General features: G+C 38.8%; 1 pseudogene; it reads right to left on the bottom strand.

Moving 5' to 3' along the window:
• Positions 1 to 43,485: 43,485 nt before the first annotated feature.
• LOC142460934 (S-adenosylmethionine synthase-like) lies at positions 43,486 to 44,825 on the bottom strand (annotated as a pseudogene).
• Positions 44,826 to 72,089: the final 27,264 nt, after the last annotated feature.

The following is a 72,089-nucleotide window of genomic DNA, read 5'->3' as shown; positions in this document are numbered from 1 at the left end:
TTACCTAAGCACTATGCAAGTTCAATGAAATCCTGATAGAAATAACCACATCTGTTATTCAAAGAAATCAGTTTCAAAGAAAACTGATATTCAACTTCATATGGAAAGGGAAGAAGCCAGAATTGGCATGGAAGAAAAAGAATAAAGTGGGAGGGCTGGCATTACCTGGCTTTAAAACTCATTATACAGACATAGTTGTCAAAACAGCATTATACATCTGGTATAATTAGAGATACATGGGCCAATGGACAGAAACAGAAAATCCAGAAATAAGATCAGGAGCATACAGACAACTGATCTTCAATGAGGGCCCCCCAAAATATTAAATGGGAAGCAGATGCCCTATTTAACAAATGGTGCTGGAAAAATTGGATATCTATCTGCAGAAAAATGAAGCACGGACCTTTCCTCCCTCAATACACAAGAACAAATTCAAGGTGGATCACAAATCTTGAAGTACAACCCCAAACTATCAGGATCATCAATGAGAAAATTGTGACAAAGCTAAGAACCTTAACTCGGGGAATACATGAGCTATCAGAAATATGAAAGGATACACATTCAGAGGAAGTTAAAATAGACAAATGCATCCTAAAGATAAAACACGTGTGCACATTGAAAGACTTCATCAAGAGAGTAATGAGATAGTCCAGAGATTGAGAAAAGATCTTTATCAATGACACATCTGATTTATTACTAAAGTCTACGGAATTCTGCAAGCTTACAATAAGAAAAGAATGAATTACCCACTGATGAGGTGGGTAAAAGACTTGAACAGAAAATACAAAAAGGAGGAGAACAGAATGGCTAATAAACATATGAGAAAAATTTCCCAATCACTAGCCACTCAAGAAATGCAAATGAAAAAACTATGAGATACCAGTTAGTACCCAAAAAGATAGAATTTAAAAAGTCAGGAGAAGTGGGGGAGGGGGAGGGAGAACCGGGATGGGGAGAATCCGAGTGGATGGTATGAGGAGGAACAGGGTACTAACCCACCCGGGGGAGAGTATTGGTTGTGCTTCCACAGAACTGGAACATGCATACGGACCCCATCATGACACACCACACAAGGAGGGCAATGTAAAGTACGGAGGACTACACAAAGAGACTGGACCATACACTAGCCCAATCCAGAATTACCCCGACCCCCACATTCGAAGGGAGTACCCCAGAAAATGAAAATAGATCATCTGGTGTGGGAAAGGGACTGACCCACCACACCACACCACATCCAAAAGGAAGCTGAAACAAAGGAAGGAGAAAGGACGTAGTGGAGTACACCTGGGCCCACCAAGCCCACAGGAAGATAGCCCAGCTCGAAGGGCCCATCGTACAGAGAGGACCATACAGCTGGCCACACTGCAAGATGTGACATCCTGCACCAAACCATGGTCCTACACAGGACAGCACCTGAGACACAGTGGGGGATATGCGACTGAGCTGAGCCCACCACACTGAGGCAAACACTGGGGCATGCAATGGAGCAGTGGGGGAAGCAGAGCAAAGAGATCCAGAGGGAGTATAAATTATGAACTTTGGGGCGAGGACGTGGCACCCCACAAGTTTCATCTGGAAAGCACTCCTAAAGGCCAACAAACAGACCTTGAACTACTAACAAGTTTTTTTTTCTTTTTTTGCTATCGTTTTGTTTGGTCTTTTTTTTTTTACCTTGTAAATTTTCTATGTTATTGGCTTTTTTGCTTATCAGCGTGTCAGTGTTGCTGCTGTCGAAGCCATGTTCTTATGTGCCACTTGGGCGCTGTCAAAGTCATCTGAATTTGTATGTACATATTACTATATCAGCAGGTCCACCTAGACAAGATAGGCTGGACAAACAAAGAGAGAAGAAAATAACAGGACCAACGGTCCTGGAGGGACATGAGAGTGTGGGAGGTAGGGGAAGGGAGGAGGTGTTGGCCAACACAGGGACAAGGGAACAATGAATGGTTCAAAACCAGAGGGGGTAGGGGATGGGAGGACTGGTAGGACCAGTGACCAAAGGGCAAGGTAACTGAGAGGAATTACTGAAACCAGAATGAAGACGGAACATGGTAGTGGGACAGGAGGAAAGCGTAAGGAAATAGAGGAAAGGAGTAGGAGGCAAAGTGCATACAGAGAACCCTAAATACAGACATGTGCATATGCAAATATATTTATGATTATGGAGGAAGTAGACCTATGTGCATATATTTATAGGTTCAGTAGTAGGGTAGCAGGTGGACATTGGGGCTTCTCACACACACTTCCTCAATACAATAGCACCTCGCCCAGCTAAACAGTCATTCCATGATACCCACCTTCCCAACATGATCACTGAAGACAGACGTGTGTGTAAGCAAACGTGGTGAAGAAAGCTGATGGTGCCTGGCTATCAAAAAGATATAGCATCTGGGGTCTTAAAGGCTTTAAGGCAAACAAGCGGCCAATTAGCTCAGAAGCAACAAAGCTCACAGAGAAGAAGCACACAGCCTAAGTGAATACAAGGTGTTGAATGGACCATGTAGCAGACACCAAGGAACAAAAACAATCACTGTGTGATCATCTTCCTCACATAAACGCTGAAGATGAATGTGTGCATAAGCAAGTTTGGTGAAGAAGGCTGATTGTGCCCGACTACTAAGAGATATAGCGTCTGGGGACTTAAAGGCTTGAAAGCAAACAAGTGGCCATCTAGCCCAGAAGGAACAAAGCCCACCCGGAGCAGCACACCAACATGGGTGATTGTGAAGGGCAGAGGAGACCAGGTCTCAAACAACAAAGGCAGGTGGGGGGCGGGGAGAATCACATCACCGTGAATGAGGGGGAGTGTGTGATGGGGACCCAATGTCCCTCTGTAGACAGCTAGACATCCCTTGCAGAGGGGCAGTGGGGAGGAGATGAGTCACTCAGGGTTCAGTGTAGCAACAATGAAACTCAAAACCTTCCTCTGGTTCTTGAACGCTTCCTCCCTTCCCAATTATCATGACCCCAATCCTACCTGGTTAGACCAGAGGACGTACAGTGGTGCAGTAGGGATCTGGAAACACAGCGGTGGGAGTGGCGACACCGGGAGGGAAGGGCGTGTAGAAAGGGAGAACCGATCTTGGGGATCTATGTGTAGCCTCCTCTCTGGGAGCTGGGCAATGGGAAGGTGAGTGAGGGGAGATGCCAGGCAGTGTAAGATAAAATAAAATAATTATTTATAAACTATTAAGGGTGCAGGGGGAAGGGGGGTGCATGGAGGTAGGGGGGGGGAAACAAAAAGGAAACCGAGCTGATTCCAGGAACCCAAGTGGAAGGCAAATTTTGAGTATGACGAGGGCAACGAATGTATAAGGGTGCTTTGCTCAATGGATGGATGTATGGATTTTGATAAGCGTTTTATGAGCCCCAATAAAAAGATTTATTAATTTTAAAAAAGAATTTTAAAAGTTGGAAAGCAACAAATGCCGGAGGGAGTGTGGTAAGATAGGAACGCTTATCACTGCTGGTGGTCTTGTAGATGTGTACAGCCACTGTGGAAAGTGATTTGGTGATACCTCAAACAGATGGAAATCTAGTTACCTTATGATCCTGCAATCCACTACTGGGTATATAATCAGAAGAAAAGATAACTAGACTATGACCAAAAATCTGCACTCCAATGTTCATCTCTTTGCAGTTCACAATCATGAAAATTGGAAAAAATAGATGAATTGGTTAAAAAATTCTGATATACACACACAATGGAGTAATATGCATCCTTAAAATATAGTGATGAAAAGATGAAGTACCTAGTTTCATGGAAAGCACTGGAGGAAATTATGCTGATTGAAGTTAGCCAAGCACAAAAGGATAAGCACAACATGAATCCATTGAGGTAATTTCAACAGCAGAATGAGAGTAGAGGAAATTGTACATATTGTACAGTTCCTGGGCTGAGGAATAGATACTCAGCGAGAGCCAGAACAAACCCAAAGATGCATACGTCATAAAAAGAAAAGAAAAAATAAATATTATACAGATAGCACCTTGGCTGAAAGATATCTCCAACTCCGCACTTCTGGTCTTCTCATCCCACAGAGGGATGGGGGAAGAAAAAAGACAGCAATGGGGAATCAGGCCACTAAGCTACCCAGGGGGAGAGTATTGTTTGTCTATTCTTGAGGGTAGTGTCCCGGCTAGGCCTCAGCTACAGGGCCAGCATCAGCTCAAGACATAACACGCCCTCCCTGAAAGACAGCGCTATGGAGGGCAGCACTGAGCATGCAAATTTGGGAGTGACCAGTCAGGCCTGTCCACATGGGGACAAACGAAGACCAGAGTACAAAAGACCAGCAATGGGAGCAAAGACATGAAGTCCCTGAGGAATACCAACTCTAGACTTCTGACTTGGGTGAGAGCACTTGGCACCTCATCTGAAAGGGGTTGGGGATTATTCACAAGGGGCCACACTGAAAGCCTAAAGTATAGCTGGGTGGCGTGTGTGTGTATGTGTGTGTGTGTGTGGACTAGATCACTCCATTCCTGACTGCGGGAAGGTCAGTGGTATCTTGTAGAAGTCATGCCTTTTGGTCACAAATGCTGAGGACTACAAGGGTATAAAGCCTGTTAAGTAATCAGGTCCCTGGACAAAGTATCCTGAAAGAAACTGAGATTGGACTCATAGATTATGATGTGTCTTGCTCACTATTGAATGGAGAGTTACCCACCTACTCTGGGTCAGGATCACAATTAGACTTGGAAATATTTATATGGTCTTTTTTTTTTCCTTCCTCACTTTTCTTTTTCTATTTTGGTGTCTATCAATATAGGACAGGCAGGATAAGCAATGCCAAGAAGACACTGATGGGACCAAAAGTTGGGGTTGGGTGGGAGCGCAAGAGATGAGGGGAAGTGACCGGTGAGCCAAAAACGACATGGACAGAGTGAAAACTAGGGTTCTAAAATTCATGGTGAGGGGGGGTGCATAGTTCCAGGTCATAAATGCTCAAATTAAATGTATCCCGGAGTAATTACTGAGAGGTGAATAATAGGTAAACATGATAGTGGAGCAGGAGGAAAGAAAATAGAAAAAGAAGAAAGTAATAATTAAATGTAGGTATAAATATAGATGTGTATATATGTAAAAGTAAACATATAGGTGTCTGTTTGTTTATGTATGTATATACATGTAAGTACAAGGAAGTAGATGGACTTTGGGCCTCTATCTAAATCTTACCTCAGTACAAGAGTGGTTTGTTCTAATAATGTGGCTCTGTGCTGAAGACAAAATAGGTGCATAAACAAACGTGGTGAAGAAAACTGATGGTGACTTGCTATTAAATGATATAGCATCTGGGGTATTAAAGGCTTGAAGTTAAACAAGCAGCCATCTAGCAGAGAATCAACTAAGCCCACATGGAAGAAGCACATTAGCCTGTGTGATCATGGGGTATAGATGGGAATCAGTGTCAGAAATTCAAAAACAAACAATCAAATAACAGACAGGAGTATGGACTAAGTGGAGACCCCCAAACCCACCTGTAAGATTACAATAGTCTCTCACAGAAGGTCCACATATAAGGAATGGTAAACATAGGTGCAGTATAGCACAGATGAAACACATAGCTATCCTCTAGTTCTTTAATATTGTCTTCCCTTGTTATGATGGTCTTTGTTTTTTACCTTATTAATCTTGTTAGACCTGCATATGTTCATTTAGATAAAGGATGCTCGGGGCATGAAAGCTAAGAGAGCTAACTAAGCCTTCAGACATAGTAATGGGAGTAATGATTCCCTGAGGGTATGGGAAGAAGGGGAGAGGTGCTGATAGCAATGATGACCGTATGACCCCATTCAAGAGAAATGAATAAAAAAATTTCAGGTGAACAGATACATGAGATTATGTAAGATACAGAAAATAATAATAGGATATAATATATTAATAAGGGTTCCTGGGTGATGGGGTGGGGGAGCGAAAGTATAAAGGGGAACTTGTATCATAGAGTTCAAGAAGAAAGAAAATGTATTGACACTGATGCTGGTAGTGTTTGTGAAATTATGCTTGATCTAATTTTGAAATATGGATTCTTACAATATCTAAATATCAAGCAAATACATAAAAATATAAATGTTTTATATTGTTAAGCATATAACAGATTTGGGGTATATAGTAATTATTCAAAAGATATCCATTCCTGTTCCCCATTTTAAATCCTTCCCTCCCTCCCTCCCTTTCCTTTCACTTTACTCTTAGGTACAATCAAAAGAGTTGGGAAAACAATACATTGATTGCCTTTATTCAGAATTTCTCTTCTTGAAACTGGGTCCTATTTTACCTGGGGCAACTGTGTACATGCAATTACAGAATCCTGCTAAATTCAGATAAACAAGGTACTAACTGTAAGTCTAAAAGTTTCCAGGTAAAAATGGGAAGTTTCACATGTGAGACCACAGTTCATCCCTGCTTCCAAACAGAAAACTAATAAAACTGTAAATCAGTGAATATCTTTTTTTTCCCTCCTATTTACTTTCTATGTCAAGTGTCACTTTGGCTCATTAGAAATAAAAACAATATACAGAAAAAGAATTGGATTAATCCTTGAAGGTTTTCTTTCTAGTGGTCTCTAGAGAAGCAGATCCCATTAGGCTGGAAGATGAGTTTGTAGTCAGAGGAGGTGCTGGCCCTGGAGCAGAGGGAAAGATGGCCTTTCCTTTAGACTAAGAAAGAAAAGAAAAAGCAAAAGCAAGAGCCAAATAGTGAATAATGACCCCTTTGCTGACTTTCCATAGTCAGAGCCTATATGACTAAACTGCTTCTCAGTTTAAGTGGTCCTGCGGAAATACACCTCTCCTTCATGTTCAATTTAACAAACAGTATCTTCCATGAAATTCCAATGACTTCAGGAGTTTTACAAATTCTTACTTTTGAGGTGTCTGGAAAATACGTCCTCACGAAAGATTGTAGTCCATTTCCAGTGGGATATCCTATGTTTTTCAAAATTCAAATGTTTCTTGTTTTAGGGTTTTTCTTTCTTTCTCCAGGAGTACAGACTTGAAGCTGCAGGATTATTGTTTTTAACATAATAGTTCATCTTCAATAAATTAATATTAACAATTCATCAAAGTCCTAGAGAACTATGCTTAAGAATAAATTAAGCTATGTGGAGCAATTATGCTCCAAATAAAAGTTAAAATTCTTGAAATGTGCATGGTTAAAAAAATAATTTTTAAATGGTAATGTATTAATCATCTTTCACTGCAACAAAACTGCATAACAAACACTCTAAAACCCAGTGTTTTACAACAATAAGAGTCTCTTTTATCACTCCTGGGCTGATGAGTCGGCTGAGATTTCACTGGGCTTAAGTCCAAATTTCACACTGACTCCACATATTTCCTTGTTTTCCATAGACCAACAGTTACCTGAGCCATATTATATTCTCAGTGGAATATAGGAATGCAAGATGACAGGTCAAAATTAGCTCTTGTGAATAATATTCTTAAATTATCTACCATAGTTATTTGGCTAAGAGATTCTCAGAGCCAAGCACAACATCAGGGAGACTCTGAGGGTTTGCCATTAACAATAATGGGAGAAAAAGGAAGGGATGAGAACTGGAAGCCAAACTAATGCTTAAAAGTTTCCTCTAGATTCCAATCACAGTGTTGAGCGATTTATAGGTATTATCCCATTTAACCTTAAGTTAATCCTGTGCAGTAACATTTAGTATCCCCATTTCGTAGGTGGGGAAACAGAGGCTAGAATGTTTAATAACTTGATCAAGGCACAAATAATATATTGTGGAGTAAGAATTCAATTATGGCTGTATTCATTTCCAAAACCATCAGTCCTTACGTTAAACCATATTAATTATGCATGGTGAGCATTTAAAACATAATAATTATTACCTGGCACTCTTGTACTAGGAACTACTATTAACACATTACATAATTTGAATTCAATTATGTTTCCCCAAATTAGGTGTCCTAAATCCTGACCTCTATTTATGTTTAAGGAGCCATTCACTGTCAGGTAAGCTTTGGACTACTAACTGCAATGTTGGTGGTTCAAACCCACCATTCCGACTTCAGCAAAAAGATGAGTCTCTGTGTTCTCATAAAGATGTACAGGCTCAGAAATCCTTTATCATGTTGTTATGATTCAGAATCAATTCAATGTCACTGGTTTTGTTTGTTGGTTGCTTGGTTTGTATACCGATGGTTATAATTTTAGTTAGGAATAGATAGTCTTTTTTATGTTAATGAGACCAGATTACTGAATGATGTGTTTTGATTCGGTCTATTTTGAGATATAAGAGATTGAACAAGCAAGCAAGAAGCAACTCCAAGGGAGGAGAGACGTCAAGCCACACGAAGATTTTACAGAAATAGAAGTTCAGGAAAGGCAATGTGATCGCTAGGGATTAAGTCAACTACACACTCCAGCCGAGGGATGAAGTCAAACTTGTCAATCATGTTGCAGCATTATACACCTCTGTGATGTCATGAGCCTTTTGTATAAGAGCACGATAAATAGTCATGATATCACGCTACCATTTTGCCTTTCTCTCCTCTGGGACTTCATTGGGATCTGTGTCTGCCTTTTGGCATGGCCCTAGTTCACTCCCCAACTCTGAAAACTCTTGATACCCTGTCATGTTCCCACCTACCTCAGAGCAATATAACTCTGTACCCATGGACCTATGAGCCTCCGGCTTCTTGCTGCACTTTTCCATGTCATTGGCCTGCATTTACCTGAGTCTGAAGAGGGACTTATGGACTAGAATTGGGCTTATGTCTTGAGTTGGACTAAACTAAGATGCCTTTTTGATATATAATTATTTCTTGATATAAAGTTTTTTCTTATGCATATATGAGTGTCATGGGTTGGTTTCTCTAGGCAATCCAGCCTAACACTGGCAAAGACATTCTTCTAGAGCCAGCAGTGGTATAAATACTCCCCTAGAGTTGGCACCCCAAATTAAAATTTCTTGCCCCTTAACCTATGAAAAAATAAATTCTGCTTCTTAAAGCTATCTACTTGAGCTATTTTTGTTGTACCAAAACTAGTTTTTGAAGATAGAATTTAGTACCAGAAGTGTAGGGAGTTGTTATGACAGATATTTGCAATATGGAAGTAACTGGGTAATAAGAGAGATGGCAAGTGTTTTAAGTTCTAGTTCTCTAAGCCAAGATCTTTCTAGTAAAGGTCTGGGTGCCTGGAAGAGACTGATGGAAGAATCGTGGATGTCAAAGGCAATTCTGGTGATGTGCTTTGAAGGAAATGAGGAAAGTTTAAAGGAATTCATTATAGTGTAAGAGAATGTTTACAGCATAAGCAAGAGAGTATTAAGAGAAATGTGGTCATTAACTGCGCTTCCTGTGAGGCTTTAAAGGCATTGATGAACATATGTTTGGACAATTAATGAAAAGTGCTACTTTTAATACAGTGGTAAATAACTTTTCTGAATTATGTTTAAATGTTTCATAGATGGCAGTACTTCAATGTGATAAATATTTGCCCGAGACTTCTACAATCCTAGGGGAGTCATGAGGTTTCTTCCTACTACTTGAAGTAAAATATGAGAGAAATATGAATTAAAAATAAAATTGAACTTAAAAATAAACTGCAAACTGGAGGCAAAAGCTAAATATATGAAAAATATTCCACTTATAAGAGCATGTACTCTAAAGCTTTCATCAAGAATTAGTAACTCAATTTGTTTTACAGACTTCAAACTTGTGACTGACAAATCTAATCAAAGACCACAGAATAAATTCTTATCTTAGGTTGAAGGGTACACAGCAAAAAACACAAGGGAGAGCAAAAAGAATACCAGGTGCCTCTTTCTAGAGGCAGCAAGAAGTCTAAAGGAACTGCACATACTTTGCTCCAAGAACATCAAACGCTAATCCTAGAGAGGCTTGAAGGTCAGCAGGACTGTTGGAAAAGGCACAGACATCAGGACCTCCTCGCCATCTCAAAGGTAATTTTCAGAATGTCCTTGATCTCAAACTGCACGAACACAGCTTCCTAAGTTGCAGAAGGTGGAGCTGCCATTAAGGTGTGTGAGCGACATGAGGCTGCTGGCCAAACCTGGGGAACAGAACATGCTATGCCCAAAGTACAGTCGGAAGAATCGGAACCACCAAAACCAAAAGTGTATAGTCACCACCCAGACAAACTAAAAGAAAGAGGCTTCCCAAGGCCAAGGGGTCAGAGTACTGTGCCCATGGGCCTGTAACCAGGAGCTGATGCCCAGGAGGAATCTTGTCCTCCAGGCAGAATCCAAGAGCATCACCATCACCTAAAATCTGAAGGGCAGAGGTCTTACCCAGATGATCCCCAAACAAAACAAAACATATTCTTATTTTCAAGTTTTGAGAATTAATGTAAATTGTACTACTAGGTTTTGAATTTCCTTGGTGTCCCTACAGTAAATGGCAATAGAGGTGAATATATCTGAAATCCTCTGGCTTCCATATTGCCAAGAGGCAAGAGTCAGGCAGGCCTCCAGGTTCCATCATTTTTATCTATTCTGACACCAACTCTTTTCCGCAAGGCACTCTATTTCTATGGTGGGTGTGAGAACTGATTGTAATGGCCACAGAGAACTTACAGACAATAATCATGTTTATAGTGAATTATTAGGCAAGTGAATAGGTGACTGCAAATCAGGATCAACAAACAGTAAGGGTAAAATCATCGGTGAACAGCACCTGTCATCAGCCAGCAGCCAAGTCTCCTTCTGGTCCTGGACCTTTGCTTCACAGTTCCCTAGTCTCAGGCTTCACTGGGTCTGTGTATTACAATCTCTGGGGCATGTGGGTTCAGTGGCGCCCACTTCAGACAGAGATGTAAGATGTGCTCTTCCCTCAAATCCTGTTTCCTTTGTGCCTCAGATGACTCAAAAACACGGAAGGATGGCTTTGATGCAGGTGTGGTTTTCTTTTAGAAGACCATCCTCAAGGAAATGAAGAATGGTGTCTGTGGGAGGCACCTAACCTGGTGTCAATAAAAGGATTAAGAGTGTAGGGGTGGAGTCTAGGCTATCAATCTGGAGCTAGTCAGTGAGACTTCTGTGTGAGCATGGGCTTCTCCTGAGAATTCTGGGAAATCTGGTACTTTCTCCTTGGAGGCTGAAGACACCTCTCTCTCTCTTTGTGCCACTCCTTGGGAGACATTTCAGAAGACAAGTAACATGGATGCAACCAGATCTCAGAAGACGGAGAAGCCATAGAGAGACCCCTGCCAGCCCTGAGATGCTTACAACGCCACTGGACCCAAAGACTTTCTACCCACTGGCTTGTGATCATCCTGCATTTGGCTTCATTGCATGTGTTTCATGAGTCTGAAGAGGACTTTATAGAGTGGTATTGGACATATGGGCTAATATCAGGCTTATAGCCTTGAACTGGACTGAGTTGGGATCCCTCTTGTATATAAATTTCTCCCTATATACATATGCATGTTTAAGAATTTGTTTCTACTCTACCCAGACTACCACAGTGCCTTAAATCACAGCCTCTAGTAAAACTGAAAACGGTAATTCATTCCCATCAAGGTATTTTCAACTCAATACAACCCCGTAGGTGAGCACAGAACTGCCTTATAGGTTTCTGAGACTACAAATTTTTATTGGAGTAGAAAGCTCCATCTTTCTCCCTTGGATTAGATTGTGATTTTTGAACTGGATGCTTTTTGATTACCAGCCTAAATATGTTTCCAAGAAAAGAAATGGTAAGTGTTGTATCACACTGTCTACTACGGTCAGGACTTAACACCACGTTATTCCTGAGACATACAAAGATCACAGCCACAGGTGCATAATCCAGAATTATAAAACACCACATAAGAAATTATGGCTGAGGGCCATATTAATTAATTATATGTAAGGCCTTTTCAATTCTTTCCTTTCAATTTATCCCATTTATGATAGGAATATCTACCTTGTGCATGTTCTACCATTGTACTTTGGAAATAGGTAATGCTTGCCAGAAATTTCATGGGTACTCAAGTGTGCAGAATTCCCCCCTCCAAAGTGAAATATACCTAATATTTAAATGGAATATACCTAATATTTTATACATATTTGATTGGATGATGCAGCAGATGAGATTTTAGACTGGCATTGACTTTTGAGATGTATTATCAATGCATCTTGATTATAGGCTTGATCAACTTCATACTGAAGAATTTGGTAAAATATTTCATTTATTTCTACTAACTTTAATTATTAGTGTGTGTAAGTCTAAATAATAGCAGTATTCACTGGTTTTCCTTATAAACACATACTTATTCCTTATCAACTAAAGAATTGTACATCAAAATAGATCTATAAATGTTCTTGGGGATGATGGATGTGACACCATTTTTCTGAAATTTGTCATTCTCAACATAGTAAACCATATGATTTTATGAGTTAAAATGGTCAATATCATTAAATATAAGCCAGTATGCATATTATATCATTTTTAGATAGCTAACATTTTCCTAGATTCAAATACTGTAAATTCCATGTACATAATGTTCTTGATCTCCTCCCACAAATTTTGTGGTTTACAATCATTAGTGTTCAGTGCTTCAACTATATCCTTGAGAAGAGCTCTAAAATCAGATGGACTATGCATAAGTTATACTTTGGTTGTGGACTCATTTTATTTAATTTTTTTCTCCTTCAGCTTGCACAGTAGTTGATTCATGTTTTGACTAATCATACTGAACTTCTCCATAATTTCTTTCCACAAATAGAGTTGATTTGTTTCCTGTATATTCCATCAGGTGGCATCCACCTGTGATTACTAAAAAGTTATTTACAATGAAGAATACAATTTTCCTAGATTTTGGTTATGAAAACAGGCAGCAGAAATACGAAGAAATATATCCCTGTTTCCTGTAACAGAGTACTATTAAAGAAAGTCTGGAAGGTCCAGCATGACTGGAAAAGGATAAAAAACAAATGAAGTCAACCTGCACAGGTGAATTCAGGGATGATTATTATATAAATTACAAGTATTTTATACATATAATATTTTATATATTCCAAGGCATTAGATTCTATGAAAAATATAAAAGTATATGGATTAGAAGATGACTATTAACAACACATCATATACAGTTGACACAACCTTTCTTGTTGGAAGCAAGGGTAACTTGAACACTTGCTGATGGAGATCATAGATTGGATCATTTAATGTGGATGGCTGCTTAATATGAAGACAAAATACTCAAAACTAGACCCACACATAACACCTTGATAAATGGATATTAAAGTTGTCAAGGATTTCATCTTTCTTTGGTCCACAATTTTTGATGGAAGCAACAATTAAGAAATAAAAAAACACATATATGTAGAGTTTAATAGGATATTGTTGCTGATCTCACTTCTTGAAGTGGGCCTTTAAATATATATAGTATATTTCTTTAAAAAAACAAAAGCCCCTCAAAAAAACCCAAATCCCTCGAAGAGTCCTTATTCCTCAAACCTAAACAGTGTTCTGAATGGTTTCCAAAAAAAAAAAAAAAAAGAATGAAGGGAAAATAAAATTGAAAGGGATGTGAAGTCTTTAGTCACAAATTTATCGCAAACATAATAAAACAAAACTAAGAAATAAAACGACCTATTGCACTGGGCAAATCTCCACAACATCTCTTCAAAGTGTTGAAGAGCAACGATATCCCTTTGGGGATCAGGATGGGCCTGACCCAACCATAGGATTGTCAATCTACTCACACGCATATGATAGTTGGATGTTGAAAAAGGAAGAGGAAAGACGAATCTCTGTGTTTGGAGTGTGGTACTGGTAATGAATATTGAAAGTGCGTGCATTGTGAAAAGAACCAACAAGTAAGGCCTGGAGAAAGTATGCTCCAGAACGTCAGAATACTCCTGGGAAGCAACAATGGTGAGATTTTGTCTCATGTACTTGGGGCATGCCATCAGCAGAGACCAGTCCCTGGAGAAAACATCATGCTCCGTAAAACGGAGGGACAGTAAAAAAAGAGGAAGACTTTCAAGAAAATACGTTGATACGGTGACTGTAACAATGGTTTCTAACATATAAATGATTTTGGTAGAGCTCTTCCTTAAATAAATGCAAATGTAAATACCTTTTGATCTAGCAATCTCTCTACTAGGTGTGGACCATAACGAAACCGAGAATACAATATGAATAGATATATACACCCCTATGTTTTTTGCAGCAATTTCCAAAATATCAAAACCATGGAAACCACTAAAACCTCCATTGTTGAGAATTGGATAAACAAACTCACACATGTATACTATGAGATAGTTCGCATCAATAATGAAAAACACTCTCTGAGGCTTAGCAAATTCACTCACTATTAGATAAATACTTAATAGCACCATGGTTGTTATAAGTAAAAACAAGGAAAAATAAATCTGGTCTCTACACCAATAAGCAAGGTGTTGATGACTACAGGAGGCGAGGCACTGGGACAGGAAGAGGAAGTGGGGAGGCATACATTATGGAGGAGGTGTGAGGCGGATGGTAGGGGGTAGAAAATGAACCACAGCTATGAGGGCTTAACAGGATGGTATTGTTGATTTCATTTCTTAAGATGGGCTATGTATCATGTTTCTTCTTTAGTATATGTGCCTCCGAAGCAAGCACATGTATCATGTTTCTTCAATAAAAATTTTTTAAAAGAACCTCCAGATTCCTTATGCCTGAAACCTAAATAGTGATCAAAAACAAGACAAGAAAAAGGAAGAAAAGAAATATTAGACTATATGGTTTAATTTGTTAGAAGTAAATGTTCATTAAATATGAAAAACTAACTTATTCCTTTCTCTAGGTGCAGAGTTGAAACAATGCACAGCATTCTTGGGAGTGCTGCTTTCTATAGGCAAAGTACTACAATTTGTTTCTTTTTGCCTCCCTCAAATATCGATTGCCACCCAGTCCACATACGGAAGGAAATCACTCCCTATTCAGGAAATGGGAGCGACTTGCGTTCGTTTCACATAATGGCCAATTTAAGTTAGAAATCTTATCAATTTCATATTTTGGATCCCTGTTTCACAAGCTCAGCACATTTCAAGCTGCCTGTATTAGAAAGCCAGCAAAGATATTCAAATAAATTTTCCATCACATCTTTCATATCAAGGTTTTCAAGCTCATCAGAAAGACAATACTGGATTGATTCCAACTGTTTAGTACCTTTTAGTAGTTCATAAAATTAGGAGGTGCTTGTGATCCCAATCATGAATTCCAATTATTGTTTATGAATGCGAGTGAAGATATTTCAAAGATGTATAAATTATTAGATTATGAGGACAATTCAATGGATAAATAGCAGGAAGAATCTTAAGCTTATAATATTCAATATCTATTTATGAATTATGTACTTCAAAATTTACTAACTTTTCTTTTATAAAAGTTTAAAGTAGTATAGAAAACTGGGAAGGCAAAGCCAATTGGCATTTTACTCAAACCTTAGAGTTGACACATAGATCTTAGTAACAAGGCTAGTCATAAATAACTATTTTTTTAATCCAAGAAATAATTTAGTCACAACTATCAATTTCACAAGAACGATGATTTCAAAAGCCTATGCTAATCAAATAAATCAGATCCCAAAAGACAAGTGCTGCTAAAAAGTTACTAAATCTTGGAGAAAGGAGAAAATGGGGAGTTTTGGATTAGGTAAAATTAGGTTTGCTTTTGCATTTTTAAATATAAGGAAAACATTATTAAGTCTTAAAAGGGACAAATGCAACACAAAGGTAAAAGATAATAATTTGAATAATTGCTCCTTTATGTTTGTTTGTGCTGCATTCCTTATTCTAACTTGAAACTCTGCGTGGTGGAAATTAGATTTCTACCCATTCTCAAATGCATCCGTTTTCACTGGTGAAATAACTTTATTTTACTCAAGTATCCCTTGTTATACCAGGATGCAAGAGCTTAGGAGATGTAAACTCCCAAGAAGATGGAATGAAGGGTCTTTTTGCAAACATCAGTTGCAAGTTGTCTAAATCAGAGAATACTGGAAAGAGATTTCCCTCTTTCGTTTACTATGTGTAAATTATCACACATTATGGATAACAAGGCTAAAGATTCTAGAACACTTTGTTGTGCTCATGCAGAATCTACACATAGACCAAGAGGCTGTTATCCTAACAGAACAAGTGGATACTTCATCAGGGAAGGTGTGTATCAGGCTTGTACCTTTTCACTTGTTCAGTCTGTAGACTGAGCAAATCATCCAGGTAGTTGGATTATATGAAAACTAATGTACCATCAATATTGAGTGAAGACTCTGTTAGAACCTATAATAAGGTGACCCAACCTTGCATACAGAAAACAAGGGTAATTTAAAGCACTTACTGGGAGAGCCCTAATCATAAAGAAAACAGTGTTCAAAGCTGAATCAATAAACAGTGCCAGGATAAATGGAGAAAAGTTGGAAGTTATCAAGGATTTTGTTTTACATGGATACGCAATTAGTGCCATATTACAATGGATGAGTGGCAAAAGAGCTCTTGCAGAAAAGGAAGTCCATGGTGCTTTGTATGCAAATCCCAAATTGTATGGAAATCCATAAGAATCAAAATCCTCAGTTAGTTGAAGTGCATGATGATGATTAAGGACCACTTTTCTGGAAATACAGGGCTAAGGATAAATTTCCACTTCAAGAATCTCCCACAAAAGTCTTACTTTTATTTCATGTAAAGAAGGCAGTTAATATATTGTTACGTTAGATTTCAAAGTCACAAAAATAAACAAATAGAAAGACCAAAATGATTTTAAAAAAGCAAAGATGTTACTTTAGAGACTGCAGTGTACTGTCCTGAGTCACATCTTTAATGAACTCATATGCATGTGAAAGGTAGACAATAGATACTGAATACCCCAAAAGATTTGATGCCTTTGCATTGTGGTGCTGGTGAAGAACATTAACTATACCATGTGTTACCAGAAGAATGAACCAATGTGTGTTGGGAGAAGTGAAGGAGTCCAGCTGTGGTCCTTAGAAACAAAAATAGCTAGACTTCAGCTGCCTGACTTTGGCCACGCTGCCAGGATGAAAGGGGACCTTGCAGAGAATAGCATGCTTGGTAAAGTAGATGGTCAGGGAGGTGGATTGATCCTTTGAGGAGATGTAGTGATACAGTGGGCTCAAGTATGATAGTTGTGAGATCAAGCTTTACAATAGCCTTTTGTAAGGTAAAAGCTATCTGAGCAGCACCAAACAACAGCATTGGCCTCTGAGGGTTTAAACTATTCTGTGATGAAATGAAGATACAAATGGAAGACTCTGCCTTTATTTATGGCTTCGGGGACTTGTGCGAAGACATAGGCTCTGTGTTGTGATAGCCATTGTGTGACCTTGAGATGGAAACTCCTTAAAATGTTCAACATCTCTTAGCTATTGAGTTAATTTAATTGATAATTCTCTACTTTCAGAATTTTTATTATGGAGTATTTCAAATCATTATTGTCTGAACCACTTTTGAGCAGGTATTCTATCGTTCATATGTACATGTTCAAATTCAAATCCTTTGTGGCGTCACTCATGTATCTGCTAGATTAATGAATAACTAGAATATGCATGCAAAAGAAAGAGTAATGTGCGAGTTCACACATTTTTATTTCAGAGCTTTCACACTTCTTGCATTTGTTCATCTTAGATCACACTACTGTAGTAAGACTTGCATGAAATACATGGAGGAACGGAAGGAGAACAAGTACAGCTCTGACCCATAGTGACCCCGTGCACAACATCTGGAAACACAGCACCTTCCGGTGCCATCCTGGGTTTAAACCATGGAGGAATACTTGTTCCATTTTAACAACTACTTCTCCATCTGTTCTATGTACAAGTCCAAATTCACAAGGCTGTGTTCTGGAAGTCCCATTCTTCTCTAGGCTATCCAGAGCTCATTACAGTCCATCCCTCGATGCCTATGCACAGTCAAGCCAACAGGAGTAACCACCTTTCTGGAATTTTCTCTTTGAACCAAGATCCATGTGACGTCAGCAGTGGTTTCCCTTGTTCCATACCCTCTTCTGAATCCAACAGGAGGGTCAAAGTCTGCTGCAACTGTTGGTGGATTATATTGAGCAAAACTATATTTGCGTGCAATATCAATGCTATTTTCTCTAGTTTGAGCATTTCTTTGGGGCCACCTTTTTTGTAGAATGGGTAATAACATGGATCTCTTCCAGTCAGTTGCCCAGGTAGCTGTCTTCCAAGTTTCCTGGCAAAGAGGAGGAGCCGCTTCTCATCTTTCTGAAGCATTTCAATGAGTGTGCTGTGAATTCCTGGAGACTGCTTTTTTAGTTGATGCCTTCAGTGCAGGTTGAACTTCTTCCTTCAGCATCACTGGTTCTTGCTCCAATGGTACCTCCTGAAATGCTGGAATGTTGACTAGTTCTATTGGGCACAGTGGCTCTATGTCCTCTTTCCATCCTCTCTTTCATGCTTCCTGAATCATTCAGTATTTTGCCCATAGAAGCCTTCAAGGTATCAATGTATGAACTTTTTCATAATTTCTTTCATTTACAGATATACTGAGCATGTTCTATTCTTCCCATTTATTTTCCTAATTCTAAGTCCTGGCACATTTTGTTATTATATTTGGCTTTAAAACCCTGTAGCCCTGAGATTTAAGACAGAGACTCTCACAGGGGAGGAGAAGCAGATGACTGCTAGCCCCAGGGCATAGAACCGGCACAAGTTGGACTTTGGTTCAAGTCTCTTATTTTGCGAATGCCCAAAGAATTGCAAACTGCAGCTGCCATACACTAACAAGTTTGAATGCCCTCCTTTCTTCATTATGGCATGTTAATCTGGTAGGCATGGCTTTGTTGTTTTAAAGGAATATTTTTGAAAGACTAATCATCAACTCCTATTGAACAGTGGCCAGTCAGTTAAGAGGTAAATCTGTAATCAACAATTCATGTTATGTGGTTAATTGCTAGCCTATACTTCTATAATTTCCTTTTCTTAAGAGTGTTTACAGTCTATGCCATTGGCTACACTATAAAACTAACAGTTGTTATGCACTGGTATGTTAACCACAAGGTGGACAGTTCAACCACAAACTAGCTTTGGGGGTGACAGATGAGGTTTTCTAATCCTGTGAAGATTTGCAGTCTAGAAATTCACATGGGTAATTCAACCCTGTTTTATAGGTTCTCTATAATTCCTCATTGATTACAATGAAGTCTTCAAGGTGAAACAGAGATATATAAACTACAGATATATGAATGGATTTGGGGCTTGCACTTAATTCTAGCACCAATCTAAGAACAAATAGTTCTCATGACATGGTTCTGCTTGGTGCCTGTCTCCATGAAGAGATCACTGAAGACAGGGGTGCTATAAAATGGTAAAATGATTCAAGTGAGTAAGACAGGGTTCTCTAGAGACAAAACCAGATTGCTAATAATTATAATTTTATATAACTGTAGATATATATCCCAAGAAATGAACAGATAAATTATATACAGATAGATCTATAATACAAGAAGTGAAAAGTTAAATTATAAAGCAGTACAAATGACTCAGGGCAACTCACACCCATGAGAGAGCTGTGAGACACTGGCAGTCCTTCAAGTCTTGAGGGCCGCCAGGTAGTCCTCTGTATAGAGATTTACTCTATCCCAGCACAGGCAGCAAACAGCAAAGCAGGTCAATAACTGTCAGCCCAGTCACCAACAGTCAGCCAGGTCACCAACAGTTATTTCCCAGCTCAAGAGATGTGTGGTGAAACAGGTCTTGAAGGTACCTCAGATAACAGCGACATCATCCACAGGTTAGGTGTCCCACAGATAGTGTAGCTTGCAAATTGAGGCACAGAACAAGCAAGGCAGCATCACACTGGTCCGATGATCAAAGAGCAAGAGACAGGAAATGCAAGGCACACAGAGCCATTTATCTCTCCACCCTTCAGTTAATCCCACATGTGTTCATCGGCCAGTCTGGCACAATAAACTATCTCAATCCACCCCTTGCCAACCTGGTACCTGTACACAATTTTTTAGCCATATATAATTATATAATTTCTGGCCATTGATGAAATCACACTTATACTTATGATCAATCATCAATCATACATATAAATGAAAACACTGAGTCCAATTATATATGATATGTCATACCAGAACAAAGGAAAGATGTGCAATAAGCACACACACACAAAAGAAAATACACTGACAATTACAAACCTCACTTTTGCAATTGATCACGTGGTCCTAACTAATAGGTAGAACTACTTTCTTCTACTACCCAATCTGTATTACCTTTGCCCTTAGCAAGCACCTCAGCTGGCTGTGATTTTATGCCTGGTGGGATGACCCAGACCTTCATTCCTAAGGGGTCTGGGTCATTATAAGCCCTGTCAGGATTGGATTGCTGTAATTTGCCACTTATTTTAATCACAGGGTATGGTAGCACTAAGAATCCGACTATGGAATCTCTTGAATTCCAGACATATTCTTCTTTACCTCCATTATGTAACACCAGTCCAATTTCTCCTTGGTAATCAGGATCAATCACACCACTTAGTAGAGTGACACCCTTCCTGACCTATTGATCCAAAGGCATGAGATGTCCAAAGTGGCCAGGGGGCATTCTCAGCTGCCAGTTCAGTGGAATCCGTGCTGTGTTTCCAGGTGGGAGAGTTCCTTCCTTCAGGACCAGGACCTCTAGGTCTGAGAAACACAGGGTTGCTGGGACAGGAAGCAAAAATGCTGCAAGTGGATCACTAGGAGTAATAGTGAGTGGTGCCACCCCAGCTTCCACCCCTTGGTTCTTGAACCCATGAATTCGGACTATTGGAGACACAGCATCATGTATTGGCCGCTGGTTTAGAGCTTATACAGCTTCCTGGAGAACATTGCCCCAGCCCCGCAAGTTGTTGTCACCTAGTTGGCACCATTACTGTGTCTTTAAGAGCCCATTCCATCATTCTATCAAGCCAGCAGCTTCAGGATGATGAGGAACATGATATGACCAGTGGATTCCATGGGAATGGGCCCATTGCCACACTGTATGAGTTCCTTGATCTGAAGCAATGCTATGTGGGATGTCATGCCAGTGGATGAGGCATTCTGTAAGTCCATGAATAGTAGTTTTGGCAGAAGCATTGCATACGGGGAAGGCAAATCCATACCCAGAGCAGGTGTCTATTCCAGTAAGAACAAAACACTATCCCCTCCGTGATGGAGTTTTTCCTAGGTAATCAACCTGCCACCAAGTTACTGGTTGATCTTCCTGAGGAAGATCCTATATATTGGACTTAATGTTGGTTTCTGCTGCTGGCAAATGGGGCACTCAGCAGTGGGAGTGGCCAAATCAGTCTTGGTGGGTAGAAGTCCATGTTGCTATGCCCATGTATAAACTCCATCTCTGCCACCATTTACAATTGTTCATAGGCCCATTGGGTGGTAACAGGAGTGGCAGAGGAAAGAAGAGGACCAGTCTCCACAGCACATATCATCTTATACATTTGATTATTAAAGTCCTCCTCTTCAGAGGTAATCTTTTGGTGAGCATTTACGTGAGAAACAATTACCTTTACTTTCTTTTCCCTTTCAGAGAGGTCTATCCACATACCTCTTCCTCACACCTCCTTGTCACCAATTTTCCAATCATGGTCCTTCCAATTCCCTGACCATCCAGCCAAGCCAATCGGCCATTTCCCCTTATATGCAAACTGAACAGCCAGGTGCACTGCTCGAAGTTCTTCCCATTGGGAAGATTTCCCTTCACCACTCTCCTTTAGGGAGATCCCAGAGAGGGACTGTAGTGCTGCTTATCTACAGTTACAAGTGGCACCTGCATATCGTGCAGAGCCATCCATAAACCAAGCATGATTTTTTGGTAAAGAATGGTAAGGAACTCCCCAGGAGGCCATAGGTGCAGACTGGGAGAAAGAAAGTTAAAAAAAAAAAAAAGAAGGAAGGCCATAGGTGCAGACTGGGAGAAAGACAGGAGTGGAGACTGGGCATTTGGGCCACTTCTTCATGCAGCTTACTTGTCCCTTCAGGTCCTGCTTTGGCCCGATCTCTTATATACCATTTCCATTTAACAATGGAGTGTTGCTGCACACGTCCAACTTTATGATTCTGTGTGTTAGACAATACCCAATTCATGATAGGTAGTTTCAGACCTCATGGTGACTTGATGGCCCATAGTGAGGAATTCAGTCTCCACCAAGGCACAGTAACAGGCCAACATATGTTTTTCAAAGGGGGCGTAGGTGTCTGCAGAGGATGGCAGGACTTTACTCCAAAATTCCAATGGTCTATGCTATGATTCATGGATAGGGGTCTGCGAAAGACTTCACACTGCATCTTTATCTACAGCTGACACCTCTAGCACCATTTGGTCAGCTGGATCATATGGTCCCAGTGACAAAGCAGCTTGCATGGCAGCTTAAACCTGCTGAAGAGCCTTTTCTTGTTCTTGGCCCCACACAAAATTGGAGGTTTTTCACGTCACTTGATAAATAGGTCAAAGTAGAACACCCAAGTGAGGGATATGTTGCCTCCAAAATCCAAAGAGGCCCACTAGGCATTGTACCTCTTTTTTAGTCGTTGGGAGTGCCAAATGCAATAGCTTATCCTTCACTTTAGTAGGAATATCTCGAAATGCTCCATACAACTGGACCTCTAGAAATTTTACTGAGGTGGATATGTCCTCTTTAGTGGGTCCAATCAGCATAATGTCATCAATATAATGGACCAGTGTGGCATTTTGTGGAATAGAAAGGTGATCAAATTCCCTTCGGACTAAATTATGGCACAGGGCAGAAGAGTTGATGTACCCCTGGGGGAGAATTGTGAAAGTATATTGTTGCCCTTGCCAGCTGAAGGCAAACTGCTTCTGGTGGTCCTTTGAGACTGGTATTGAGAAGAAGCCATTAGCCAGATCAATAGCTGCATAACAAGTACCAGGAGAAGTTTTAATTTGTTCAAGCAATGAAATCACATCTGGAACAGCAGCTGTAATTAGAGTCACCACCTGGTTAAGTTGATGATAATTCACTGTCATTCTCCATGATCCACCTGTCTTCCTTACAGGCCAAATAGCTGAGTTAAATGGGGATGTAGTAGGAATCACCACCCCTGCATCTTTCAAGTCTTTGATGGTGGCACTGATCTCTGCAATCCCTCCAGGAATAAGGTACTGCTTTTGGTTTATTCTATTCCTAGAAAATGGCAGTTCTAATGGTGTCCACTTGGCCTTTCCTACCATGATAACCCTTATTCCAAATTTCAGGGATCCAATATGGGGGTTCTGCCAGTTACTAAGTATGTCTATTCCAATGATGCATTCTGGAACTGGGGAAATAACCACAGGATGGGTCTGGGGGCCCACTGGACCCACAGTGAGTTGTACCTGAGCTAAAACTCCATTGATAACTTGACCTCCATAAGCCCCCACTCTGACTGGTGGGCCTTTGAAACACTTTGGGTCTCCTTGAATAATTGTCAGTTATCAGTCAGTGTCCAGTAATCCCCGAAAAGTTAGGGTATTTCCTTTCCCCCAATGAACAGTCACTCCTGTGAAAGGCCGCAGGTCCCTTTGGGGAAGGCTAGAAGAAAGACTAACAGTATAGACCTTCAGTGATGTAGCAGGGTCCTCCTTCAAAAGGACCCATCCTCCCTCTCATTCAAGGGGTTATAGGTCTGTAAACTGGCTCAGGTCTGGGAATTGATTTAGCGATTATGACTGTCTGTTCTGCTTTTCACCTGATCTACCTGTATAGATCACATAATATTTAGTAGGTTTCCCATCTATTTCATTCCTAGGGACACCGTGGCTAAGTAGCCAATGCCATAATTCCACATGAGACAGGTTGCTTTGATTACTATGGAAAACTTGTTGTCTATTATAACCATGCCCACCCTGTCTCTGTTGATTCAGTGCTGACACCTGCCCTCTACCATCACAGGAACCAAGCAGTACCATTGTGGACAAATGTCAGAGTTTTCTTAGGGCAGTGCCCACTGTTAATCATGGTGCAAATAAAATAGCAATTACAAGAGTGTTAAGAGTTGCTGGGGCCCACTTCACAAACTTGTTCCTTATGGTTGTGGTAAAGGGTATGTCCTCAGGACACGCCCTTTTGGGGTTTATGAGAATATCCTGATAGACCCATTCCAACATACCAATTTCTCTAAGCTTTTAGATGCCTTCCTCTACAGTGTACCAAGGTAGGACAGGTACTTCAAGTTTGTCTAATCTAGGCCATCTGGCAGTCCATGCTTCACTGAACCAACCAAATAAAGAATTAGATCCTCTCTTAGCCTCTCTCACAGAGACATTGAAAGAAGAGTCTGTGCTTAGGGGTCCCATATCCAGAAACTCAGACCAGTCTAATATCACATTCCATGTACCAGTATCCCACACCTTTAGTAACCATTCCCAGGTATATTCCCCAAGCTTCTGCTTAAACGTATTTGAAAACTTGAGCAGATCTTTATGAGTATAGTGTGCTTCTTCTTGGGTAATCATCTCAACCTCACCTTTAGGTTTCTGAGACTTAATTTTAGTGACAGGTCTAGCAGAAATAATGGGTGGTGAGGGTGTTTCCTGGATGCTCTCAGCAATATCTTGTAAGGCATCTCCCTCAGGAAATGCTACTGATGCAGCCCCACATGGTATATCAACTTGAATAGTTTGACTAATCTGCTCAGGTATGGATTGTGGATTAATACTTTTAGCTGGGAGGGGTGCATCTATTGACTGGGGTGGGTCAATTGTTTCTAAGGACTCAATATCCTCCTCTTCTGGATCATCAGCCAATATGTTTCCATCCCATGTTTCAGGGTCCCAACTTTTCCCAATCAATGCCCTCACTTTGGTATCAGACACTGCTCTAGATCTGCAATTTAGCTGCTGTTTTAGTTCAGCCAATCACATAATGAGACTCTGGACCTGGTTCTCAGCAATATCAGCTCTTTTATTAGAGGGGAGAAGGCTCTCCTTTGTAGCACAGATGGGAGTTTTCAAATCCGTTAGTCTGCACCTGACACATGCTTCTGAGGCTCTAAGACCATCTCTCTCCTTAATCACACTTTCCATTGTAAGAAGGACCAGCCAACCAGCTTCCCTATACTTGTCATCCTCACAAAACTCCTGGAAAGTATTAAACATACAATCACTCAGAGGCTCTCCTTTCACCAGCACCTCATTGATCGTTGGTGCTACTGTAGGTATTTGCTTTGCTATTTCACATCGTGGATTAGTAAGAGCAGCAGACTTATCTATGCTTTGGGATGTTGAAGTAGCACTACTAGTGTTAAGACTAATCAGGTGGAGAGCCAATTTAAGAAGCCCATATTTATGATTTTATTTCTCTAGAAGCATGCCTCATACCAACATGTGTTAGACAGGGTTCTCTAGAGAGACAAAACCAGATTGCTAGTAATTATATCTATAGATACAGATAGATAGATAGATAGATAGATAGATAGATAGATAGATAGATAGATAGATAGATAACACAAAAAAATGAACAGTTGAATAATAAGGCAGTACAAATGGCTCAGTGAAACTCACACCCATGAAAGAGTTGTGAGACACTGGCAGTCCTTCAAGTCTTGAGGGCCACCAGGTAGTCCTCTGTATAGAGATTCACGTTATCCCAGCACAGGCAGCAAACAGCAAGGCAGGTCACCAACAGTCTGTCAGGTTACCTATCGTCAGTCCCCAGCTCAAAAGATGTAAATTTCAATAGTGTGGTGAAGCAGGTCTTGAAGGAACCTCAAATAACAGTAACACAGTCCACAAGTTAGGTGTCCTACAGGTAGTGTAACTTGAAAATTGATGCACAGTACAAGCAAGATAGCCTCACACTGATCTGATGGTCAAAAAGCGAGAGACAAGAAAGGCGAGGCTCCATGAGCCATTCATCTCTCTTCCCTTCAATTAATCCCACGTGTATTTACTGGCCAGGCTGGCACAATAAACTAACTTCCTCACCAAGGATTAGAAATAATAAAATCCAAATTCCAAAGATGGAACGGCATCAGAGAATACATTGGAAACATTTGGTTAATAGAAGACTATGGATGAGAATGGAAGCCCCAAATCCATTTGCAGAATTTGGATTAAGTCTCCAGTGAATCCTCTGATCACAGGTGAGGAATGTGGGGAGCCCTGTTATCAGATAAAGACCATTGTGAGTCAATTACGGCAGATGTCCTTAGGTTAAAAAGCAATACTTTATTATTTGATCTCCATTTTGAGTCAACTCAAAGTTGTTTACCAAAAAAAAGGTGGTGGTGTGGAGGGAAACTCAAGGATTAAGTCTCCGGTGAGTACAACCTGAACATAAACCAGGGATGTGAATCCTTACTATCATGCAGAATGCATTGAAATTGGATCATGGCAGTTGCCATTAGAGTTTAATATTTATTATGCTGTCACTATGCTCTACTTCAAGGGGCATCCAGAGCTATCACTGAGATGAAATATATTCTTAAAAATATGAATAACTATTGAGTGACTTAAACTACATTACCTCTGTGGATATATAGGAATTTGGATGGTGGGTACATAAAAGGGATTTATTTTTTTATCTTGCAAATTGGTAAATTAAGTATTGCATAAAGATGACCAAGATCTAAAGTAGTTTCCAAATACCTAGTTCAAGAAGGATAGCATCTAAAATATCTTTGCTTTATCTTAGAAATTTTTATCCTTGAAAATATTTTAAAAGGAGTGATAAATAATAAATGGTAAACTCTTCCCTCTCATTTTTCTTTCATCAGCAACTCCCAGGATAAATTGGTAAGTTACTTTTCTGAAATTGCTGTATAAGATTATGTTCAGGAAGTACTTGACAGTCTATTCTCCAAGAAAGGATCATAGTTGAAGTTTGAGAAAAGCAAACAAGTGTGGTTCAAAATGTAAGTTAATTCACAAAAAAATAGTTTGACATCTTATTATACTGGGGCAGCTTTCATATTGCTGTTGTGCCGAGCTATGCTGCCAATATCAGGAGGGTAACCTGGAGTGGAGAGGAGAGCAGATCTACTGAATTAACACAGTAAAGAAGAATGGCAGGAGATCTGCTTCTGAGGGGGATAAATTATCATTAAAAACTTATGAAAAGTAGAAAAATAATGTTGGACGTAGTATGTCCCCGGCACTTAAAACCCAATGGAGGGAGGGCTTCCCTCTCAGAGGATATCAACCTTAATAATGTGGATGGAATTGCATTTCGACTTTATTATTTCTTCTTTTCAGGCAGCATTTTTCTACTTTTTCTCTTTTCTACTGGGTCAAGTTGTAATAGCAATATGGTTTGGATCTTTCAATTTTATTGATGTAGGCATTAGTGGATGCAAATTTCCTCTGAGCACTAGTTTTGCAATGTCTCAAAATGTTGATAGGTGGCAATCTCATTTTATACTGTTTTTTAATGTCCTATTTTATATTTCTTCTGTGACTCAATAATTTTTTGTAATACCTTATTTTTGTACATTTTTATTTTGAGTATATTTCCTGCTGGTGATTTCTACTTTTATACCGTATGGTCTGAGGTATTTTGTGATTCCAATCTTTTAAAATTCTTAAAGAGTATTTTGTATCCTAGCATGTGGTCTATTCTGTGAAATGATCCATATCAGGTGAAGAAGAATAGCTTTTGTTCTGATGCTGAGTGGTGTGTTCTATCTATGTCTATAAGTTCCAATTGGCTTATGGTTTACTTCAGTTCTCAATGTCCTTCGTGAACTCTTTAAATGCTTTGTTTATAAATTATATTGGTATGACATAATCCTCAAGTATTAATGAAAAGTTGTAAATTTCTCCTTCCATGGGAGTATTTTTGCCAAGTGCTGTTGGGCACATATGCAGTTATAATTATTATATCTATTTGTTGGATTGATCTTTAAATATTATATAATAACCTTTCTTATCTTTTTACTAGATTATTATTTAAAGTATTTTTATTTGTTAACACTATGTTCAGTTCTACTTTTTCGCTTATTGTTTACAGGGAATATTTTTTTCCTTGTTTTTATTTTCAATTGGTTTGGTTTCTTTATATTTGAAGTGTATTTCTTGTATAGAGCAAAAGGATGGACCATGTATTTTTATACATTCATCACTCTGTTATTTATTACATGAGACATTTATACCAAGTCTATTTTAGCTAATTATGAAAATGAAGTGTCTTCCTTACTCATTTTGGTATTTGTTTTTTGAAGATATCATATCTTCTCTCTTTTCGTCTTAATATTTGTCTGTTTTTTGTTTGTATTGAGCTGCTTCCTCATGATGAGACTGTTTAATTCTTCCTTCTTTTCTTCTGTTTTCTCAGTGGTTGCTACACTTATTAAATTACTGAACTTATAATGTTTAATGTGATGAACAGTTAAAACACAGCGTTAATATGTTGTACATATGCATATGTTCCTTCTCCATTTCTTCATTATATCAGTGTCTTCATTAATATCATTATACAATGTAGGTTTTCTATATACTTATTTCTCACAGACTTGATGTTGTTGTTTTATGTGGTATTTCATTACTGCTTATTCCTTGAAATGCAATATAATCGGTTCTTATATTACACATTTTTATGCTTTTTTGGAGTTTTCTCTCTCTTACTTATACTTTTCCAAGTAAATAAATAAATAAACAATATTTAATACTTGTGCCATTCCATTTGATGTGTTGCCTTGAACAATACTTTTAAATCTAGTCTGCTGTGATTGTTAGATGCTGTCACGTCAGTTCAGAGTCAGCTCGACACTGTTTAAACATGGCTCGCTCCTGAGTCATCCTCACGATTGCTCTATTGTTGGAGTCATGTGAAGGTCTTCCAATTTTCCACTGCTTCTCTGCTTTACCCAGCGTGATGCCCTTTTCCAGGGACTGGTCTCTTATGACAACATGCCCAGTATAAGACACATTCTCACCAACCTTGCTTCTGAGAGACATTCTGACGATGCTACTTCCAAGACAGACTCGTTTGTTCTTTTGGCAGTCCATGGTACTTTCGATATGCTCTGTCAACAATTCCATTCATTCTTCTTCAATCCACCTCAGTGCTCAACATTCTCATGGAAATGAGCGGAATAGCAACACAGGCCTGAAAGTGTCATCCTTGTCTCTCCACATGCTATAGGAGTTTGTGCTTTTAACCCTTACTGAAGGGTAGCGACGAGCCAGTCAGGGTGCAGGGTAGCAACGATGAAACATACAACTTTCCTCTAGTTCTTAAATGATTCATCCACCCACCCCCTAACCACTATCATGATCCCAATTCTACCTTCCAAATCTGGCTAGACCAGAGGATGTACATGGGTACAGATAGGAACTGGAAACACAGGGAATCCAGGAAAGATGACTCCTTCAGGACCAGTGGTGGGAGTGGCAATACCTGGAGGGTGGAGGGAAAGTGGGGTAGAAAGGGGGAACCGATGATCAGGATCTACATATAACCTCCACCCTGGGTGATGAACAACAGAAAAATAGGTGATGGGAGATGTCGGACAGTGTAAGATATGAAAAAATAATAATAATTTATAAATTATCAAGTGTTCCTGAGGGAGTGAGTAGCTGGGAAGGAGGGGAACATGAGGAGCTGATATCAAGGGCTCAAGTAGAAGGCAAATGTTTTGAGAATGATGATGGCAACAAATGTACAAATGTGCTTGACACAATGGATTGATGTATGGATTGTGATAAGAATTTTATGAGCCCCCAATAAAATGATTCAAAAAAAGAAGTTTGTGCTGCAGATTTATCCAATGCAGTATGTCACTTAATCTCTTCCCTCTTTCTTCCTTGAGGATTGATTGTGACTCCAATAGGCAATCCTGGACAATTTCAATGTTTTCTCAGTTTATCAGGATCTCCCCCCTTGTTCCAGTTGAGAGAAGTTTGGTTTTCTTTATTTTGAGTTGTATTCCATACTGAAGTCTGCAATCTTTGATCTTAATCAGCAGGTGCTTTAAGTGATCCCCACTTTCAGCAAGCAAGGTTGTCTCATCTATGTATTTTAGATTATTAATAAGCCTTCTTCCAATACTGAGGCCACATTCATTAGATAAACCAATTTCTCTGATGATTTTCTCAGCATACAGATAGAAAAAGAGGATACAAACCTTATGCACACTTTGCTTTATTTTAAACCATGCAGTATTCCCTTGTTCTGTTCGCAGAATTGCCCCTTGATCCTCATCCAGTTTCCACATGAACACAAAGAAGTGCTCTGGAATTTCTATTCTCATCAAGGGTATCCTTAGTTCATTATGATCCACACAATCAAATCCATTGGCGTACTCAATAAACAACTCTCTGGTATGCTCTTTTTTGGAATCAAAATCCATCTGACTCAGTAATGATGTTCTTTGTTCCATTTCCTCCTCTGAATCAAGCCGGGACCTCTGCACATTTCATTATAGTATTTTATTTGTCTTCTTGAGCTGCCCTTTGACATTTTCTGTTTAGTTCTTTTACCTCATAATTTCTTCAATGTGCCTTAGCTCTATGATTATGAGCAAGTTTCAGAGTCTCTTCTGACATCCAGTCTAATGTCGTCATCCCCCCTATCATTTTAAAGACCCTTATTGCTTTCTTCATGTGTGATGTTCTTGATGTCTACCCATGGCTAATCAGGTTTTCTGTCATTAGTGTTCAATGTATCAAATCTGTTCTGGAGAAAGTCTCAAAATTTGGATGAGATACACATTGTGAATTTGGCTGTCCTGGACTTGTTTGAATAGCTTCAGCTTCAACCTTAACTTACATGTGTGAAATTGACTCTCTGTTTTACAGTTGAAATCTAGCTCCATTTTAGGTACACGTAATGAGCTTCCCTCTGGTCTCTTCCCTCAGATATAGTCAATGAGATTTCTATGCATTCGTTGGAAGGAGTTCAGACATATCGCCGACCTTTGTGTTGCTAAAAAAAGGTATTTGTGATGAAGATGTCACGGGTCTTTCAAAACTCTATCATGCAATCTTCAGCTTCATTTATTTTATGAAAGCTGTGTTATTTCTCTTTTTGTCCAACTTTCCCATTCCAGTTGTCAATAATTACGAATACCTCTTTAACACATTTTAAAATTAATTTCAGAGTGAAGATTGGTAAAATCACCCAATTTCTGCCTTACTAGCTTTATTGATCAGTGCACATAGTTGAATAATAATTGTATTGACTGGGTTTTCTTTTATGGGGACAGATATTTTAAAGACTAAGAATGAAAGGGACAAGCTTTTTACATTAATACAGATTATTGTTCTGAGTTTTTAAAAATATATTTTATATTGTTTTCTTTGTTTTCAGAGTTCTTGTCTTGCCTTGGATTGCAAGAGTTTTACAAGAATATGTTGAACATTTGATCTTTATGTTTTTTAACATGTTCTGTTATTTTGTCTTCTACTTCATTTATTTTTTCTGTCTGACATTATTGTTCCATATTTCTCTTACTTTTATAATTTCCTTTCCTTTGTTCTTAATTTTCAGCATCCCCCCCCCCTTTGTTTGCTGTTTTCAGTTTCTCGAGATAAGTGGTCAGGGGGCAAAGTGGGTTTGACTTTGAGCTGCTAACCACAGGGTCAGTGGATCAAACTCACCAGTCACTTCACCAAAGAAAAATAGGCTGTCTGTTTCTGTAAGGTTTGAACTTTCAGAATCCCCTCAGAAATCATAACAGTTCTATGGTGTTAGTATGGGTCATAATTGAATCGATGACAGTGAAATGCTTGAGATTGTGCCCAGAAAAGCCTAATACTTTGTGATTTATGTCAGTCAAGTGTTTCACACAAGTGCTTAGTTTTTCCAATATATTGATTGTTTTAAATAGTGGGGTTTAGTCATTTGGAGTTTGAGGGCTGTTTTGCGATATATGTTCCAAATTTATTTTTCTATGAAGCTGTCAATTTTCTCAAAGTTTTAATTATTCCTTTCCCATAGAATGTTATTGATCCAATATCAGGAACTAATTAAGGTACATTGATAGTACAGTGGTTAAGCACAAGGTTGATATTGAAAAACTTTGGCCATGAGATCCTACCACTTAGTTGGTGGCAGATAGGTCTGAAAGGCTACTTTTGTACAGATCTGCAACCATGAAAAGCATATAGAACCGCTCTGCTCTGTACAATACTTTGCTCTGTTGTATATACTAGAGTTTCTTTTTAAAAAAGGTTTTCATTAATCTCCATCTTGAAATTACCATGAACTTTCAAAGGAACAAAGAGATCTCTCTTGGGAAGATACTCCCTGAGAAATAAAGGCAGGGAGACTTCTCTCATATACTTTAGACAGATGATCAAGAGAGACCGAACTAGAAAAGGTCATCAGGCTTGGTCAAATGAAAGGGCCGCAGAGAGAGGAAGACCCTTGAGAAGATGGATTGACACAGTGGCTGGAACAATGGGCTGAAGCATATCAACAATTATAAAGATGGTGCAGGGATTCAAAGGGTTTCTTTGAGTAGGAACTAATTTGATGGAGCCCTGGTGGCTATGCATTGGGCTGCTTTTTGCAAGGTAAGCAGTTTGAAACCACCCGCTTCTCCCTGGGAGAAAGATGAGGCTTTCTACTCCCATAAAGAGTTCTTATCTCAGGAACCTGCAGAGACAATTCTACCCTGTCCTATAGGGTTGCTATGAGTCAGAATTGACTCGATGGCATTGAGAACAACAGTAACAATATCATTTCATATTTCTTGATATACCATCGTCAACACACATGCAGAACAATCCATTTTAAAATGTATATTTAAAGAAAGTTACTGCATTTTTTAAAAAGTTACAAATTCAAGCATTTTTGAACATAGGCAATTTTGTGGTGTGTGATTGGGCTACATTCATTACATCTACTGTGAGACATCATGCATTTTCTTGTTTGATGTCAAGAATTTTTCTATGTGATTCTTGCCAGGAGCCTTCGAGTAAGTTCCTGCTCATAGCAACCCTATGTACAACCGAATGAGACGCTGCCTGGGGCTCTGCCATCTCCATAGTTGTTCTTAAGTTTGAGCCTGTAGGTGCTGCCACTGTGTCAATCTGTCTTGTCGAGGAGAGGAAGTAGCTCCATCTTTGTTTCTAAGAAGCAGCCTGGCTCTACTTCCCCTAAGTCAGATTTGTTTGTTCTTCAGGCAGTCCATAGTAATTTCTATATTTTTCATAAGCATCATAATTCACAGGCATTCACCTTCATTCTTCCTTGTTCAATGTCTAACTTTTACATGTACATAAAGTGATTGAGAATACCATGGCTTGGATCAGGCTTTTCTTAGTTCTCAATGTCTTGCTTTTCAATACTTTAAAGAGGTCTTGTTCAGCAGATTGATCCAATACAATGTGCTATTTGATCTCTTGACTGCTGAATCCAGGAGTGTTGTTGTGTATCTAAATAAGACTAAATTCTTGACAATTTCCAGCCTCTCTCCGTTTATCATGAGGTTGCATGTTGGCCAAGTGTCGAGGATTTTGGTTTCCATTATTTTGAGTTATTGTATATAATGGTGAATAGTGGTAGCATCATGGATTATCTATTGGGCTGTTAGTCACAAGGTTTGAATCTACTAGCCACTCAGTAGGAGAAAAAAGGAGGCTTTCCACTTCCATTAAGATAATCTCTAAATCCCAGAGGGGGTAGTGGGACAGTGATACCCTGCCCTACACAGTTGCTCTGAGTGGGAATTCACTCAACAACAATGGGTTCTTGTTGTTGTTGCTGCTTTTAATGTCCACATTGTTAAATCCAATTATTTAATTCAGGCTAACATTCCTTAGTAATAAACTTAATAATAAACTCAATAGTAAAATCCTGATATATCTCCCAAATATTAATCTGTTTATTTTTTTCTTACTCAATTCTCTGATAGAAATGTATTGCAAATTTATACTTTAATCCTTTTTTCTCTCCTTTCCAATGATCTATTAGTATCTGCAGATAAAGTAAGTTAATTAGCTTCGGTATGTGTCTCTGTCTACATCTAAATCTTATTGTCTATCACTTCCAATTTTATTTTGATATTTAAAAGGATATATTTTACTATTTGCATGGGATACAATTGTGTTTCTGAGCTTTTATTAATGCTTTTGTTTAGCACCTTATTTTCTGAAAGTGTTACTCTTACTTTATCTCTCCCAGCAAGCTCTTAATTCTTGCCCACATATTGTTTTCTGACATGATTGGTTGTTCTACTAGACCCCGTTCGTTCCTGTGCATGTCTTCATAGATAATCATGATTGTCCCCAACAGTATGATTTGTGCATGTCCCGAAGCATGCATTGTTATATAGGTAATATTATTGTTAGGGGTCATGAAGTTCATTGTATCTCATGGGCACTTCATGTGTACAGAGTAGAATTGTCCACTAGGGTTTTCCAAGCTGTCAACTTTCAGAATCAAACTATTTATCTTGCCTTCTAATTCACCTCTTTGTGGATTTGAAGTACCAAACTTTAAGCTAGCAATCAGATACTTAACCGTTTCGGCCATCCACGGATCCCCAGTATCTAGTAGAAATATGCAACTAATATTAGCTCAAATGAAGCCATTATTAACATCTTAATTAATAGTTCTTCAATTTCAGTTATCATTATTACCCTGAATTTATATTTCTTGATTACATCTACAGAACATATCATTATCTTTGGCCAAAGATGTCAACTTTCTTTGTACTGTTTAATATATCACTGCTTTGGGATATTTTCTGTACTTGAATATTTACTTCAGGAGAAGTAAGAATGTATGGTCTCAGTAGCTGAAACAAACTATCTAAATTTCAGAGCTATTTAAAACAAGAGCACCACTGATTTATGACTCCATGTCAATTATGATTTTGCAAAGGAGTTATGATTACTATAACAATAAAGCTAACCAAATTTTAACTTAATATTCATAGCAATAACTACTAAGGTTTCTGTATGCAAATAAATCTCTATTATTCACATTTTTTGGGTAAAGGAAATCACTTTGTCATCAAAGTCAGAACTCTAAAAGACACCTAATATTTTTTACTAGGAATACAGTTTACCATATAGTCTATTGACAATGTTATTTATTTATTTGTTTGTTTAATCATTTTATTAGGAGCTCATAAAATTCTTATCACAATCCATACACACATCAATTGTGTAAAGCACATTTGTACGTTCATTGCCTTCACCATTCTCAAAACATTTTCTCTCCACTTAAGCCCCCGGCATTAGCTCCTCATATTTTTACCCTCCCTCCCCACTTCCCCTCCCTCATGAGCCCTTGATAATTTATAAATTATTATTTTGTCATATCTTTCCCTGTCCGTCTCCCTTTACCCACTTTTCTGTTGTCCATCCCCCAGGGAGAAGGTCACATGTAGATCCTTGTAATCGATTCCCCCTTTCCAATTCACCCTCCCTCTATGCTCCTAGTATCACCACTCACACCACTGGTCCTGAAGGTATCATCTGCCCTGGATTCCCTGCGTCTCCAGTTCCCATCTGTACCTGTGTACATCCTCTGGTCTAGCTAGACTTGCAAGGGAGAATTCAAGTGGCTGGGGTGGGGAGGAAGCATTTAGGAACTAGAGGAAAGTTATATGTTTCATTCTTGCTACATTGCACCCTGACTGGCTCATCTCCTCCCGGAGACCCTTCTGTAAGGGGATGTCCAGTGGCCTACAAATGGGCTTTGGACCTCCACTCCGCACTCCCCGCCTCATTCAATGTGACAACATTTTTGTTCTGATGATGCTTGATACCTGATCCCTTCGATACCTCATGATCACACAGGCTGGTGTGCTTCTTCCATGTGGGCTTTGTTGCTTCTGAGCTAGATGGTGCCTGTTTACCTTCAAGCCTTTAATACCCCAGACGCTATATCTTTTGATAGCCATACACCATCAGCTTTCTTCGCCACATTTTCTTATGCACCCATTTGTCTTAAGTGATCATATCATGGAGGTGAGCACACTATGATATGATTTTTTGTTCTTTGATGCCTGATAACTGAACCCTTCGGCACCTCATGATCACACAGGCTGATGTGCTTCTTCCATGTGGTCTTTGTTGTTTCTGAGCTAGATGGCCACTTGTTTAGATCAATACGTATTCTTACTCCACATTCTACTCTTAATTTTTATGTAGAGCTTTTTAAAAGCATATACGAGAAAGAAAAGTTTTAGAGTGACAAACTGAAGTTATTAAAGATTCTTGTCCCATTAGATGTGTGAAGCAAACTGGTGGCAAGATGAAGAGATGGAGACAGGAATTTGCTTGCTCTTCCTAAGTTTAAATGAAGTGAGAACTATTCAGACATAAGAGAATAACTGTACATAGAATCTCATATTTTAGATAGAGACACTGCAAAGATTAGATACATACAATAGGTATTCATTATTCACAGATTACAGACTGGAAAGTTTACTTGTTGCTCAGTAAAATACAATTGTACTTGCAAAAACATCCCTCATAGTGCTTTTGTGGATATATAGAGAGCAAGAAAAAAAGATTTTGAATGATCTGGTATATCTCTTCTCATACTGTAAACAGATGTCCTTACCTCAGCATATTTAATATCATCATATATTTTGTATTTTATGGACTTTTCCAGTCATTTAAAAATGACCTGACATGTAATACTTTAGTATTCTCTAGTGTGTCTAACTAAGCTCAAGAAGGCTGTGATGTTCCTCAGGAAACACATTTCTTTCAAGAATGAGTTACATTGCTTGTGAGCTCAATATTAATGAATCAACACAATATACTCACCAAGGTGTGTGTAAGCAGAATCACATATAAAATAATGTTCTGTACTGGCTGTTCAAAGGAAATGTGAACAGAGACTGCTTGAAGCTAATCTCTCTGTAAGCAACAGTTAAAATTCACTAAGTGCTGGCATTGACTTTATTGAACTTCTAACTATAATAATCAGCTTTCTCTTGCACTATAGATATAAAAAACCTGAATGTATGCATGTATATCAATATATATAAACTTAAAGTTGCTAAATGAATTTATACATATGTATGCATTTAATTTACATTGTATTTAATATTCATATATGCAAATATAAATATTTTAACTTTAAGCACTTACAATATTTTATATGACAAAAATACATTTACCATAAGCATATTTTGGTTCAAATAAATTGTATTAATATAACAGATTATTTCATCCAGATGCAAATGCTGACTGTATGTATAATTTATATATATATATAACTTTTATATCAATTATATATATATATATATATATGATTTAAACATTGTAACATAAAAATTTCCAGTGGGTAACATAATTTCTTTCTTTCTATCTATCTGTCTACCTATCTATCATGTAGTCATTCAACTACATTAAATAATGTTTGCTTTTGTTTGGAAATACAAGTATTTTGGGATTGGTGGTCAGATTAATATATTTTCATTGCATTGGTCGATCCTAAATGTTAGAAATCAAAGAAATTGCTTGAGTATTTGACTCATTATATCTGGAATGTTGCCAAAGATTATGGATTTCTGAGAAATACCAGATTAACCTTAAAAAACAACTTTAAGTGAAGACAGAAACTATATACAATTTTTAAAACTGATCCTTCTCTACTTATTTCTATATTATTTCCACATACAAAATAAGCAAATTGGAGAAAGCCTAGTAAACTAGTCTGTATACACTAAATTTATTTACTATTCTGGTGCCTTCTCGATTTTCAGAATTGGAGCACAGAACACTAAGTAAGTCCTTAGGAATATTCTTTTAAGATCTGATAAAACTTATATTTAATGAATGTTTAGATAGTTATGTTAATTTTGACATTTATTTGTTTCTATTCACTTCTCTATAGGACATGCTGAATAGTTTGCTTTATGCCTATTATACTCCGAATCTTCCCGGATCCTGTGAGGGTGGAAGCTTACAGCACATCTTTTCTAAATCCCTCTCAGATGAGAATTGATTATCCCAATAAGAAAGATTATGGAATGGTTAAATTGCTTCATAAGGTTTCATTACACCTTTTATTCATTATTTTCAAGTCAAATGCTGGCTAGGTACCTGAGATAACTCCTTATACTTCCTGAGATTGGCCACAAAAGTGATGCTGACAGTCTAATCACCATGCTAAATTACTCCGCACACGCTCCTGTAGGTGTCAGGGTCTTGAACTCCAAATGTATATGCATGGGTATCTTTTAATTCTCAAAATAGAACTTTGAGAGCTTTTTATTTGACACTTAAACATTGAACCCAAGCTGTCTCATAAATATATCTTTTAACTAAGGAATATTTTCAGTGAACATTATGTTATTTCAAAGAATTTAAAATTGTTGCTTTTAAGTGCCTTAAGTCAGTTTTCACGGCCTAATCCTGTGTCATCCTCACAGTCATTGGATAAACCACTGTGTCGGCCCCTCTTCTTTGGCCATCTTCTCTTTCACTGACCTGGCCAAGCATAATGTCCTTTCCCCTGGTTTCCCCTGATCACTTCTCCAGAATATGTGATACAAAGTCACCTCTGAGGAACTGACAGGCATTTTTCTAAGAAAGATTGTTTGTTCTTCTGGGACTAGACAATATTTTCAATATTCTTCACTAAGACCATAATTCAAATGCAACAACACTTCTTCACTCTTTTTTATGGTCCTATTTTCAAATTCCTATTAGGTGATTTAAAATGCCATTGCTAGGGCTTGCCCTAGTCCTCAAAATGGTCACTTTTGTTCTTCAACACTTTGAAGAGGTCCTCCACAGCAGATTTACCCGATAAAATATTATTCAATATTTTGACGGCTGCTGCTATGAGCACTGACTGTGAATGCAAATTGAAAACCGTACCTCTACAGCTTGACCCATGAGAACCGTATGCTGCAGACTGTCTAAATGAACAGTGGTGAAATCATGTGGGTAGAGAGCATAAGAACAATGACACAAGGCAACATTCTGAATGTTGTTACTGAATTGCATAATCACACAGGTAAAAATTGTTGAATGGTGTATGCTTCATTGGGTATATATTCTCCAGTAATAAAAGTAAATACTTTTTAAATACTTCTTCCTACATAGAGCTAAATGGTTTTATTTAACCCCCAAATCCCTCGTCCCTAATCATTTCACCTTACTTCAGAAGAACAAATCAAAAATAACTATTTTATTTCCTCTTCATTCTAATTTCCTACTAGATTAAGAGCAATTTTCTAATGTCTATTAAGATTGATTGAAAACTTTGTAAATTGATAGCAGTGAAAATCACACAACGTGATGAATCTAATTAATGTCACCAAATTATACATGAAAAAGTAATGAAATGACAAAATGTTTATTATGTATGCACACATCTCACTAAAACAAAACCAAAATCGAAAGGAAAACAAAGTCTTCTAAAATCGAGTTACATTTAGGTTGCCCCTCACTGAACGGTACTGTCTATGCACCCATGCAAAAGCCGCCTCCACAGCGATGCCGCAGGGTGAGCTCTTGGAAGTAGATGGGCGACCCTCTTTACACCTGCACTCCTGGCTACACTGTTCACTTAGCAACCAAACACACTGACCATTGGTACTCCAGGAGGTTTAAAAGGTTCACGAGTAAACTGCAGTTTAAAACTACTGTCCCTTGATAAGCTTCGAAAGCTCACCTAGTTTATTTTAAAATTTTAATTTCTGGTACTTGAAGACTTACTTTTCTTAATTTCAAGCTTGGTCATGTATCTTACTCTTAGAAAAAGAATATTCATAGATAATGTATTTGACTTTGAAAGAAAACCCTATATGTCATTTTATGCTAACAGTTAAGGTAGGTTTTATTATCATACTCATTTGACAGATGATGAAACGAAGACTGGAAAAGAATCACTGATTCTTTCAGAAGTATACTGTGGATTAATTTGAATGAAATTTGAGTTTATTCTTCAGGCATCATGTGATGAATGATCTGCATAGAACTTTTGCATCTTAATGTATTTCCATTTTGAAAGGGTACATAAATAAGGTAGAAAGACAATCAAGCATAAATATAACCAAGGATTGTAAAATAAAAATAATTACAGCATAATTACTAATGCCACAGCTGAGCTCAGGATGCAAAAATGCCAACTTAACACAAATGTTCTTTCTCTTTATTTTCAGCAGAAATGAAAGTTTAAAGGAGAGTAAATTCTTCAGCTTTGGGTCAGTCGCGTCGAAAAGCTCACCTCCACCCATAAGCTAAGTAGATTCAGGCTCACAGCAACAAGGCAGAGTTGTCCCTGCAGGCGGTAGACATTGTCGGCACGGTTTTCAAAGGAGAAAGGCTCATCCTCTGTGTCCACAGCCCCTGTGACATTCTGACTGCTTACCTTCTGGCCTGCGGCCCACGAGATGACACGCTACACCGACAGGGCTCCTCTTGAGCCAGAGGTAGAGAAGTGATCCTTTTTGTTGTTGTTTATTTGTATATTTACATAGGAGCTCTTCTAAAGAGGATTCAAAGCTGCTAAATTTATAATTAAAGATCAATACAGACCACGCCAATCCGTAATTTTACTTTGTCACCTTGACAACCAAATGACCATTGCAATAAAATATAAGGAGCTCTCGTGGCACTGTCAGAGAAATGGCAGATTGCTAACCCGGAGGTCAGTTCAAAACCCCTGGTCTCTGGACTAGAGAAAGGGGAGGTGGTCTGCTCCTGGAAAGATTGACGGCATTAGAAACCTTATCTACAGCTGCAATGAGTCTAAATCGACTTCATAGCAGTGGGTTTTGAATGGTTTGTTTATTGTGGACAGAAATCAGTGCATAAGTATAAATAGGAATGATATTTACTGAAGATCATACTTGAAAGCAGTTTAGAAGATCTTATGGTGGTGGTGGTTGCTAGGTCATTGAGTTGGTTCCAACCCATAGAGACCCTGCGCGCAACAAAGCTAAACGCTGCACAGTCCTGTGCCATCTTCACAATGTCCCCTGCCTGAGCTTACTGAGGTACCCAAGGTGTCCTGCTATCTCATCAAGGGTCTTCCTCTTTTCCCCTGCCCTTCTACTCCATCAGACATGATGTCCTTCTCCAGGGACTGGTCTCTCCTGACAAAATGTCCAAAGTATGTAAGATGAAGTCTTGGATCCTTGCCTCTGAGGAGCACTCTGCCTTACTTCTAGCACAGATCAGTCTGTCCTTTTGCGCTCCATGGTACTTTCAGTATTTTTCTCCAGCACCACAATTCAAATGCATCAATTCTTCTATGGTCTTCCTCGTTCAATGTCCAAATTTCACATGCATATCATGCCGTGGAGAATTCCATGGCTTGAGTCAGGTGCGACTTAGTCCTCGGAATCACAACCTTGCTCTTTAACACTCTTAAGCGGTCTTGTGCAGCAGATTTACCTAATGCGACTTGTCTTTTTGGTTTGTTCGTTTGTTTCTCAGAACCATTTTATTGGGAGTAAATACAGACAGCACATCATTCCACAGTCAAATCCCAGGAGGTGGCATTGTAAATTTGCTACCACACTCAGTTTCAGAGCATTATTGTCCTTCTTGAATCCATTGACATCAGTTCCCTTTGACCATCACCCCAAACCACCACTGTACCCCCTGCCAGAAGATCTTATTCTACTCACTGTCACTACAGGGCCATCAATTCTGGGTTTCACATATGAAAAAACAGGAAAAAAATTAACAAATGTTCAAGAAGGTGGTCCCCAGTGATATCTGAGATAAACCCCAATATCAATAAACAAACCCCCCCAAATACAGAAAATGTAACCAGATCCAGCCTGATGTGCATCAGAGGGAGCCTCAGCTGACAAGGGTTTAACTGTTCCGGCTAGGTCAATCACTTTGATCTCCTGTAGTCATCTCTCCCGTGCACTCTGTTTAGTAACCACTTTCCTCCCACCCCTCTCTTATGGCTAGAGGGGAATCACCAGAGGCTATTTCCTATGGAGATCCCACTAATGTATCTTAGACTCCCACTGGCATCCACAGCCTCCTGCGAACCAGATTCGCACAGCTGAGACTCTGATGCTATTCCTTCCTTGGACTTCAGACTATGTGATTTACTCCCCTTGGGTCACTGGTGCTGGTGCGCTTCTTCCGTGTGGACTTACTCAATTGACCTCTAACTTAGATGGTGCTTGTTTGTAAACAAGCCTTTAAGACCCCAGAGGCTGTTTTATAGCCGGGCACAATCTAACTTCCACATTACACTTCTCCATAACAACCGTTTCTCTGTGCCCACTTCCTAGGGCAAGAAACAAGCAGGATCATAATGTAAGAACTAATTATTTCTAAATTGGAGCTAGGATGTAGTGCGAGCCCCAAACTCACTCCTGGATCTTTAAAAAAATGTTTGTTATTCTGCCTTTGGCTCCGTTTCAAAACTTTCCTTTTAATTTATGATAGTCTTATCTATCACCTCCCTGGGACAACTCATCTTTGATATTTTGAAGGCATATTCTATGTGCATTGATTGTGAATCCAAGGAAGATAAAGTCCTTGAGATCTTTAACCTTTTCTCCTTTTATCGTGATGTTACCTATTGTTGCAGGTGTGAGGGTTTGGGTCTTCCTTACATTGAGTTGTGATTCACACTGAAGGCTACAATCCTTAATCAGCAATTGCTTCAAGTTCTCACATTCAGCCATCAAGATTGTGACATCTGCAAATCTCAGAATATTTAGAAATTTTCTTCCAATTCTGATACCATACTCTTCATGTAATCCAGCTTCTCTGATGATTTTCTCAGAATACAAATTAAATTAGTATGGTGAGAGGAAATGACACTGATACACACCTTTCCTGATTTTAAACCATGTTCTGTTCACACAACTGCCTCTTTTATTTTTCATGGTATCAAGCTCACTTCCTGGATGGCCATGATCTTACAAGCCAGGTCCGTGCACAGTGTGGGCTGAGGGGAGGGGAGGCAGGGACCCAGCAGGATGCTCGAGGACCCTGTTTATTGCTAACCAAGGATTATATCTACTTCAGGGGTGTGATAGCAGGTAACCACACATCGCAGGTAGGGGCAGTACAATAGGCAAACACATTATAGGAAGGGGTGTACAATGGGTTTAGGCATAACAGGAAGGGGATGAGTTAGGGGTATGCACATAGGAATGGGAGGGACTAGAGGTATACATGTGACAAGATGGACAGACCCTAGATTCATGATGGAGGCCTAACCCTCGTCACCCTTGGGTGGGCAAGACCTCTCTGGGGTCTCCTACAAGGAAACAAACAACTACTATCCTTATCAGAAGGGAGTGGGACTTATTTGGTGTGGGATACACAGTGGTGACTGCTTGTTCTAGAAGGCTGATAGCCCTTAAAAGGAGAATAACCCCTGATGTACTTCTGATAACCTCCCAGTACATAGTCATTTTCCAGCAGCTAAGTTTGGTATATATTTGGGGGAGACAACTTGGGGAAAATCTTCTGTTTCCCACACCCCACCAATTCACATCACTGATCACAGAGGGACAGGGACTTGAGGAGGAGCTGAAGGAGGACAGAACAAACGTTGGAAGGGGGCCTTTCCCTCAGAGCTTGAGGGCTTCTCTGTAGTGCTCACCAACAAGTCTGGGGGGGGGGGGCGTGGGCGTGAAATACACTCTTTAATATTTAAGCTTTGGGGGCATTTCCCAGGGGAAGCCTTCCCTGCCAAAGTGGCTATAGGCGACAGTCCTCTGATAAATTGGCTTCTTCAGATCCAGATCCCTGACAATGACTCCAGACCGGAGGTCAAAGTTCTTCTTCACTATATCTACTAGCTCTCTCTCTCACTCTTCTGAGAGGTGCCCTCCTGGGAAATGGAAATCCACCATGGGTGAGAAAGTCCAATAGCATAAGAGACCTGCAAGAAAACCCTTCTGCACAGACCTCCTTTAACGAGGGATTTTGCCTCCCAATGGGCAGCATAAGCAGCCGAGTGGTCCACCTTGGTATAATCCTTTCCTGAAAAGGCATCTCCCCCGTGAGGTCCCCAGCTCCCATAAGTGTCCACAATGATCTTCAGGCCAGTCAAACCAGTACTAGCCTGAGACCCCCCAATAACAAATCTGCCACTCGGCTGTAGGTGGTAGATCGTGTCCCCATCAAGATACTTTGCAGGAATGACAGCTTTAATGACTTTCTCCTTCAGGGCCTCCCTCATCTCATCCAGACCAACGTCTTCATCATGCTGAACTGAGATCACAATTGTGTGCACTCTGCTGGGCAGAGCTGCACACTAACAAAAGCTTTGTGCTCAGGTCCTTGCCCTAAGTACAGCCTAAGGAGATAAGGATCATCTTCATAGAACTCGATAATTCCACACGGAACTCCAAGCATCACTTACTTGAGTTTTAGAATCTGAGCGTGACCATGGTAAGGTGCCATTGCGACGTAGTTCAGCAAGTTTGGCATTGAACTGTGTGCCAAGACAATGACTAAAGGCATACATTCCTCAGTTTCATCAGTGGCATAACCAAACATTATGCCCTAAAAAGGGAAGTCATTAATATTTGTCAATCAAAGCTTCAAAATTTAATGTCACAAGAACTGCAAGTAGAAGCCAAAATGAAAATACCTGGTCTCCTGCACCTATCTCCTGGTTCCGGTGAAGGTGAACACCTTGAGCTATAACTGGTGACTGTTGCTTCAAAGCCACCTGAACATCACAAGCCTTGTAGTCAAATCCTTTGGAAGAATCATCATAGCCAATGTGCTTAATGATTTCATGAACTACTTTCTGGTAGTCAACAGTAGCTCTGGATTTAATTTTCCCAGCAAGAAGAACCATTCCAGCTTCAGTGTAAGTTTCACAAGCCACTTTAGCCTCAGGGTCCTGCTGAAGGTGGGCATCAAGGACAGAGTCACTGATCTGGTCACAAATGTTATCTGGGTGGCCTCCCCCACCGACTGAGGTGTAGAGGAAGGTGTCCTCTTCGCAGAAGCTGGGGGGCTGCCTGTTCATTGTGGCGCATGAAGCTGGAGTGCACGGAAAACCAGGCTGCAGCCGGCTGCCGAGACAGGATTCCACAGGATCCTGCTGGGATGTGATGGATCCAAGCACACAACTGCCTCTTGATGCATCTACAAGTTCCAGATGAGCACAATGAAGTGTTCTGGAGTTCCCATTCTTTCCAAGGTTATCCAGTTGATTAAAGTCCACACTATCTAATGCCTTTGCACAGTCAATGAAAAACAAGTAAACATCTTTCTGGTGTTCTCTGCTTTGAGACAAGGTTCATCTGACTTCAGCAATGCTGTCCCTTGTCCCAGATCCTCTTCTTAATCCAGCCTGACCTCTAGCAGTTCCCTGTCAATGTGTAGCCCCATTGCTGTTGCTGTTGTTAGGTAACCTCGAGTAAGTTCTGTCTCATAGCATCCCGAGAGATAACAGCATGAAACTCCTCCCTCGTCCACGTAGTCAATCTGTGTCATTGAAGGCCTTTCCCTTATTAGCTAGCCCATCCACTTTACCAAACATTATGTCCTCCAGGAACTGGTCTTTCCTGATAGTATACCCAAAGTCATCTGTAAATCTGACAAATATAACATCTGTATTGATACCCACATAATTATGATAGTTACATCATTTCATTTTAATTTGAAGATATATAAAATTTTATGGGTGGGGATTAGCCTGTCAATCAGGTGATAACCTGATGACCCCACTTGGAGTTATTGAGAAATAAATGTTTAAATATCTGAGCACATTTCATGATTTTAGGGAGTTTATATGAGAACATCTCAGTTTCTAGAATATTGATACTCTTTTCAAAGAGCAATATACATATAAATTTATAAAATATAAGGCCCAATATATACCCAGCATATTTATTTGGCCAATAAATACACGAATCACAGAACTACCTATATTTTTGTCTAATCAATCATAGGCTGATTGGAGATGAGCGTCCTCAGTTGAAATAGAGAGCCTTGTTCATCTACTAGTGTAATGGACAACAATGAAATAGACTAAGGTATGTAAAAATCAAAGGCAGCAAATGAAGAAAATAGTTGAAATTCTAAGAAAGTAGCAGAACTCAGTAGTAGGATTCAGTGATAGACTAGATAGTGTTTAGTATTTGTTATAAATTATCTTTGAGAATTTTCTATTTAGAGGATATTTCATAATTTAGAACAGTTATGACATTGTGGTTAACAGCTCCACTCAGTACGTATAGTAAATCCAACTTAGAGACAGATCCATATTGAAAGTGCAGTCCAATATTTTACTAGTCAACGGATTAAGAGCATTTTCCTTTTGAGATATGCTGTTCTGATTTATAAAATGACAATTGGAGGAGCACCTACTTTATATGTAAGTTCGTGGTAAAGACGAAATAGAGAAGTAACTTGTATGATCTAACAAGGAGATCTTCAAATGCTACTGATGCCCCTCCTTATTTCTCTAACTGGAATGAAACTTGTTATAACTGGTGGAAAAAAAGATTGCCCTCAGTTCTCGGTGGTGCCTTGTTCCCTCCAAAGTCAAGCCAAGCACGTCTACTTTCATTTTTCCTCAGGGAGGAATTTGTCAGTTAGATATACTCTAGAAGGAATGAGGCTTAATGTTTTGCGCCCCTTTGTAAGTGGATGCAAAGAGAGCACAATTTAGTACACACATAAACACGTTGCTCTTAATTGAAAATTAAGCTTAGATTTTCTTCTTATATATTAGTCGTTGTAGACCAAGTTATACTTATCAAGAGGGCGTCCATCCCAGAATCTATTAATCAGAGGGGCTGCCTGGCATGGCAGAGGGACCAAAGGAGCAGCAAGTGAATCTTGCACTTGGAATTACAGGCTCTGCCTCAAAAGAGATCCATGCCACTGCCAAGTATGACACCTGGTTCAGCCTATCACTGTAGAACCATGAAGTGCAATTCTATTATTTTTCCCAAAGTCTGTGTGCTATGTCAGTTTGACTAGAGAAACAAATCCAGTGACACTCACATGTGTATAAGAAAAAGAGTTTTGTATCAAAAAAGCATCCCTACCCAGTTCAACTCAAATTCATGGGTCTGATACTACTCTATAAGTCCCTCTTCAGTCACATGCAATGATTCAAAGCACAGAAAGATCACAGGCGGATGGGTGTAGAGTCCTGTAGATCCAAGGGCATGGAGGGGTCAGCAAGCTGGAAGGTGAAGCAGGAAGAAAGAGGCTGTCCTCCACAGTTCATGATATACCTAGACCACACCCCCAAGGATGGCTGTGACCTGATTGGAAGATCGTATTTCACCCCTACACTTTCATACATCTTCAAGTTGATGTAAAAGCATCTGACTGCCACTGTCTGCGAGGCAAACTCACTTATAATGTAATATACAAAATATATGTGTGCCAAAAGCATAGTTCAAAATATTGATGATAGAAACGTTTTTCTTCCTTTCTATTGTCTTATTCAAGTGCATGTAAGTCAGGCTCCCGTTTCACTTAGTGGTTAAGAAACGTAGTGTAATGAGGTGCAGGTAAACTCAGTGACTTCCAGGGTCTTGGATTTTGCTTTTAAGTCATTATTGGTGATGAGATATTTCATGAATGATTTTACTCCACGAAACATGATAAGGAGGTATACACATATCTTTGGAATTCATGAAAGGACATTATGTTGGATACTTAAATATGAGTGATTTTTTCATCACTTACAAGATTTTTCTTATGATTGGACCATAAGATGGTACAGTGGCAGGTGTGCACAATACTTCCTCTAAGCCATTGCCTCATGCTCTGTCCAGCAGCTCTGCTCCAGACTCCAGCAAACCACTTTCTAGTGTAGGAAAAGAAATCCTGTTTCACGGACATGACATTGTGATCTTTCCTTCCATCTCTTTTTCCTTAGGAACTTTCTTTGTGCTATACACCTTCTGCCAGATAGGCCTGGGCGGTGTGCCAGTAGCTATGTCAACGTCAACCCTCCTTATTGATATTCATTTTTAAATGTTTATTGTTGCTACTTTTACAACTTACCACTTGAAGTGACCAACCCACTTTCCACCTAAGTCAAGTTTATGGTCTTCTTGTGTTCACTAGGTGACTTGAAAAGCAGCATGCCCCCCCCCCCCATCTGCTGAGGACTACCTTGCATCTTCTGGCCTCCCACTGGAACATGCTGATGTTGTGTACAACTACTGTTGACCTTGTATACCTGCTAAGATCCCACCTGAGAAACAGGCGTAATATATGTTGGCCTTCAAGTCTTTAAGTTTACCTTGAATGTTGCTACCTCAATAATGGACATATATATATATATAATGGGTATTGTTAGATATTTATGAATTTATGAATTCTTAATTAGAATATGGAAATATTTCTCCATATTACACTTCAGGAAAATTAGTAATTATTTAATGAAATTTGCTTCACTATTTATTCAAATAATTTTTAGATTTCAATTGATATGTTTCTAAGGTCTATAATGACTTGAAAGAAAATATATTTTCCCCATGTTTAAAAATCTTCTCAAAACACATATTGCAGATGAATGCTTCATATTTTAGTAGAATCTGTTTTGTAGAAGTAATTTGGCTGGCATTTCTACCAGGAATATACCTACCGCATTTTCACTATCACATTCACTCTTTTTTTCATGTGCTGGTCACTAGCTTAGTTTTTTTGAAACAGTAAGATATTGAAAATTGAGATAAATGTATGTGACCAAGAAATACAACAAAAGAAACAGGTTGATTATAAACATGAATGAAAGTCAATCTCCTTGTCATTCAATGTCGTTATTTTTTTTTACTCTCATGCCAACTTAGAAATAAAATATCAATCATGCTAGTGAAAGAACTCACTGATCAAAAAACATAAATGTATAATGTGTTAAAACTTAGAATGGTATTAGAGCATGATCAAAACCTGTACATTGAGAGAAAGACTCATTCTCACAAATGCAGGATTCAGTTCCTGTTATATTGAGGGCGTGCTAAGAAAATGCAATAAAGCACAAGTGCAGTACCAGGAAAATTCAGAAGTATCAATTTAGGTGATCTATACTACACAGAAATAGGAAACCACAAAGTACCACTTTTGACATGTCAATTAGTATAACTTCCCTTTCTATACCAGGTCAATCGAAATTCAAGTCTATTTCCCAATCTGCACAGCGTCACAATAATCAATGCTCACAGTCCAGTTGTGAGTTAGGAGAAACCAACATTAAGGTTTCTGACAAGATTAGAGTCTGACTAAATCTATATGCCTTTCATCACAAATAAGTGCTACCTGAGCTAATATTAGCAGGTCAGTGAATTAGCAGCTAAGTTTAAAATGTCTGTTGTCAATAGAACTTGCTAGCACTCAGATAAGCAGGTTTCCCATTTATTTTATTAATGCTTCAGTGAGTAGATTTTGAGTACCGACCATATGTCCAAAAGGTCTTCTGCCTTTAGTTCGAGTTTTATTTCCTCTTTACCCATTGTTAAGGCCTACCCACACTCCCTTTATCATGAGGCAATCTAACAGTTCTAAGTCTATCTTATTTTGAATATTGAAGCCAGAGAGGCAGTACCTGTAATCTCAGCTATATTCATCATAGGAATCAATCTTACTGACTTGTCAGCCTCTTAATTTGTGCACCTTGAGTGACCCTAAGGTCTCTGCAGTGCTCCTCTTAAAGCTGTTCTATAAAATCTGTTCTGACCCCTCCAGGATGCAACATCCGAGCGACAGTTACTGCATTTCTCTTTGCTACACACTCATTTTGACGCTTATTCCCCTCCAGAGTCTCCAGCCTCAACCATGGGAATACTCGGGACATTCTGATGAGTTCTTGCTAATACAGTGAGCGGAACCATAATACACATTTCTTATTGTGCAAGATCATGTGCAGATTACACCAAATGTCTTACCCTGAGAAGGAGACATCCACCTCTTTCACTCCCATGACATCGGAGGAAAACCTCTCCTAAGCCATCTTCTGGATGGACACACAGTAAGTCTATCATTATTGTTATTATTATTATTAAGTAATTGGATAATCATTTAGAACCTGGTAGAAGTGGAAAAAGATACCATATTTCATTAGAGATGTTTACATTGCAGAATTCATGTTAACTTATTCTTTATATTACAGCTGAGAACAATAGAGGAATAGATCATTGATAGGGACTGGGATTATTCAAATTTCTGTAAACCGTGCATGTCTGCATTTTGTATAGTAAGTCATGTGTAGATGCTGTTGATTTCTGAGTAGGAGAGATCCAAATCGAGGTAGTACTTCATGAATGGTGACAATATCTCATGACTTTCTCAAGGAACATCTGGTTATTATTTATTGTGTGGCATAATTTTAATAGTGCTGGTTTTAGTTTCATGAGATTTGCTGATTTTATTCATCCTTTTAAAGATCCAACTTCTGGCTTTGTTGATCCTTTATACTGTTTTTCTGTGTTCTATTTCATTTATTTGTGTTTTAATCTTTATCTGCTTGAATAAAAGATTAGTGTTAACTATATTTTAGGAACACAATGAAGTGATACAATATATTTCAGAGTAATACATCCATTTTGTATAATGTCCTTTTATAGACTTTGGCAAAAAAATAATGGTTTGTTCAGTATCCTATATGTATCGTTTCTGGGTCAAGCAAATATCCTCTTAATTCACATGTCTCCTCAATTATCTTATGTCTGACTGGACAGTTCTTACAGTAAGTTCATGGAAATAAAATATTTCTTAGTTCTGAAATGGCAAGAAATTAATACTCTATAAATATTATCACTTTTTTCTCAAATTATCATTGACTTCCATCTATAATTGTATTGCCATTTTTGATACTGAAAATATTGTTGCTTAATCATGCTACCTTTGTTCAAAATGTATTCTTTCTTTCTTTCTTTAGTCTATGGAAACTTTAGAAAAAGAGGATAATTCTGTATTTGTCTACTCATGATGTGTAGTATCCATTTGAATCTTTTAAGCAGCAATTGGAAAAGGAACAGACAGGGACACAGATATCTGACTCCTCCTTAAGATTCTGATTGAAATTTACAAATAAATATCATCAGTTAGGAACCCCTGACACCTGTATGGTTTTGAACACTGTGCAGCAGCCAATATTCCAGAAAACCTCGATTAGATATAAAACGGAAAAGCTTGTACAGTCTTTCACATCATCTCACACTATTCTCTCATGAAAAACATCTTTCCTATAAATAAACTTTAAAACCACTTAAGACATGGAGGGAATCATAATTGGATTAGCTCAGTTTAGCTAGTTTACCTCAGTGTCGTCCAAACCTATGAGGACAGTGGGGACTGATTCTTGAAACCAGGGGCAATATAGCCAGGAAATGCTCTTGGTTCCAAGCTCCCATCAAATAGACATTTAGAGTTTGCTCTGAGTGTGCATGTGGCTTTAGCCATAAGATTTAGGACTTATTCCTCCTCAGAAACCTTAGAGGGCAGAAGAGAATCGAATGTCACATTTAACATGCTGACAAATTATCAACCTCAATTGTAAAACTGGCAATATAAACTTTTAGTAATTAAGGCAAACTTAAGACCTAGGTTAACAAATGATGCTAGATGTTGTCATGACTATATTGGTCGTAGAAGCAATATTAGAAGGTATTCTTTATAGAGAACAGAAAGTACACTAAATGATGCAGAAAAAAAAATCTCCAGGAAAAATAATCTTATGGGCAAACCTAATGGCCAGTCTCATGGTATTTTTTTAATGGTAAGTCTCATGGTACATTAGTATGTATTATGTCCTACATTATTCAAAAGGATAAATGTATATAACTTTAAAATCAATCCTATTTATCACCCAGACTTACTACCATTGACTTGAATCCAATTCATAGCCACCCAATCCGGGTTTCTCTCAGGGAATCTACCGATAGCTGAGGAGGCCCTACTTGTCCTGGGGCCCTAGACAGGGCTGTGGGAAAACCCCAGGCCGCACCCCTGCTGCAGTGCTACACACAGCACAAGGCAGGGGAACCAGTGAACTCCAGCACTCAACTGACACCTGGCTACAGGTGTGATCTTGCCTTTGAAAGTGATCCCACACAGCATCTGTGGATCCCTACATCAAACGGATACACCACTCCACTACATTGAGGAAGAGTTGGAACTCCTCCAGCCTCAAGGATAGGTATCAAGTCTCAGTTAACTCCTTACCTACTACACTATTTCCCCCCATTTATTCACTAGTCCTTCTGTCTTTCCCACTGCAGTCAGTCTCAATGAGCTCAGGTTTGTATTGGTTTCTTTTCCCTTTTTCTTCTTTTCCCTCTTTATTTCTGTTCCCCTCTTTCTCCTCTTTTCTCCCACTCTCTCCTATCATACACTACTACTGGATTCCAGGTCACTACCCATCATTTAGGGCAAACTTCTGGCCCCACATTCAAGCAATCAGGGATCAGCTATCTCTTTATTCTTTACTTCCTCCTCTCTCCTCTCCCTCTTCAGCATCACAGCCAATCTTAGTGAACAAGGTAGGGTTTTAGTTCCCCTTTTTTCTCTTTCTTCTCTTTTCCTTGCTTTCCTCTTTCTGTCTTTGTTCTCTTTGCTTCTCTCTCTACTTGTATGATTCTCTCTGCTCCCTCTCATTCCTTTCATGAGCCACTGCTGGTTCCCAGATTCCTACACTCTGCCTAGGGCAACCCTGTCCTCCCAGTGGGCAGCCTGACCCCACAGACAGTGCTGCACACAGGACGAGTCAGTGCTACACACAGTATAGCATGGGGTCAGCTGTTTCCTTTTCTATTTTTAAAATTTTATCTCTTTCTCTCGTTTTTCTTCTTTTTCTTTCTTTGTGTTATTTTTTCACTTTTTCTACTTTTCTCCTCAACTTCTAGCTTTTCTCTCTTTTCAACCAGAACACCAGAAGATTCATTTCTCCTTATTTGTTGTTTCTTTTCTTTCTTTCTGTTTTTTTTTTTTTTTTTTTACTGTTTTCAGTTTTGCTCACTCTGTGCATTTTAGTTGTATGTGTTTGGGGCGGGGGGTGGGGGAGTGTCAGTTGGCTTGGAATTGTTGCTCCAGTCTGTGTCTTCTTCTTCCTATCTTTTTCCTATCCTTTCACTCTCTTTCCTGCCACAAGTCACTACAGGCCTCCAGGCCACTCCCCTCTGCCTAGGGCTACTTTGAAGTCCTAACTGGGGACGCTCCCACCCACATTTATTAGCTTGGCAAGCAGCTGGGGAATTCATGCCAGTCCTCTTCCACACACAAAGAAACAGGGGGTTCTCCCCTACAAACAGTGGGGACATCCCCAGCCTAAATCTGGAGGCCATACAAGTGAGTGGAGTGAAACGCCTGACCACCGCTGTTGCAGCTCCATGCTACTGCAGGAACATCCACCCAATCTCCAAGGAGATCTCTCTGTATAGGGTAATTCTCCTGCCAGCAACAGAACTATACACAAAGGAGAGTATACCCACAAGCCCTCCTCAGCACTCCTGTTGCAGAGGAAAACACCACAGGCCAGCCGAAGTGTTTCAAGAACCATGAAGCCTACTTACAGATATGCCAGGGAAGCAACACCCTCGTGGGCCCACAACAACCCAACCTGTGTCACATGAGAGGAATATCCAACACACATTCCAAATAATGGAATATGGGAGGGCTAGGATAAGAATGAAACCACAGGAAGATATAGTGATAACCTAACCCCTCAGTACAGCTATCACCAGGTAGTTCATAGACGTACTCAAATGAATCCCCCACTAGAGAGCCCAGGGCTCTTCAACTCAGGAAGAATACTCCAAGCTCCTCTAGTACAACACGTAAACAGAGACCAGTTCTAACAGCTTCAACAAAAAAGCAGGAGAAACAGAAGACAATGCCGGAAGAAGTCATGAATCTAACGATGGGCATAGAAGAAGCAGATATTGACCTGCCACAAAAAGAAATTTTCAAAATGCTTCTTGAAGTAATAAAGGATATGAGGTTAGCAATGCAGAAAAAAATAACAATGAAATAATAGAGGAGATAAAGGCAATGCACTAAAGCGAAATACAAGACTTAAGGGAAGAAATTTAAAAATCCAGTGACAAATCAACAGACATTGCAAAACAATTCACATTTTTTCAAGCTCACATGGCACATATTTGAAAATAGACCACGACACGGTGGGACACAAGTCAAACTTGAGTAAATTCAAGCACATAGAGGTTATAACACATCTCTCTCTGATTACTGTGCCATAAAGCTGGGAATTAACGGAAGGATGGTGAGGAAAACAAGGGCAAACAATTGGAGGAGGAACAATTTCCTATTGCAAAGGAGTGGGTATTGACACAAACAAGAGATAAAATCAGGAAGTTTCTAGAAACCAAAGAGAATAAAAATACGACGTACCAAAACCTGTGGGATACAGCAAATGTATTTATCAGAGGAAGGCTGAGAGCAATAAATGCACACATTAAAAAAGAACAGAGACTAATAGATGATATGCTGGCATAAACTTACACCAATTAGAACAGAGTCAACAGAACAATGCTGTTAATAGCCAGAAGATAGATTTAATAAAAATCAGAGCTGAGATACAAGAGAGGGAAAACAAGAAAAATATGGAAAAAATTAATGCCGCTAAAAGTTGCTTCCTGAAAGCATTAACAGAATTGATAGACCTCTGGCAGACCTAACCAAAGATATGAAGGAACAAATGACATTTGCGAGGATGATGGATGAAACGGGACATACCTGACTAAAAATAGGAAAGATTTGTATGAGGAAAATTATAAAACACTACTGCAAAAAATCAAGAGTGACCTCAACATATGGAAGAATAATCCATACTCATGGATTGGCAGACTCAATATAGCAAAGATGTCATCGCTGTGTTCTTATTCATCGCCTATCTTGCTATGGCTTGATTTTTGGTGCATATTATTATCTCTACAGATCTATCTAGATAAGATAGACTGGATGCATCATCTGGAGGAGAAAATAACAGGACCAATGGTTTCAGGGGACACAGCAGAGGCAGAAGCGGGGGTAAGGAGGTGGTGCTGACCAACCCAGGGGCAACGGAGCTACAAGTGATCCAAAAATCAGTGGCAAGGAGGGTGTGAGAGGCCTGGTAGGGATTCAGCAAGAGAAATGTAACTGAGAGAAATTACTGAAATCCAAATAAAATCCAAATGAAGACTGAGCATGATAGTGGGACAAGAGGAAAGTAAAAGGAAATAGAGGTCTAAAGACTGGAATGTACATATGTAAATATATTTATATAAGATTGTGGGGAAATAGATCTACATGCATATATTTATAGGTTTAGTATAAAGGCAGCAGGTGGACATTGGGCCTCCACTCAAGCACTTACTCAATGCAAGAACATGTTTTTCTATTAAATTGGCATTCCAGGTTGGACACCTTCCTGACACGATTGCTGAAGAAAAATGTGTGCATAAGTAAAAGTGGTGAAGAAAGTTGATGGTGCCCGGGTATCAAAAAATATAGCATTTTGGGTTTTAAAGGCTTGAAGATAAATAAGTGGCCATCTAGCTGAGAAGCATCAAAGTCTACATGGGAGAAGCACAACAGCCTGTCTGACTATGAGGTGTAGAAGGAACCACTTATCAGACATCAAAGATCTAAAAATCATATCAGTGGGTTCCCACCTTCCTTATATGATCACTGAAGACAAACGTGTGCATAAGCACATGTGGTGAAGAAAGCTGATGGTGCCCAGCTATCAGAAGATATAGCATCTGGGGTCTTAAAGGCTTGAAGATACACACGTGGCACACCCACCTGTATGACCATGAGCTGTAGAAGGGATCAGGTATCAAGGGTCAAAGAAAAAAAGATCAGATCATTGTAAATGTGTGTGAATGCAGACCGGAGACTCAAAGCCCATCGGTAGACAACTGGACACTCCCCTTACTGAAGGATTGTGGGGAGGAGATGAGCCAGTCAAGGTGCAGAGTAGCAATGATAAAACATATAACTTTCCTCTAGTTCTTGAATGCTTCCTCCCCCCACTCCCCCACTATCATTATTCCAATTCTATCTGCAAATCTGGCTAGACCAGAGGATGTATATTGGTACAGATAGTAACTGGAAACACAGGGAATCCAGGACAGATGACCCCTGTGGGATCAGTGGTGAGAGTGGCGATGCCTGGAGGGCAGAGGGAATGTGGGGTAGAAAGGGGGAACTTTCTATAAGAATCTACATATAGCCTCCTCCTGGGGGATGGACAGCAGAGAAGAGGGTGGGGGGAGACATCAGACAGTGTAACATATGAGAAAATAAAAATAATTTATGAATTGTGAAGTGTTCATGAGGTAGGTGGGAGTGGGGAGGGAGGGGGTAAAATGAGCAGCCAATATTAAGGGCTCAAGTAGAAGGCAAATGTTTTGAGAATAATGATGGCAACAAATGTACATATGTGCTTGACACAATGGATGTATATCGGGATAAGAATTATATGAGCCCCCAATAAAATGATTTAAAAAAAATAACTACATAGCGGGGAAAGGAACATAAAATTAGAGCTTTTGTATGTTACTGAGGATTATTTAGTATTAATTTAAACTAAATTGTTTTAAATTTAATGCTAAATGTAAACTTAATGTTTAACTGTCCCCATCAGTTGAATGTTAGGAAAAAAGGACCACATAATCATCTCACTCACTAGAGAAAAGGCATTTGACAAAGCTCAACTTCATTTTATAATAAAAACTTTTGAAAAAAGAGAGAGGTAAGAAATTTCGCTATGCAATAAAATACACATAGAATAAAACCACAGTTATCATCATCATAAATTGAGAATAATTCAGTTTTTACCCATAAGATCAAGAACCAGACAAGGATGTTTCCTCTTAACTGCTACAAAATACTGTGCTGTAAATACCAGTCATAAATAAATGAAGTACAAAGCATAAAATGTTAAAAAATATCCTTAATGGCAAAGGATATGTTGCTATATTTAGAAGACCCTAATGAATCTTGGTAAAATCTAGCTCTCTTCCAGTCAGTTGGCTAAGTAGCTATATTCTAAATTTCTTGGCATAAATAAGTGAATGCTTCCTGTGCTTCATCAGCATCATGAAACATTTCAATTCATAGTCCTCATTTATAGGAACCTTGTTTTCCGCCAATGTTTTCAGTGCAGCCTGGATTTCTTCCTCTCATATTATCGGTTCTTGATCATTGTATACTATCCCTTGAAATGGTTGAGTGCCAAATAGTTCTTTTTGTAGAATGTCTCTATGTATTCTTTCCATCTTCTTTAGATACTTCCAGCATAGTTCAATATTTTGCCATTAGAAATGTTCAATATTGCAACTCTAGCCTTAAATTGTTTCTTTACTTATTTTATTTTAAGATATAAGTGTATTCTTCCTTTCTGTTTTTCTAACTTGGCACATTTCATTATAATGCATCACTTTATACTCTCAAAGTGCCTTGTGAGATTTTCTAATCAGCTCTTTAAAACATCATCGTTTTCTTCCATTTGACTTAGCTACTATATGCTTAAGGGAGTTTCATAGTCTCTTCTGACATCCACTTTGATAGTTTCTCAAAGAAAGGTGAATTAATAGGATTTGAAAATTGTAGGACAATATCACTGATATCATATGCAAGTACAATTTTGCTTAAGATCATAAAACAATACTTGCAGCAGTACATTGACAGAGAGCTGCCAGAAGTGAGGCTGGATCCAGAAGAGGACATGGTACAATGGACATCAGTACTGATGTCAGCTAGATCTTAGCTGAAAACAGAGAATACCAGAAAGATGCTTGCTTGTTTCTTATTGACTGTGCAATGTACTTGATGGAATAGGCCCAAACAAACTATGGCTAACTTTGAGAAGAATGGGAATCCCAGAATACTTTCATTGTGCTCATGGGGAAGCTGCATATGGATCAAGAGGCAGTTGTACAAAAAGAACAAGAGAATACTTCATGGTTTAAAATCAAGAAAGGTGTGTGTCAAGGTTATATCATCTTACAATAATTATTCAATCTGTATGCTGAGAAAAATAATCAGAGAGTCTGGATTATATGAAAAAGATGTGGCTTTAGGATTGGAGGAAGATTTCTAAACAATCTAAACAATTCAGATGAAGCAAACTTGCTTGTTGAAAATGAGGACTTGAACCGCTGCTGATGAAATCAAAGATTGTAGCATACCAGGTGGATTACAAATCAATATGAAGAAAACTAAAAAATTCACAACTGGATAAATATGTACTATATAGAATGCAGAAAATATTGACATTGTCAAGGATGACATCTTGATTGAATCCACAATCAGTACTTATGGAAGCAGTCGTCAAGAGATCAAAGGACACATTGTACTGGGCAGACATGCTGCACAAAACTTCTTTAAAGTGATGAAGCCAAGAATGATAAAATGAGAATTAAAGTAGCTTCTCATCCAAGCCATGATATATTTCATTGCTTCCTTTACCTTTCAAAGTTGACGATAGAATAAGGAAGCCTGAAGAATAGATGCATTTGAATCATAGGGAAGGCAAAGAATATTAAAAGTACCATGGGCTGCCAAAAAGCAAAAACAGGTGAATCTATTTTGAATGAAGTAATGTCAGAATGGTCCTTCGAGGTAAGTATGGCAAGACTTTGTCTTGCTTACTTTGCACACGTTATCAGGTGGGGCCAGCTTCTTGATAAGGTCATCATGCTTGGTAAAGTAGAGAGCAACAGAGAAAGAGGATGTTATTGGACAAGGTGGACTGACACAGTGGCTGCAACAATGGGCTGACACATAAGAACAATTGCGAGTGACACAGGACTGGGTGGTGTTTTGTTCTGTTGTATTAGGATCACTATGAGTCAGAACTTAGTGTAAAATAATAAAAAATGCACTATTTTACTATCATGCATATTAGCAAGGTGCATCTGGAAGTAACAAATGATCTGGCATGCGGTTCAGAATCACACTGTCATTTAGTCAATTCTGACTCATGGTGACACTATAGGACAAAGCAGAACTAACTAAATGGTTTTACAAAGCTGCAAATCTCTGCAGGAGCAGAGAGCCTTGTTTTTCACCCAAGAGGTGGCTCTCCGCTGATGGCCTTGCAGATGGCAGCCACTTTCCAGGGTTCCTGTGGACTAGAGTAAGGCTAACATTAGTGGTGATGTTTAAGACTATGTGTCAGTTTGCCCTGGCTATGATTATTAGTGTTTTGGCAGTCATGTAATAATATAATTTGGCAATTATATAATCATCCACCCTTTTGTAATCTAATACAGTCATATTTCACTTTTGTAAAATACTGATTTTCCTACAATATTACCATTGCATGTGAGTTTATGTATATGTATGTGTGCGTAAATGATATGTGAGGGCACATGTCATCTCATTTAAAATTTAGTACAAATGTGGCATTGTCTAATAGTAAGGCTGATTTATAAAGAAATAGAAAGAAGATAATTTTCTTAAACTGAGTCTTCCAGCTCCACAATATTTCAGAAGTTAAAACTACATTTTCACACTAACATATTCTGGCCATTAGTCAAGTGGTAGTTTAAGTGAAAGAAAAAATGTATAGACAAGCAGAGTTCTGGAATGTCACCTGCAGGAGAATATCTGGCTTTAGGATGGGCTAGTTCTCTCATTGAGAGAGCCATTGCTGTGATCCATCAAACTCCAGCTTACTCCATACATATTCAAAATCCATTCTTCATGAGAAATGGTGGTGGTATAGAAGCGTTCTCACTATGGAAACGCAAAATATGAATGGCCCTTACAAACTTTCCCTGAACCATCTCCAGAATGTTCCATGAATCAAGTATAGAATTAACATTGCCCAGAACTTTTGAAAAGTAGAACACAGTAACATACAAAGAAATGAATGGTTCTTCATTTTCTGAAAATTTATCATGCATTTAGTACACTAATATTATAAAACATAAATCCAATACTATTGTTAGCAATATAAGGACCCTCAAACCAGCTCACTACCACTGAGTCTATTTGAACTCATGAGGACAGAGCTCTATAAGGACAGAGTAGACCTGTCCCTGTGGGTTTCCAAGACTGTAACTCTTTACAGGAATAAAGGCCTTGTCTTTCTTTCTCCCATGGAGTGGCTGGGGGTTTCTAACAGTGAACCGTGAGGTTAGCAGCCAAATGCATAACCACTGTGCCACCCGGACCCCATAGCTGCATACATATTGCTGGTAAAATAACTATTTGAGTCAATTAAAAATTTGTTTAATATTAATAATAATTTTAGAAAGGTTCAGCCTTTGTGGAAGCAAGTTTAAATATGGGAATTGACTCTATATTTTTAACTTCTGAAAGGAAGTAATCATTGATACAAATGTAAAGAATGACACAGATAATGATCTTGTCTGTCATACGTCTCTAATATCATCTCTTCTGGTAACCTGAGAGAAGCATTGTCATTGTTCGAAGCCATCAGCGAAGCAATTTTACTTCAACCAAGATACAAAACTAGGTCTTATATATTAATTTTAACAGTTGTATTGACATATAATTTATATATCATACTATTCAATAGTTCAGTAATATTAGAAAGAGTTATACAATCATCACAATCAATTTTAGAACATTTTCTTTGTAAATACTATTTTAGGATATATTCCAAACATAATACCATTCATTTTCAAAATCTGTTCTTCTTCCTTGTACTGCTTTATATCAGCTCCCCATTACCCTCACCCTGCCAATCTTTCCACAATCCCTTATTCCAGCTATTATCTCTATAGATTCACTAAACCTGCGTTTCATATATTGAAAAACAGAAAGACACATAACAGTGATTCAAGAATATCACCAAAAATAACAAAACACAACAGAGATAAGTCCCAATTCTCAAACAAACAAAATATTAAAAGCCATACCAAGTTCAAAGTGTATAAAATGGAGATCAAATGAGAAGGTTTTAGCCATTTAAGACATATTTATTATTTTCATCCACTACAAGCTTCTCTCCAATACTGTCTGCTGATCAGATTATCCCCAGCCCTCACATATGGTCAGAGAGGAATCACTTCAGGCTTATTCCGTTGAGTACATCCTGTGAATGTATGAGGGGGTTGTCCCCACCCCATCCAACTCCCAAGTGGAATTGTGCTGTGCTGAGTGGAGCCTTCTTAGCATGCATTTTTTTCACTAGGCCCATTGAGCAATTTGCTCTGAGTTAGTGCAACCAGTGGTGTCACCTGGGAAGGTTCCATCGGATAACAGTGAATTTTTTTCATCAAAACAGTTTCACCCGAACTTTGTTTTTTGGGGTGGCCAATTTAAGAAAACAGCGTGTGGCTATTAAATTTTGTCTCCTATTCAGGAAAAAGGACAGAGAAACTGTTGTGATATTGAACATAACTTAAATGACAGTGCCTTTAAAATTCAAGGTTGAGTGGTTTTTTTTTATTTCAAAAAAGGTGAAATGTTGATTGATGACAAATCTCCTTCTGGAAGTCCATCAACTTCCCAAACGGATGAAAATGTCCTCTAGTCGTGCATTTGGAGTTCGTTACACCAGGTCAGACTGTTAACCAATCTTTCTATTTAAAGGTTCTGAAAATATTGTGTAACAGTGTGTGACAAAAAGGCCAGATTAATGGCAGATGGGGGACTGGTTTGCCAGTATGACAATGTACCTGCTCACACACCCATCTCAGTGCACCAGCTTTTGACAAAAAAACTCGGCATAGCTCTCTTGCCCCACACACCTTATTCCCCTGACCTTGCTTTGTGTTTCCATGAATACAGAGGAACATTAAAGTACAGTGATTTGATGACAGAGAAGAGGTGAAGAAAAAAATGAGGTCGGTGTTGTCAGCCTTCCAAACAGATGAGTTTGAAAAATCTTTCCAAGAAAGGAGTCGCAGATGTGACAAATGTATTAAGTGTAATGGAGAATACTTTGAAAGTGATAAGGCTGTTTTTTTTAAAAAAAATTAAATACATAGTTATGAATTACGTTTTCATTTGGGAGGGGTACCCCCTTTTATTTTGGGCTCCCACTGGCATCCACAGTCTTCTGAACCAGGATTTCACAAATTCAATTCTAACACCATTCCCTCCTTCAGATTTGGATTACTATACTCGAGTATTAGCTGAGCCGACTATCAGCTGAGGCACCTAACTTTACCACAAAAACTGCATTAAAATATGCCAAAAATTTGGCTTATACACAAGTATATACGGCATATCTTTTCCAATCTTCGTATCACAGATGTTGGTGTGCTTCTTCCATGTCTGCTTAGTTGAAATCTCACATAGGTGGCTGCTTGTTTGAAAACTGTCTCCTAAGAAGACCTCACTTGCTATTCTTTAGGATAGCTAGCATTCTCCAATTTCTTCACACGATTTGCTACAGCACCCATATCTTCCATGGTTCCTTCATGAAGGCACCTACCTAGCAAGGTCATGCCGGGATTGATTGTTCGTAGATTGGAGCTAGGATTAAGTGCAATTCCAAAGTCCATGATTAATTTATATTTTCTATCTGTCTCTGGTTCACATTAGAGACAGCTTTGTTATGTCCTGGGGGGGGGGAGGGAATCTTATTGATCATCGCTCTGTAGCATAAGGTCATTCAGTTTATAGTGTCATTGATTTAACCCATAATAATATATTTAAAACACAATTGAGAAAGGGAGACTGAATAAGTGTAGGCTAGCTACAATTCATAATACATAGATTATTGACTTGCACAGATCAAATCTTTATGGACCTGGCCACTAACTACACAAACAATGGGAATTGGTGGTGAAGCAAAACTTACAATAATATCCACTGACAATGTCAGACAGATATCTGTCAGAATAGTATGTATCTTAATAATTCAAGTAGGTCATTGATATAGTAAGTGAATGTTAGTCCATCTACTGACAGTTCTATACTCTTTGTATATCTGTCCTCTGCTTCTTCACACTACTTGTAATTTCAGCCTTAAATCCTCAGAGAGTGGGAGTGTTTAAGGTAGAGCCCAGTTCACCTAATGGGGTTTGCACATCCCTCTGTTATGACCATTGGAGTATGTTGTGCACCTCAAAGATACAGGGTTCTAGTCTATGGACCATGTGGCCTGGTTCCCCAGTGGGTGTACAGAAACAAACCAATGTGCCCAATTAGGAACCCAGTACCTTATTTTAATTTTCTTAAATAAGATGAGATAAGACTTTTAGACTTATTGCGATAAAGGTATGATCATAAGTCATAGTCCATGCCCGCACTTAGAATGCTCGTGCACTCCTTTCCAATGCCTACATTTTTTTCCTTTTCAGTTGACATGGAGAAAGAATTTACTATACATCAGGCATTCTGTTGTATCATTTTGATATATAAATAAAAATATATAAATGAGTTATATAAATTTATAAAATTGAATTAGTGAAATCATCAAAATTTCCTTTGAAATGGGTAATATTATTATTTTAAGTTTACAAATAATATAATTAATATAGAAGAATATTGAGTTAGGGTCTCCACAGCTGATAAAAGCTCCCTTACTTCTTGACTTCTCAGTAACATGCCTTCAAAAAATCAGATTTCCAAGGAATATTTTGCAGTGTTTCAGTTTCTTCCAAGCCAAGAACGCACTGTGGTTGTTATTGTAAGCTGTTAAGTTAATTTAGATTCAAATCAATCTTATGTGATAAACTGCCCCAGAAAGTTCCTTAGGCTATGATCTTTATGGAACAGAATGCTGTCTTTCTGCACACTGGATGCATTTAAATATCCAAGTTTTCTGTTAGCTTCTGAGCACTATAAAGTTGTTATTAATAAAAGTTGCTTATACATATAAAATACAAGTTGCTCAAAAGCACTCAACAATGATTGCAGCAGTATATTGACAGAGAGCAGACAGAAATTCAGGCCCAATTCAGAAGAGGAAATGGAAAAAGGGATATCGTTGTTGACAACAGATGGAGCTTGACTGAAAGCAGAAAACGCCAAAAAAGATGCTTACAAGTATGTTATTGTCTATGCCAAGACTTTCTACCATGTCAATCATAACACATTATGGCTATCCTCATAGAGAATTGAAATCCCAGGACACTTAACTGCGCTCAGAAAGAAACTGTGTGTGGGCAAGAGGCACTGCTGCAAACACCACAAGAAAAACCTACAAAGTTTAAACCCAGGAAAGGCGTGTCATGGTTGTCGCCTTTCACCCACATATTCAAGCTGTCTGTGGAGCAAACGATCTGAGAAGCTTGGCTTTATGAAAAAGAAGGTGGCACCAGAATTGGAGGAATGCTTATCAAGAGCCCACAACAGGCAGACAGCACAAACACCCTTGCTGAAAGTGAGGAGCACTTGAACACTTGCTGACAAGCTTCAAGGATTTGGGGGTCCAGTAAGATTCCAACTTAATGTAAAGAAAATCGAAACCCTCACAACTGGACTAATAGGTAACATCATGATAAATGGAGAAAAACTGAAATCATCTTGGATTTCCTCTTGCTTGGATTCACCATCAATGCTCCTGAGTCAAGAGATGACTTGATGAATTGAATGTGTAAACATGCTGCGCATGATCTCTTTAGAGTGTTGAGGAGAATGGATGTCACTTTGAGAACTAAGTCTTTGCCTTTGCTGCGATTCCAGGTGACAGGAATGAGGACGAAGGAGGACAGAAGGAGAAATGGTGCCATTAAATTGTGGTGCTGGTGCACAGCTGTTCTAGAAAAAAGATAAGCAGAATACTCCTTAGAAGCCAGGATGGTAAACTCTGTCTCACGTACTTTGGAAAGGGTATCAAGAGAGACCAGCCCCTGCCAAAGGACAGAGGCAGCAACAAAGAGGGAAACCTTCAACACGGTGGAATAGTGCAGTGACTGCAGCAGTGGGCTCAGACAGGGACAATGGTGAGGCAAGCAGAAGGCTGGGCAGTGCTCCATTCAATTGTACATAGGGTTGCCATGAGTCAGAACCAACTCAACCACCACCACCACCACCACCACCACCACCACCACCACCACCACCACCAGACTTTAAAAAACAAAAACCAAATGACAGTGTTCTTTTAAATTTTATTTTAGTTTGTTTTAATTAATTATTTTATTGGGAGTTCTTACGGATATTATAACATTCTGTAAATCAAATAAATAAAGTATAATTGTAAAATTGCTACTACAATCAGTTTCAAAACACTTTCTTCTTGAACTGTTTGATACCAGTTCCCCTTTATGCCTCCCACCACACCCTTTCCCCCAGGAAACAGTACTGTTATGGTTATATATTATTGTTATTAAGCTAATATATATACCATATCTTACCCCATCCAATATATCCATTCACCTCCAATCCCCTCGAGTGGGGTTATACAGGCTTCTTTACTATCAGCTCTCCCTTTCGCCATTTTCCCGTATCCTCGGGGAATCATTCCTATCACTGTTTCTGCAGGATCATCCATGCTGGCATTTCTGCATCAAATGATCTTAATTGTACAAACGAACATACCTAGGTCTAGCAGTATTAATGAGGTGAAACATATGCCTTAATAGTAAGAGGAGGAAATATTAAAGAACCAAATAATAGTTTTGTGCTTCATCAGTGCTCTACTGTACCCTGAATTTATCATCTCTTTTGTGTGACCCTTGTGAGAGGGACTGTCCAATTTCCTTACAGGTGGGTTTTGGGTCTCCAATACATTCATGCCCCTTCACATCAGTTTGGTTGTTTGTTTTTGAATTTCTGATACCTATTCCTATCAATACCTAATGATCACACAGGCTGGTATACTTCTTCCATGTGGGCTTTGTTGCTTCCGTGCTAGGTGGTTGCTTGTTATATTACAAGACTTTAAGACCCCAGAGCACCATGATAGTGGGGCAAAGGAAAGAAAAAAGAAACAGATGAAAGGAGAAGAAAGTAAAATCATATATAGGCATAAATATAGATATATAAATATGTAAATATATAATTATATAAATATAGGTATATTTGTCTATATATGTACATATATGTAAATACAATAAGGAAGCATATGAACTTTGACCCTGTACTAAAATCTTATCTAAGTACAAGAATGGTTTGTTCTGATAATGTAGCACTCTATAACACCACCTTCCTGACACAATCACTAAAGACAAAATGGGTGCATAAGCAAATATGGTGAAGAAAACAACAGACTTTTCTGAAGTAATTCAAGTACACATTATTTATAAAGTAACTAACAAAAGGTATGTATCAATCAAAATCCTATTTTCCAATCAAAACATAGCTCTTTATATATTTCCTTCACAATTGGAGCACTATTTTGGTCATTGCAGTGCTTTTGTTTTATTTCGTGTGTGCAGGCTTGTCGTTGTTGGTTTTTACTTTCGCTGTTTTCCCCTCAAACAGCGCACTGTCGTTTATAAGGGTCACACGAAAAACACTCCTACTAGGACTCCAGCTCAGGCATGTGCAGGCTAATTCCAGAGAAAATGAGATTGAAAATATCTCAGCTATCACAGATGTCAGTAAACAGACAACTGTACTTGATAATATAAGCTCTTTTCCTCTTATTTTGAGGACATCAAAACAAAGGATATTTTTTGTGCTGTGGGAAAAATAAAACAATTGTGAAGTAAGGGTTCATTCTAATTTTTAAACACAACACAAGTTAACATCTCCTCTAATCAATGAAGCTTTGCAACAAATTGCTGGTTCCCAAAATGCTGGCCCACGTAAAACAGCAGCATGTATTCCTGTGCCTATGTGTCTTTTCTCCATCTGCTACCTCTTCAGTATGCGTGCATATCTATGTATCCATTCATAGATGCATTTACTGCTTGATGGCTTTTGCAGCAGTCCCAGCGTACTCTTTGCTTTAACTCTTGGATGGCTCCAAGTCTCTTCCTTTTTCACCATCGTTTTTGATAATCTCACTCTTCTCATTTATTGCTTTCCTTTTCACTTCAGTTAATAGGTTTTTATACTATATTATACATAGTGACTTCCAGTCCCATTTATGACTATTGTTTCTGTGTGTGAAACATTTTTTCACCTTTAAAAAAATCATTTTATTGGGGGTTCATACAACTCTTATCAGAAGCCATACATACATCCATTGTGTCAAGCACATTTGTACATTTGTTGCCAACATCATTCTCAAAACATATGCTTTCTACTTGAGCCCTTAATATCAGCTCCTCATTTTCCTCCTCTCTTCCCCCTTCCCCCTCCCTCATGAACCCTTGATAATTTATAAATTATTATTATTTTGTCATATCTTGCATTGTCCGACATCTCCCTTCACCCACTTTTCTATTGTTCATCCCTCAGGGAGGTTATAAGTAGATCCTTGTAATCATTTCCCTCTTTATACTCCACCTTTCCTCCACCCTCCAGATATCACCACTCTCACCACTGGTCCTGAAGGGATCATCTGTTGTGGCTTCCCTGTGTTTCCAGTTCCTCTCTGTACCTATGTACATCCTCTGGTCTAGCCAGATTTTTAAGGTAGAATTGGGATCATGATAGTGGGGGGAAGGAATCATTTAAGATCTAGAGGAAAATTGTATGTTTTATCATTGCTACCCTGCACCCTGACTGGTGTGTCTCCTCCCCATGGCCTTCCTGTAAGGGCATGCCCAGTTGCCTACAGATGGGCTTTGGGTCTTCAGTCTGCACTCCCCCTCATTTACAATGGTAAGATTTTTTTTCTTGATGCCTGATACCTGATTCCTTCGACACCTCGTGGTCACACATGTGGTGTGCTTCTTTCATGTGGGGTTTGTTGCTTCTGAGCTAGATGGCCACTTGTTTATCTTCAAGCCTTTAAGGCCCCAGATGCTATATCTTTTGATAGCTGGCCATCATCAGCTTTCTTCACCACATTTGCTTATGCACACGTTTGTCTTCAGTGATCATATAGGGAAGGCTGACACACACTAATATGATTTTTTGTTCTTTGGTGCCTGATACCTGGTCTCTTCTATACTTCGTGATCACACAGGCTGATTTGCTTCTTCCATATGGGCTTTGATGCTTGTGAGATAGATGGCTGCTTGTTTACCTGCAAGTCTATAAGGCCCCAGATACTATATCTTTTTATAGCCAGGCACCATCAGCTTTCTTCACCACATTTGCTTATAATAGTGGTCTCACCAAAGATTTTTTGTGACTGACGTATTTCATTTAGCATAAATACACAGTAGAATGTATAAATCATTGAAATAATAATACCACTCACATCCAAATCAACTTTTGCTTAAGATCATTTTGAAAATGTTGCAGTAGTACATGGAAGACAGGGAACTGCCAGAATTTGAGCCAGATTCAGAAGAAGTTGTGGCCTGAGAGCTATGATTATTAATGAAATCAGATGGATTTTAGCTAAAAACAGAATATTCCAAAAAAAGTTTACATGTGTTTTGTTGTCTATAAAATGGTATTTAGCTGTGTGGATAAGAAACTATAGCTAGCATCACACAAAAAATGAGATTCCAGAACACTCAGTTATACTCATAAGTAATTTTAGGTAGATCACAGGCAGTTATTAATGTCAGATTTATGTACTTGCTCTTCTATACTCAACTCTCCAATGTACTCTGTTTAGTAACCACTGTCTTCCTTTCCCTCAATTGTGGATAGGGGAAGTTCCCTGGAAGCTTATTTCCTATGTAGTTCCCACAAATGAATCTTGGCCTCCCACTGTCATCCACAGGAGTTATGACATATGTACTAACTCCCAATTAATAATAATTTTAAAGGAAGTTGTTCAAACTGAAAAAAATATTAACCATATGGTTTAAATCCAGTACAGGTGTGGTTCCTTATGTGCCATGGTTGTGCCATTTACTATATTTATACATTCTTCATGTGGTACAAATAATCTGTGAAGCCAAACCACTTGAAGAAAAATATGTCTAGATTGGAAGAAAGAGTGCTAATAATCTGAAATGTGCAGATAATATAGCTTTGATTGCTAACAGTGAATGGACATGAATAACTTACTGATGAACATCAAAAGCAATGAATTTTAACTCATTGTAAAGAAAACAAAAATCTTCACAATTGGACTAACCAGACAACTCATCATGCTAAAACAGAGAAGAGTATGTAAAGGATGTGTTAGTTCGGTTTGACTAGAGATACAAATTCATAGACATTCATTTGTGTACAGGAAAAAGCTTTATATACAAGAGCAATTGAAAATTGAGAAAGCATTCCAGCCCAGTCCAGATCAAGTTCATAAGTATGATATTAGCACAAACGTCCAATGCAAATCTATAAAGTCCTTTTCAGACTTGTGAAGCACATGTGATGAAGCTGAATGCAGGAAGATCACAGGCAAGTGTCTGGAAAAGCTACTTCCAGTGGCTGTGGAGGTAGCTCAGCTCAGGGGTGGAGCTCCATATGGCTCCTCCAGCTCCAGGGCTCTACCTTAGCTCCATGTGTCTTGTCAACAGGAAGGTCTCTCAGAGAGTGAGTAAGTGTCCTGCCTCCAGAGAGCTATTTATCTCCGTGGAGACTCCAAATGAGGTCATCAAACTGTGACCTGATTGACAGGCTAAAATCTACCCCTTCAGTCTTAAGTCTCAAGTTGACAAAATATTATGAAACTCCCACAGGACTCTACTCAAGTCCTCCCTTAACACAAGAACATTTTGTTCTAATAACCTGACATTCTGTAACACTCACTTTCCCAACACAATCACTGAAGACAAAATGGGTACATCCATAACGTTGGTGAAAAAAGCTGATGATGCCCTGCTATTAAAAGATATAGTGCCTGGGATCTTAAACACTTGAAGCTAGACAAGCGGTCATTTAGCAAGGAAGCAACCAAGCCCACATGTGAGATCATGAGGTGTCAAAAAGGTCAGGTATCTGGCATCAGAAGATCCAAACAAACAATCATATTGATGTGAATGGGAATAGGAGTGGGGAGCCAAAGCCCACCTGCAGACAATTGGATATCCCCTCACAGAAAGGTTACAAGGAAGGGATGAGTCAGCCAGCGTGCAGTGTAGCACCAATAAAACACACCACTTTCCTCTAGTTCCTTAATACTTCTTCCCCACCACTATCATGACCCCAGTTCTAGACTGGAGCATGTACATTGATTGGTACAAATACATTTTGAGAATGATAAGGGCAACGGATGTACAAATGTGCTTTACACAATGGATGTACGTACAGATGGTGATAAGAGTTGTATGAGCCCCTAATAAAACGATTTAAAAAAAAAGAGCTCTTGACACATGAAATCCAGACAGATTACCCCCCCACCCAACACCAAGAAAGTAATGGGAGTAGCAATACCACGAGGGTAGGGGGAATATGGGCAAGTAGGGGGAGAAAGGGCAAAATGATCACAACGATCATCATCTAACCCCCAGCCCACCCCCGAGGGGGACAAACAACAGAAATGTGGATGAAGGGCGACAGTGGTTAGTGTAAGATATGAAAATAATAACAATCTATAATTTATGAAGGGTTCACAAGAAGGGGAGAGTGAAGGCGGGAGGGGAAAAGAGTTGCTGATAGGAAGGACTCAAGTAAAAGAATGTTTTGAAAATGATGATGGCAACATACGTACAAATGTGCTTGACACAATTAATGTATGGATTGTTATAAGAGCTGTAAGTGCCCTCAATAAAAGGACTTACTAACAAAAGTGTTTCTTTTGCTTCTTTATTTTTGTAAGACATCCTTTGCCAGTCTCATAGGCAGGAGAGATCATGGGATTTCAAGATGCACGCAATAATCAAACCTGAATCTGTGGAAAATTCAGATTTGCTTTTGTTAAATCCTACATGTTCTGGTTCACTTGTAGTTCTTTCTTTCTACGTTTATATGCTTGTTACTTTATCTCTGATTCTACCATTATGCTGTGGGGATATTTTTTTGTGACCTATTTATAGTGATTTCATTTTTCTCTCACATTTTCTCTGTAAATTCATCTATTTCCTGAATTAATGATGAGCTAAAGTAACTGATTAATCACAAGCATTTATTTCACAATCTAGAAATTTTAACAAGCACAAGCCTGATTATTGGAAATGTTAAATAATGACATCTCAAATAAAATATTATCTACAATGAGATTTTCATATTTTCTGCTCAATCTTTCAATTAACAAAAATGTACATTCTTCTCCATTAATAAACAATGATTATTTTAATGAGAAAGCTCAGAAACATGAAAATCATGTTTAATTCCTCTTAGATAATTTTAATTTGTTGTCATTGAAGAGAACCATATATAATTCTTTTATTGCTATTTCATATTTCAATTAATGATCCTTCCCCCATTAATGTAAGATGCAATTATTTTCATTAATGGTACTAGTCTTCAAAAATAACCATTTCTCCTTTGTTCCCATATTTGCCTGTTCAGGGATTATATAACCTCATCCTCTTATTCTTAAGACAGAGTAATCAAGTTCAGTGAGTGACATTTTAGCAAAAGCTTTACGAGGTATTGCGTGGACTGCCACTCTTTCTGCTATGTCATGTGACAATTATAACACAGCTGTCTTTGTGGTATGTATGTAGGTGTTTTGAAGATGTTTGCATAAGGTTTCACAAGAGCTAAAAGCAAAACAAAACCAAACTTACTCTCATCCATGTCAACTCATAGCTCTGCTATAAGACAGTAAAATTGCCACGGTTGATTTTCAGACATTTTCTGACAGGAAATTTTCATAAACAGAAAACCTCATCATTCACTGGTCAAAATCATGAGCATGAAACAAACTTTCCTTCTATTTTAAGACACTGATATTCTGTTGTTCTTATTACTTTTCATGGATTAAGTTGTTTTTTAAAGTTAAAACAAAGACTATAGTGGAATGTATGAGTTTTAGCTTCTATATGGAGAGCTGGTTATATAAATAATGCCATTTTTGCACATACCTTCTCAGAATAAACAAAGAAAAGGTTATTTAAAAACATTCTTCACATCCTGACTGTTCACATCATGATAAAAACTTTTTCCTCTTTTTCATTCTCATGCTCATTAAAATTTCTGGTCTGACTATCCCACTGAGGGAGGTAGTTTATTGTGCCAGCCTGGCTAATAAACACATGTGGGATTAATTGAAGGGCAGAGAGATAAATGGCTCAGCAAGCCTCGCCTTTCTTGTCTTTTGCTCTTTGATCATCAGACCAGTGTGTGGCTGCCTTGCGTGCTCTGTGCCTCAATTTGCAAGCTACACTACCTGTGGGACACCTAACCTGTGGACTGTGTCACTGCAATTTGAAGCTCCTTCAAGACCTGCTTCATCACACAGTTGGAAATTACATCTCTTGAGCTGGGGACTGACTGTTGGTGACCTGCCTTGCTGTTTGCTGCCTGTGCCCAGATGGCCTGA

This window comes from Tenrec ecaudatus, chromosome 11, assembly GCF_050624435.1.
Source record: "Tenrec ecaudatus isolate mTenEca1 chromosome 11, mTenEca1.hap1, whole genome shotgun sequence".
Lineage (NCBI taxonomy): Eukaryota > Metazoa > Chordata > Mammalia > Afrosoricida > Tenrecidae > Tenrec > Tenrec ecaudatus.
The sequence above is the reverse complement of the archived record's forward strand: the minus strand, read 5'-3'. Positions and strand labels throughout refer to the sequence as shown.